Below are 72,089 nucleotides of genomic sequence, written 5' to 3'. Positions count from 1 at the left end.
TTACCCGATGATATCCTGGTACGTGCTAAGTCTTTTGAACAGGAACAGATGCATTTACAAATGGTCTGTGATAAGGTCAAGAATGGCAATTTGAAAATGAACCCAAAGAAATGTGAGCTATTTCAAGTGCCCAGATCACATTTTCCAATTGATTAGCGAAGCAGGAATTTTGATTGACAAAAAGAAAATTGAGGCAATACTGGCTCAGATGTATTGAATTTTCTAGGGCTCTGCTCCTATTAAAGATTTCTTCCTGGGTTTGCTAACAGCACAAATCCATTTCCTAAGTTAAATGAAAAACCGCGTTAAGTGGGCATGGATGCAGTTTGGCATTTGCAAAGTTCAGAGCTGCTACCCTTCTTTCAAAACCCCAAACAGATGTAAGTGCTTTCAAACTGAGAGTAATTTCTCTGCAACCCCAAAGAATGAGACTAGCTGGAAAAGGTAGTGGCCACATTATAGCCAAAGTGTCAGTTCTGCAGAGGAAAATTATTGCACTATTGGAAAGAAACTTTAGGCAGTAATTCCATCTCTATACTGCTTTCTCCAATATTTGTATGGGGAGAAAATTGTGTTCAGAATGGACCATGCATTTTTACAGTGACTTCTCAGAGCTGAGACTGCTGTTGATGTACTTAGAACTGTGTGTGAACAGAGTTTGCCAGGCACCAAACAGATATTGTTTACCTGGCACTATTTAACCAAACAGCCTGATGTTGACCCAGTAAAATAATATGGTTAGGTTATATTTATAAGTGAGGGACACGTACAGCTATATTATCTCGCAGGCATTACAGGCTATGTAATTTGTTAGGGCTACCTGGCCTTCTTTTGTGTGGTGGCAGGATTTTGTTTTCCCTGCTATTTCCACTTCTATTGTGTAATGTGTGAAAGATCCCAGCACGCGCCCCTTCCTGGCCATCCACTAGAACAGCTGTGAGGGGAATCTAAGACACTGTGCTCTGGAATCCCTGAGGGTGTTTTAAGCTCCTGGAGCCTGAACTGAGTCCAGCCACTGCCCCAGTCTTGTGGTTCCTAGGCACAATCTCAGGGCACAAAACTTCTAACTGGCACCCCTCCCTTCTGAGTATTGAACCCACTGTCCAGCTATCTAGCCCCTCTGGACACAGTGCTGACCCTTCAGACTCCCCAAAGCTCCACCCCAGAAGGTATGATGCTTCTGGTTCACAGTTTAACTTTCTCAGGGGCATGCATCAGTTGTGAAGCAGTCAATGCATCCACACACACACACACACACATTTTGTTCAATCTATCAACTTTATGTTCTTTACTTAACAGATAAAGCACAGGAGAATACAGATCATACAACACAATAAAACATCCTAAACACAATGTCCCTCACTAGCTCATCCTTCCCTTGGGAGATCAGCTGTTCTGGAAGGCAGGCTCTTTGCCTGCCTTGCCCTTGTAGCAGACTCCCTCATTTTAATCTGGTGCAAAATGGCACTCTCTCCCAGTTCCCCTCTGTAAATCCCTTTACAGACCCCTGCTGGGGTCACCTGTCTTTTTTGTTCTACTATTTGGTAATTTTCCATTGCTCCCAACCCCCTCCCTTCAGATAAGAGGAAGAAGTTTTTCTTGCAGGTAGAGCAAACCTATTGTCCCTAAGGTGCTTTACTTTGAATAGAAGATAGTTGAGGACATTCACCATTGTCTCTGGCTTGATGAAGACAATATACACCTTACAATGAATGAGTACAGAGGGCTCCATGCTCCCACATTGCTTATTAAACATTTGCATTTTTATGGTCCAGGGTGGCTTTCAGGAGCTGCAAAGCAGAAAAATCTATAGATTTAATCAAATTTGCTATTTGTATGTGTTCTCTGCCTCCCCCTCTTTCTAAAGCACTTGGGAATCCTGAGTTTCTATTTGGTGTTTTGTAACTTTCTCAACATATTTTAAAGATACAAATCACAATATAAAACAGGGGCCTGATAGGTGGCTGGGTGGATTTCCACGTGTTTTCCAAGGGTAATGTCTCGAACGGGTCCTGTACAGCCATGACTAAATTCTGCTCCTGAGTATTTGCCTAGGGAGCTAGTACAGTCAGGACCTGGCATTCCTTTTTTAGGCTGAGATAGCAGCTAAAAGTACCTTATTTCTTTACCTGCATTCACACTTAAGTACCTGACTTCTAGCTCCAACCTCCAGCACAGTCTAGTGGGATGGTGAGCCATCCTGTTTAGCTGGGTATAGTACTAAGTCTTGCTTGGTATTCTGTGGAATATTGAGCAACTATGCTCAGTTCCTCCACACAATATTGAGCCTCCATCTCTCCATGTGACTGCAAAGAAACATTCATCGGGAATGGTAGTAAGAGGGAACCATATGAAACCCTACCAGTGAGAGCAAGCATTATTTAAGACCAAGATTTAAGATGTGCACAAGAATGCCCCATTTATGTTTGAGCATCAGAGGAAAGCTGTAAATGAGCTTTGCGGCAGTTTCCTTCCTAGAGCAGGATATTGTCTGTAGGCTTCCCCTACCCCACAATAAAAATAATCCTACAATTTACCTTTTAAAAATAGTTTCCCTTCATAAGAACTACAAAGTATAGGCAAGATACCGAGCTGAGAAGGTTTCTTTAAACAATGCCATTTAGGACTAATTTCTTTTTTTTTATTGGCTGTAGTGGCCACTCACAATTAGTAAACTATTGAAATGCAGGTTGTGTTAGAGGACTGAAGTTATATGATAAAATGCATTGTGTCTTGACGACACAAGTTTGCAGAGTTTATCTTTGGACTTCTCAACATACACATTCTTCTGGTTGTTCCATCATTTCCTGGTGATTGAAGCTGAAACAATGCTTTTTTGTTCCTGATCACATGGTTTTTATTAAGCAGGACCTTTGATTTTGTTCTCTGAAAATCAGAAGCATGTTTTGATTAAATTTCAGTTATTTTTTAAGTTTTAAAGTTATTTTGCAGAGTTGCTAACACACCCTCCGAAAGGAGACTTTAGAGGGCCCACAGGTCTTGTAAAACAACAAACAAGCAAAAAATCCTTAAGCAGAGTCATTCTGGTTTAATTTCTCTCCTGTCTCCTTTGAAAGTGTTGTACCTTAATGAAACTTCTCGCTGTATTGGGTTACCACCTTTATATCCCTGAAATGGTTTTGATTTATTGATGCTTACATTTGTATTCCTATGATTATAAATCCTTACTAAGGTCCTGACCCTGCAATGTGTACTCACACAAGTAGTCTTTATTCATACAGCCAGTCTCATTGAAGCTGATAGGTCTACTTGCATGAGTAAGGATTACTAATGTGAGTAACAGCTGCAGGATTGAAGTTTTATTTATGACTGTAGTAAGGGCAAGTTTACTGTCATAAAATTAATGCAGAAAAATAAACCCACCAAAATATACTTGTTTTAAAAAATTATATTTAAAGTTCAACGTAGAAACATGAAAGGAAAACCTGTCCCAGGTTCTAGGCACCCTGACAGAATTAAAGTACCTTCCAATTAAGGCAGAAATGGCATTAGCAAGCCAACAACTTTTCTCTGCACAAAAGAAGCCAGTCCACACAGCCAATATCGCCCAACCTCAGCTCCTGCAAAGCCCTAATCCCTCACCTGACACCCCCACATCTCAACACTCGCTAAACTCTGACCCAAACAGACGAGGATTCTGCAAAATCCTAGAGGTTAACAAATCTGGGTTCTCACAGAAAATACTCTGCCAGCAGCTCCCTCTGTGGCATGCTAAGGGAAGTCCAACTCTAGCACCTCTATGCATCTCAAACATGGCAGGCTCACATCTGGAGAAAGGCAGTTTCTCAGAGAAGGATGTACCAAATATCTGATGGTTTTACAGGACATAATGAGGCTTGGCAGAATGTGAATATTTTTTATAATTTTAATGGATAATAAAGTTGATATTTAAGACTTTAAAATGCTAGCGGCTGAAAACTGCTTGCTTATTTGTTCACTCTCTCTGTCAAATAGAACACGTCCAGAAGTTGCTTTATAACTTGGCAGTGGTAAGCGCAACATGTTGAACGCCACCTGAAAACCAACAGGTAGCCATTGTGCACACTGGAGCACTAATGTCACCTGCTCAAGGTAAGATACACCAATTAATGAGCAGACTACCACTGCCACTTACTTATTAAGCAACCTCTAGATTTATATGACACAGAGAGTGAACAAAAAAGCAAGCCGTTTTCTGCTGCAATTATTTTATTTACTTTGGGCAATGCTACCACCTCCGTACTACCCAAACATTCTTGAAAACATTTGGCAACCACAGCGTAACAATCATAGGACCTGATCCTGTGATTGACTGCATGCGCATGCACTCCTGCATCACTGCAGAGCTCCACTGAAATCATTGGTCACACAGGCCCAGAAGCACAAAGGTATTTAGGTATTCAGTGGAAGTTAGGAGCCAAAATACCTTTGTGGATCTGGGCCTCAGCAAATTGCAGGACTTGGGTCACACTAGAGAGGAGACAACACTAGGCTTCTGTAGGGATTTACTACCCTACAAGCTAATTATTTGGAAGTTCTATGGCCAAACAAAGTGTACCAGGATACAGTAAACAGAACAGGGCGTGGTACAGGGATGGGGAGACAGAAGATAACTAAACAGAACAATTAATTAACTTTTCAGCCTTTAAAATATGTCATTTTTTAATGAAAACTCAACTGTTTTTCTTTAGTTTAATCGTGTGTGTGGGGAAGGGTAACTAAAAGTTTCACTTTAATTTCATTTTTAAAGCCATATCAACCACATTTATATTATTTTATAAACCAGCTGCAAAGAACACGTAGTTAAGATGCAAGTGAAATAAATCAAATAATTCTCAGAGTTAATATAAAAATGGACTTGTCGTTAAGTTCCACCATACACTGGTACATTCCAATAAAGTGACATTATTTGAAACTGCTTTTTTAAAAACTAGCTCTAGTTATACATTTGCTTTTTGAATGCTTCAGGTGACTTTTTTGTGATGTCTTTTATAAAGGTTGGCTTATGCCTTTCATTAAGAGCATTTTTATTGCTGCTATAAAAGCCAGCTTTCTTCGAAGATGCATATCTAGACTCCAATCCCACAAACACTTGTTTACTTGCATCCGATGAAGTGAGCTGTAGCTCACGAACGCATATGCTCAAATAAATTGGTTAGTCTCTAAGGTGCCACAAGTACTCCTTTTCTTTTTACACATGCAAGTAGTCCCAGCAAGTTCCAGGAAACCACTAGTGTCTATACAATTAGTCAGGTGTGCAATTGTTTGTAGCATCAGGACCCAAGGTTGTATGTTAGCAGATAGGTGAAAATTTCAAGATTAGTGTATGGGTGAAATAATTCAGGCCACAATTTTTCCTTTTTCTAACATCTGGAAATGCTACTCTTTGTTTGTTTGTATATATCAGGTCCATGATGATCTGTCACTTCCATTTTCCTATGTTCATCAAAGCCCTGTATTGCAGTGACTTTGCTTCCAAAGGAGCATGGCTCCACAGAAATCTGTGTGTCCATCTACACTATTTTATGTGTTATCCAGTTAGAAAAATCTTTTGCCACCATCTGTGTGTCTTTGCAGAAGTGGAACAATGCTTACAGCCCTGCTGGGTTGGGAGCCAGGGAACCAGTTCTAGCCCAGGACTTTTGTTTAGTTTGAATCTTTATTTGTAGAAAAACTTTACTGTGCCTTTAATTTTTTTCAGACTAAAAAACTCTGTTCTGAACCCAAGTCATTAGCTATGAATGTTAAGTGTCTAATGAAATGCAAAGGGTTTTTTTTCCTGTTAGGAACTACAGAGCAATAGAGATTTTCAGTGTTTACTTTTTTCTGTTGTGGTTCTCAACCAGGGGTACATGTACCCGTAGGGGTATGCAGAGGTCTTCCAGGGCATACTCAACTCATCTAGATCACTGTTCCTTAACCTGGTGGTTGTGACCCCCAGGGGGGCTGTGGGGTGGGTTTAGGGGGGTTGCAAGTGCAGGGCTGGCATTAGGGGTTGGCAAGCAAGGCAATTGCCCAGGGCCCCTTGTCGCAGGGGCCCTGCGAAGCTAAGTTCCATGCTTCAGCCCTGCCGCCTGGCTTGGGCTTCAGACAAGGTTCACAAGTGAAAAGCAGGCTCAAGTATTACACTGAAATGTAAGTACAATATTTATATTCCAATTGATTTTTTTGTAGTTATATGGTAAAAAAGAGAAAATTGGCATTTTTCAGTAATAATGTGCTGTGACACTTTTGTATTTTTATGTCTGATTTTGCAAGCAAATAGGTTTTGTGAGATTAAACTTGGGGGTACACAAGACAAATCAGACTCCTGAAAGGGGTATAGTTGTCTGGAAAGGTCAAGAACCACTGTTTTAGAATATCTGGTGAAATCATTGTGTGCATTGCCGAGGAGGCTCCCAGAATTTGCATTCACTTCACCACAGGATTAATGAATAATTCAGTGTATACATTTACTTTCAGTCTGCTGGCGAAGTTGATATTTGATAGTTTGTCTCACCAGAAAAACCCCTCAAAACACTGTATATTAACAATGAATTACTCTCAGATGCCATGTTCTTTTTTCTAAGAATGTGTCTTAAATAAATAAAATGCATACACAACAATTATTTAATAAATAATTCCATATAACCCTAGCAAAGCATTGCATTGCAAAAATAAATATTAAAGAAACAAACATTCATAAGATATATTTACTGAAGCTGAACCCAGAACATTAGTGAGATTTGAAGAAAACAATTATTGTAATTCTAATAAAGAATCTCCTTCCCCACTGAACACTGAACTAAAGTAGCAACCAGCACTCTGCACACAAATTTGGGGGCCTTCAGCTGTCATCCCAATCCTGAGCACACTTACACGTGTTTAATTTTATTCATGGGAATAGTCCTATTAGCTTCAATGGGTCTATTCACTTGCATGTTTACAGTATCAGGACTCATGTTGTGAAGATAATAAACACAAAATTAGCTCAGGGGCCATATATTCTGTAGCCCAGAATTCTATGGGAAAGTGGCACAGGGAAATAGACAGAAAATGATTTTTAAACTGAATTCTATAAAGCGGGATTGATTGTGTTTTGAATCTATTAAAAGCCACTCGACAGGGTGTTTTCTCGCTATGTTTCAGGCTGCCACCTAATTTCCAGTTTGCTTCAGAATGACTGTGTGCCATGAAGCACCAAGGATGTCAGGGGTGGGGATGGTGACGCAGATGGAGCATAAGGGGATATGGCACTCAGACAGCGGGTAGGAAAACAGTACTGAGCGGAAGGGGGAAAGGGCCAGAAATACAGAAACAGGAGCAGTTTGGAAAGGGAGCAGAGCAAAAGGGAAACAAGGAACTCAGGGATAGTCTTCACTAGACTTGCTACACTGATTCAGCTACATTGCTATAGTGTGTCTGGTGAAGAGCTCTCCCATGAGCATAACAAAACCATCTCCGCGAGTGGCAGTAGCTATCCTGGAGGGAGAAACTCTCCTGCCAACATAGTGCTGTCCACACCAGTGCTTAGGTCAGTGTAACTTTTGTCGCTCAAGAGGATGGCTTATTCACACCCCTGAGCGACATATGTTATACTGACATAAGTGGTAGTGTGTACGTGCCCCCAGGGGATTGAGACTAGGGCAAGTCTACACTACAAAATTGTTGACATAAGTTATGTTGACATACAGCCATTGCAGTAATTAAATTGCTTTTACATGTCCACACTATGCTCCTTGTGTCAGTGGTGTGCGTCCTTACCAGGAGCGCTTGCACCGATTTAACTCTCAGTATGGGGCATTGTGGGACAGCTTCTGAAAGGCAGCAATACTCGGTGTAAGCAACGCAATGTCTACACTGATACTGTGTTGACCTAACTACATTGTGCTAACTGCTACACCTCTCGTGGAAGTGGCGTTATTAAGTTGGTGTAGTGGATGACTTACATTTGCGGGAGCTACATTTTAGTGTAGATGCTGTGACATTGCACCCCATAATGCTTTATGGAAATATGCTTCTGAATGTATATATGACATAACTGGAATATGTTTCATGCTACATATGCTATGTAACATATCTCTGTAAAGGTTATGATCTACTGAATATGTTCATCCTATTTGTATGCATTTATCATTTTTATACTCAAAGTTATGAATATTGGCTGTGTACTTGTTTGATTTTAAGTAGCCTTAGTAAGGCATTTGGTCAGCTTCTTGAGAAAGGAATTTGCAAGTTAAGTGCCCAATCAAGAAACACTTAACGGACAATGGAACCTTGGAAGACTCCAATCCATGTAAGAAGTCTACAGGGGACATTCAAGGTGCATGTGAACAATGGCTGCCACCTGTAAAGTTCTGAGTCATGCATGGACATGTGACTTGCCCATGTGACTCCAAAACTCCAGCTTGCAGCTGGATTCTGCACAGGAGAGAGGAGGGGGTCTCCACCCACAAGAGAAAGTCTATTTAAGCCCCTGGGAGAACCCTCCATTTTGTCTTCAGCTGGCTCAAGAGATAGCCTCTCCCTCCAGAAAGGATACCTGAAAGAAACTGGAACAAAGGACAGTAACTACAGGGGTGTGAGTGACTGCTCAACCCAGACTAGGAGGCTAGTCTGTAAAAGAAACTTATTGGAACATCTCTGAGGGTGATATTTCATCTGTAATCACTTTCTTACTGTATTAGGTTTAGACTTGCATGTTTTGTTTTATTTTGCTTGGTAATTCACTTTGTTCTGTTTGTTATTACTTGGAACCACTTAAATCCTACTTTTTGCATTTAATAAAATCACTTTTTACTTATTAATTAATCCAGAGTATGTATTAATACCTTGGGGGAGGGGCAAACATATCTCTCTATCAGTGTTATAAAGGGTGAACAATTTATGAGTTTGCCATATATAAGCTTTATATAGGGTAAAATGGATTTATTTGGGGATTGGACCCCACTGGGAGCTGGGTACCTGAGTGTTGGAGGCAGGAGCACTTCTTAAGCTGTTTCAGTTAAGCCTGCAGCTTGTGGGGGATGTGGTTCAGACCTGGGTCTGTGTTTGTAGCAGGCTAGTGTGTCTGGCACAACCAGGCAGGGTTCTGGAGTCCCAAGCTGGCAGGGAAAACAGGCTTAGAGGTAGTCTCAGCACATAGTGTTGGCAGTTCCCAAGGGAGTTAGGTCGATGTAAGGCTGCTTAGTCTGTAGGCTAGACCAGGCCATAGAAAGGCTTCATGGAGCATGAAGGTAGAGAGACAAGATGGGTGAGGTAATATCTTTTATTGGACCAACTTCTGTTGGTGAGAGAGACAAGCTTTCAAGCTTATACAGAGCTCTTCTTCAGGTCTGTGAAACTAACTCCATGTTACTCCATGTCCCAGCTAAATACAAAGTGGAACGGATTGTTTAGCATAAGTAGTTAGCACATATTTCAAGGGACCATTCAAGGTGAAGTGGCCCATTAACACCCCTCCAGTCATAGGGACGAAAGGAAGAGGGCCAAGGGGAGGAGGGAAGGGTTGTCAGTGTAACAGATTGTTGTAATAAGCCATACATCCAATGTCTCTATCCAGTCCATGTTTTTTAGTGTCTAGCAATGTTATGAATTTAAACTCCAGGTTCATTTTTTGAACGTGTTGTGCAGGTTTCCTTTGAGGATGAGGACTGAGAGGTCAGATATAGTGTGATCCCTTTGTGCAAAGTGTTCACTCGCAGGTGATCTGGTGTTTTTGTCTTTTATCATTTTCCATTTGAGAGCGTAGTGATTGTCTGGTTTCACCCACATAGTTGTTATTGGGGCATTTAGTGCACTGGATGAGGTACATCACATATTGTGAGAGGCATGTGTAGGTCCCATGCATCTTGAAAAGTGTGTTGATCATTGTAGCAGTGGAGATCTGTCTGCAGTTTTACCTCTGTTGTTCTGGCAGGTTCTGGTGCTGCTTTGAGTTGGTATGTCCTGGTCTGTGGGGAGTTTGCTTCTGATGATAAGCTTGGTGAGGTTGGGGGGGTTGTTTGATTAGCAGAGGAGGGGGTTCAGGAAAGATTTCTTTCATATGGGGTCCTCATCAAGAATGGCTTGTAGTTGTTTGATGAGAGCCTGTATGGGTTCCAGTGTAGTGTGGCAGGTGACAACTAGGGGTTTGTGGTCCGAAGGGGTTTTATTTTTACATTGAAGCAGGTTCTTTTGGGATATTTGGGTATCACTCCATAATGGGAACTACTTCTCTGGGGGAGCGTCCTTGTTTGGTGAAAGCCGTTTTGAGTGTATATCCCAGACTTTCTCTGTGGAGCATATTCTGCGGTATCTGAGTGCCTGGCTACCTGGAAAGTAGACAGCCTAGGAATGGGGGCTGGCCAGCAGTCACAGAAGTATCTCTGCCTATGCAACTTCTCCAGCCTTAGGCTTACCACTGATTAGTCATAACTCATGGACATTAAAAGGAGTTGAACTCCCCCTAGAGGAAGAAAGAGGTAGACAGGGAGAGGAAATCAAAATTGCAATATGCTCAATGAATGGTTAGATAAAACTGAATTTCCAGAAAATCTAGATTTCTGTAGCTGGGAAGATTTCTGTGCTTGCTGGCAAAATGATAGATTTTGCCTCTACAGAATTTAGAAGAGCTGGTTAAACACCCTCATCTGTATAGAATATATATTTTCCACACAGGTAGTGAAAAATCACAAGACTCACTGAATCGTTGAATAATCAAACCCTTCCAGTGCAACTTCTTACTCAAGATAGTGAAGCCAAATGTGTACTATATGGCACACTAGATTTTTCTTACCAAAATAGCAATCCTTGAATGAGTTGTAATTGGATAGGGCATTATTTTCTACTTGGCCAATGAATCATAATGGGACATCTCTATGTGAACAGGTCCTTCTGTTGGTGAGAGAGACAAGCTTTCAAGCTTATACAGAGCTCTTCTTCAGGTCTGTGAAACTAACTCCATGTTACTCCATGTCCCAGCTAAATACAAAGTGGAACAGATTGTTTAGCATAAGTAGTTAACACATATTTCAAGGGACCATTCAAGGTGAAGTGGTCCATTAACACCCCTCCTTGAATGAGTTGTAATTGGAGAGGGCATTATTTTCTACTTGGCCAATGAATCATAATGGAACATCTCTACGTGAACTCAAGGGTGATTGCCACTTAAGAAATCAGTGCTGAAATAGCATTCTGAGAATTGGTTATTCCACTCATTCAGCAGATTTTTGTCTGGTTGCTCTTGTTTTGTTTTTTGGGCATAGGGGAGGGAGGACTTGAGAAAACGAAGGAAAACTCAGTCTGGCCCTTTCTTATGTTGAAAACCTGCTTGATCATCTAACTAGGGTTGAACAACTGGTAATTATGGAGAAAAGCAAGGAGAACATATAATAATAATGTAATCTGTCCAGGAGCAAGCAACAGCTCTTTGCTAACAGAACAGCAGATCCAGAAGAGGGCTACTACAGCTACAGATCATTTCTAACTAATGTGATCAGGGCACTGGTGTTTTGCATGGACCACCTCCATCACAAGCTATATTTTCACAGAATCAGCAGATTCTTAGCTAGCTGTCTGTCTTCAATAGTGGTGATACTGACTATCCCTGCAGACAGATCAGCAGATATTGTGAAAAGTTAATTAGGATGGTCTCTAGGTCATTCAACTGAACCTGCAATCTCAGGAGGAGGGAGTGCATTCTGTTCTCCACCTACCAGGTAGAAAAATCACTGAAACCTTACAAGGGGACAGCAGATAGTTCTTTCACTTACTGGTATTTGAAGGAAATTTGGTCAGTGCTTGCAGCTTTAGCCACTAAATATCTTGGCTTCCCACTCTCTGCTCCAAAAGACTAATTTATCAGTGACAAAAGAACAAGACTGAAATTGGAAAATGTGCAGAAAAATTAACCTTTCTGAACATTTTCTGTTTTTGCCTACCCATGACTTAATAAAGCCTCAGTCCTGCAGGATGCAGAACACCCAGACTCTGATCCAGCAAAACACTTAAGCACGTGCTTAACTTTCATGTCAATAGGGTTGGACTATTTATGTACTTAACGTTAAGCCCATCCTTCAATGCTTTGCTAGCTAAGGGCCAGAGTACTCAGCATCTTGCAGGATCAAGCCCCAAATGAGGAATCCTATGACCCTTATAAGTGCACTTAGTCTCAGATCATAATTCACAATTTTATATGGCATAGCTCGGCTTATTAGGGAAATAGCAACATCCAAAATTTAGGTGCACACTATCTCTCTCTGTGAATCCTAAATTAGTTTGAATCAGCCATTTTCATTGAGACAAGATCTGACGTGCTCTCTGCAGCATTTCCAGTCATTGTACCTACGTGTCTACTCTATCCCATGTCTTCAATATTAAAAGCTGTCTGTTCCATGGTCTGGGTAACTGGCTTTGAGAGTAGTCATTGTAATGATCTCAGGGTTCATGAAATAACAAGCCAGTTAATCAATGAGAAAGGAATACAACTTAGATAAAACAAGCTGGAGAGCTTCTGTAGTGAGCTGCTGCACACAGCCATGCGATGTTCCCAACCTCTGCCTCCAGGCCACATCTCCAAATTCCAATGTTCACAATACTGTCCTTACGAGGGAGTGTCTCTAAATTATAATCTCCTACAAACGTGTCTCCACATCTTCCTTCTTAAAGAAAAACAAATTAACGATTATATACATATATAAAACCAGCTTTCTCCTTTGTGCGCTGATGATAGATGGGAAATGCCAGACTCCACATCTACTATTAATGTGTTGGAGCTTTCTGGAATTAGTCGTGGATCCCTTTGATTACATCAAAATGGTCCCCCTGGTCTGTCCGGACAACGTAAGACCTTGGATGCAGCAATTCTTTAATGGTACCCTCTTGGCCCCAAGTATTAGAGGTGTGATTCCTCAGGCACGCTCTAGCCTCTGGGTTAAGAGATGGGAGATCAAGGGCCCTTTTGTCAGAATAATATTTCTGCTTCCACCTCTGGTTTCTTTCATCTTCATTGTTATAAGATTTCAGCAAGTTATCGGTGATTTGAAAATTAGATCTGATCCTTCCTCCCATTAACAGGTAAGCTGGAAAAAAGCCATTCTCCTGGGGTGTTCTTCAGCAAACCAGTAACTAGAATTGTCAACTTTCTAATCACACAAAACTGAACACCCGTCTCCCCGCCCCTTCTCTGAGGCCCCGTCCCAACTCACTCCATCCCCCCTCCCTCCATCACTTGCTCTTCCCCACCCTCACTCACGTTCAGCGGGCTGGGGCAGGCGGTTGGAGTGCAGGAGGAGGTATGAGCTCCGGGCTGGGGCTGAGAGGTTTGGGGTGCAGGAGGGGGCTCCGAGCTGGGGCTAAGGTGTTCCGAGTGCAGGGGGGAGGGCTCTAGCTGCGGTATGGGCTCTGGGGTGGGGCTGGAGATGAGGGATGTGGGAAGGGACTCCGTGGGAAGGGATGTGGGAAGGGATGTGGGAAGGGACTCCGGGGCAAGGGGTTGTGGTGTAGGAGGGGGTGTGGGGTCCTGCCGGTGTTTACTGTGACTCTGAGGAAGTAGCCACCAGGTCCCTGTGACCTCTAGGCGCATGGGCAGTCAGGAGGCTCTGTGTGGTGCATGCTGCCTTCGTACCTGCAGGCGTTGCCCCCTGCAGCTCCTATTGGTCATGGTTCTGAGCCAATGGGAGCTGCAGAGCCGGCACTCAGGGCAGGGGGCAGCACGCGGAGCCAGGCCAGTCCCTGGCTGCCCCAGCACCTAGAGGCTGCCGGGAACTGGCGGCTGCTTCCAGGAGCAGCGCGGAGCCAGGGCAGGTAGGGAGCCTGTCTTAGGCCCGGGCCCCCGCTGTGCTGCCGACTGGACTTTTAATGGCTCGGTCAGCAGTGCCGACCAGAGCTGCCAGGGTCCCTTTTCAACTGGGCGTTCCGGTCGAAAACCAGACGCCTGGCAACCCTATCAATAATGCTTTATACAAATCACCCTCCCACCCCCCGTCAAAAGTCTTTTTCATAAGGTTCTTTACTGTCGGTATAGACCTTTCCACAAGTCCATTTGATTGGGGGTAATTTGGACTTGATATTTTGTGATGAAAATCCCAATTGATGGCAAATTGCCGAAAATCTGCACTGGAAAATTGTGGCCCATTATCGCTAAAGACTTCATCTGGAATTCCATGTCTGGAGAAGTTTCCCTTCATGTTGGCTATCACTGACTTACTATTAGTACTGTGCAGTGTGCACATTTCTGGGTACACAGAATAATCATCTGTGACTGTGATGGGATCCTGGGGTGGAGCCTGGGACTGTGGGACTGCTGTGCCCCCTTAACTCTCCAGCGTGGGCTGTCTCACAATGCTTTACTAGTGACAAGCAGCAAACCCCTCCAGGTGCTGTTATCACTCAGTACAACAGCATGTGGAGCCCCACACCCAACTAGATGTATGAATGCTCCCAGAGCCACTCAGGAATCACACAGAGACAGGCACCAGCCAAATCCCCCCAGCCTCGTACCTCAGGAATATACCATTTTGCACTGCTCATCTTGATAAAGGTAAAGATAAAGATAAACAGTTAATCTATCTTTTGTAATAAATAAATGTAAGTGATTTTAAGTGATAGGCAAAAAGTCAGAGTGGTTACCAAAATAAAATAAAATATAAGCACGCAGTCTAAACTCTCAACCCTATTAGACTGGGCAACATCTAGATTAAGCAGTTTTTCTTACCCCTCTGCATATTGCTGTACATAGTACCCAGGTCTCGCCCTTGAAACCTGGGCCAGTCTCCTCTGTTGGAGTCTTCAGTCTTCTCAGTATCTTTGTTGCTTGCAGCATAGGTAGGGGAAGGAGATGGGCCAAGCATGGGGCTCCCATGTTGTATTTTATACCCTTAGTTCATATGCCCTGAGAACACAAGTCCAGGCATGTCTGGTGGGCATTACTGAGTCACAAGGTGAAGCAATACCGTGGTGTGTCTCCTGTGAGTGAGTCATTGAATTGTAACTCCTCTGATGGACAATGGCTGGTGATGTCTGTTCAGCACCCATCCGGGGGGTGGTTACCTCTTCCCTTGTCATGGTCTCTGTAGAGATTAGTATCTGGGCGCTTCCCAAACCGACAGCATATTTTAGTGAAAGCCATACAACACAATTCTTATAATTTCATATGCATTAATGATTTACATATTTAGATAGAATAGTGACTTTCATCAGATCATAACCTTTCCCCTGATACCTTATATGGCATGCTTTATATGCAAGATCACAATTATATATATAAATGAGGAATATGGGGGTTACAGGGCTCTCCCAAGGTATAGAATGTCACAGTGACTATTAAATAATCCTTTGATTTCCAGGTAAATAAGTCTTTGCCTACCTTCTCATAAGGCCTTTGTGGAACTGAGTAAGAACATAAGATGGCCATACTTGGTCAGACCAACGGTCCAACTAGCCCAGTATCCTGTCTTCCAACAGTGACTAATGCCAGGTGTCCCAGAAGGAAAGAACAGAACAGGTAATCAGCAAGTGATCCATCCCTTGCTGCCCATTCCCGGCTTCTGGCAAAATTCATGGATGGCTCTGCCTGCTGGCATGGCTTGTATTTCAAGCATGAAAAGCAGTTTCTTACCACATTAGTAATGTCATGATTGAGTCGTGGCCAATACAGTAGCTCTCATGCTCTCTGGTTGCACTTCTCAATTCCTAAATGACTCTCATGGATCTTCCTTAGCATTTCTTTATTGAGGCTTGTTGGAATTACAACTGTACTGCCCTTGAAAATCACCCCATCTATTACAGTAGGTTCATGTCTGCATTCCCAATAGTCTTTTACTTGGACAGCAACTGCTTATTTCTTCAACCCCTTAACGACCACTTCTTTAAGGATTCCCAACAATTCATCTTTCTCCATTTCCTCTCTTATTTGTTGCAGTTTTCTGTTAGCTATGGGAATTGACTTCATAGTCAAATCTACATAGGCTTGCATCTCTGTCTCTAAAGTCTTCTCTAGTTTCATGGGAGCCGCTGCTCTGGAAAGTGCATCTGCAGTGAATATGGATTTACCAGGTATGTAGGTCACAACCAAATCATACTTTTGCAGCATTATAATCATTCTTTAAATCCTTAAGATACAGTCATTTAGCAGTTTGCAAAATAATGCTCTCAGGGGCTTTTCGGTCCATTTCAACTTCCACAATCTGGCCATAAATATACTGATTAAATCTCACACAGGCAAACAATATTACTAAAAGGTCCTTCTCAATCTGTGCATATCTGGTTTCTGCCTCAGTCAGTGATTTGGATGCATATGCCAGTGGTTGCCAACAATCCTCATGCTTCTGTAAAATCACTGCACCCAGCCCTGACTATGAAGCATCTGCTGAAAGTTTAATAGGCCTTCCTGGTGCACAGAACTTCAACACTGGTTCTTTTATGAGTTGTTGTTTTAAACCTTCCCATGGTTCCTCCTGTTCTGTATCCCAATACCATTCATTTGTATTCTCTAGGACAGGGTTGGGCAAACTACGACCCGCAGGCCGGATCCAGCTCGTCAGGGCTTTGGATCTGGCCTGTGGGATTGCCACCCCCATGGTACCACGGGCCACATGCCGCTCCCAGAAGCAGCTGGCACCACATCCCTGTGGCCCCAGGGGGTGGGGGTGCAGAGGGGTCTGCGCGCTGCTCTTGCCTGTAGGCACTGCCCCCCGCTGCTCCCATTGGCCGGGAACGGGGAACTGTGGCCAATGGTAGCTTTGGGGGAGGTACCCACAGGTGAGGGCAGTGCACGGAGCCCTCTGCGCCCCTCCCCACAGGCTGAAGGGACATGGTGCCAGCCACTTCCGGGAGTGGTGCTGGGCCAGAGCAGGCAGGCAGGGAGTCTGCCCTGGCTCCGGTGTGCACCGCTGCCACCCCGGAGCCGCTCCAGGTAAGCGGCGCCGGGCTGGAGCCCGCACCCCGAACCCCTCCTGCACCCCACACCCCAACCCCCTGCCCTGAGCCCCTCCCACATCCCGCATCCCTCCTGCTTTCCAACCCCCTGCCCTGAGCCCCCGCCGTACCCCGTGCCCCTCCTGCACCACAACCTCCTGCCCTGAGCCCTCTGCCGCACCCTGCACTGCTCCTCTGCCCCAAACCCTTGCCCTGAGCCCCTTCCTGCACACCACACCTCCTCCCCCACCCCACACTCCCTCCCACACCCCAACGCCCTGCTCCAGCCCTACATTCATGGCCCTGTATGCAATTTCCCCACCCAGATGTGGCTCTCGGGCCAAAAAGTTTGCCCACCCCTGCTCTAGGAGTTCTCAAAGCTGCTGCTTTGGTAGAAAGATTAGGTATGAATTTTCCAAGATAATTAACCATTCCCAGGAACGGCTGGACATCTTCCATTGACTGGGGATGTTGCATCATTTCAATGGCTAAAATCTTTTTCTTATCAGGTTTTACACCTTTGTTGGAAAAAAAAAGTCCCCAATGGAAGTCAGTTCTGTAACCCCTAAATCACATACCTCCCTATTTAGTTTAAATTTGCAGCTCTAGTTGCATCCAGGACGTCCCCAAGTCTGATCATGCTCCTCTTTCCTTGAACCCCAGAGGATGATGTCATCCAAAGAGGTACCAACACCATTAATATGTTCATAGATCATATGTATGGTTTTGTGGTACACTTCTGGTGCTGAAGCTATGCAGAAGGATAAGCGTAAGAATCTCTATCTTCCAAATGGGGGATTAAATGAGCATAGAGAGATATGTGCATAGGGAGAGATTCCAGAGGACTGGAAAAGGGCAAATATAGTGCTCATCTATAAAAAGGGAAATAAGGGCAACCTGGGGAATTACAGACCTGTCAGCTTAACTTCTGTACCTGGAAAGGTAATGGCATAAATAATTAAGCAATTAATTTGCAAACACCTAGAAGATAATAAGGTGATAAGTAACAGTCAGCATGGATTTGTCAAAAAAACAAACAAAAACAAAACAACTGGTGAAACCAACCTGATACAGTAGAACCTCAAAGATACGAACACCAGAGTTACAGACTTATTGGTCAATCGGACACCATGTGGAACCGGAAGTAATCAATCAGGAAGCAGTGGAGATAAAAAAAAAACCCAGCAAATACTGTACTGCCTTGGGGCTTTAGCTCTGGGACACAAGGCTTCAGCTACAGTGTGTAGGGGGGCCCTCAGGGCTTCTGCCCCATGTACCAGGGCTCAGGGCTTTAGATCCGGGGCGAGCGCTGGGGCTCAGGACTTCAGCCCCCGGTTCCATTCCCAGCTTCAGCTCTGTGGGGGGTGCCGAGGCTCAGGGCTTTAGTTATGAGGGGAGCATTGGTTTCAGCGCCAGTGCTCCCCCTGTAGCTAAAGCCCTGAGCCGCAGCGTCCCCTGTGAGACTGAAACTGGGAACGCCAGTGCTCCCCCTGTAGCTAAAGCCCCAAGCCCCAGAGCTCCCCCCAGATATAAAGCCCTGAGTCCTGGTGCTCCCGCAGGGCAGAAGCCCTGAACCTCCCACCCAGAGCCCTGGTTCCCCAGGGGCCAGAACCCCCCCCCTTCCCAGAGCCTTAACACCCTCCCCTCCCCCACGTCTGCAGACCCAACCCTCTGTGGCTGAAGTCCATAATGTCTTGTTCAGAGTTAAGAACAACCTCCATTCCCAAGGTGTCTGTAACTTTGAGGTTCTACTGTAGCTTTCTTTGGCAGGGTAACAAGCCTTGTGGATAGAGGGCTGTGGTATATCTTGACTTTAGTAAGGCTTTTGATACGGTCTCACATGAACTTCTCAGAAAAACTAGCGACATACAACCTAGATGGAGCTACTATAAAGGTGGGTGCATAATTGGTTGGAAAAATCATCCCAGAGCGCAATTGTCAGTAAGGCTACGTTTTAGTCATGGGAATCTTTAATGAAAGTCATGGACAGGTCATGGGCAGTAAACAAAATTTCATGGCCCGTGATCTGTCCATGACTTTTACTAAAAATACCTGTGACTAAAAGTTGGGTGGGGGGCCATGGGTGCTCTTGGAGGGTGGGGGGGGCAGTCCGGGGGTGCTAGGGGAGGTGCCCGGGACCCCACTAGTGCTGGGGAGGAGAGGGCCGGGCCGCAGCACATGGCCCAGGACCCCCACTGGTGCTGAGGGGGAGGGTTGGCGGAGCTGGCAGAGGCTCCCTACCCAGCTCCACGTCCCTGTAGCTCTTATATGGCGGAGGGGCACAAGTGCCAGCTGCCACAGCTCCCAGTGTCTGGGAACCGCAGCCAATGGGATCTGCGGGGGTGGGGTCTTTGGGTGCAGGCAGTGTGTGGTGCGGAGCCCCCCCCGCCCTGCCCGCAGCCCCTCCGCTGCTTAGGAGCTGCAGGGCCATACCAGTGGGAGCCCCTCACCCCAAGGTAAATAGCATTAAATAGCAAACCACTGAATAAGAAAGGAATAACATTTTCATAAAACAAACTGGAGAGCTGCTGCACACAACCATGTGGTGTTCCCAATCCCCGCCTCAGGGGCACACTTCCAAATCCCCATGTTCATAATACTGTTCCTCATGAAGGAATGTCTCTAAATTATAACCTTCTACAAACATATCTCTACAGTCATCATTTGCAAATTCACAGCTGTACAGATAAAGTTCTGCCACATGACATTCCTGACAGCAAAAGGAAAGCGTGGACACCCAAAATACTAACACAGAAACTTTGTGCATGGGGATACATTGCTTCTGTAGTAGCACTGGACACGGTGTACTTAAATTCCATTCTATTCTTGATATCGCTGCTGCCAGGTTCTCTTTTTCAGTGGTTGACACAATACATAAAGAAATCTCAGATCTGCATAAGTATAATTGATCACCCACTGATTATGATGTCTTTTCTGCCTTTCTACCTTTGCTCATCCTTTTCAAGCTGTCAACTGCTTTAGCACAGGAAGTCCACCTCCCAACTTCCTCATTAATCTACCACAGCCCATTTTATGAAGTCACTCGCTATCTTAAAATTACACATATATTACGCTTTCTTCCAGTCTGCCTGAGGTAGGTTTACACACACTTATTTTCAAAATAGTTATCTTAATTAGGTGCAACCTTTATTGCTGTATGGGTTTACCAGCAGCTACTGTATCTCTCTCAGAGATTATACATACACACACACACACACACAAAGACAAAAAAAAATAATTTGCTGGGTTTTCCTGTTTAACCGAGAGTCTATTTACAACCCAAATTTAACAGTGGTAATTGGATGACAGCCATAGAATTACCAGAAGCTTTGAGAAGGATTAGAACCACCAGTGAGACACTGTCCACTGGGCTGCTGAAAAATCAGGGTGGGACAATTATGCCCTTGGTTAACAGCTATTATCAATGCCTACTACACAAAAGCAAACCTACCAGCCTCCTTGAGAAATGCAATAGTCTTCCCTATAAAAAAACCAAACAAACCAAAAGTCCCCCCCAAGCCGTCAAAACACAACATGCAATGCAAAAGACATTTCCAACTAATGTCCTGTATCTGACCTCCAATTTTTCCTTGACATGGGATTGGTTTTCACTTGTTTCACATTTTAAAGATTGTCTTCACAACCATTAGGGCTAGAAATATAATTAAAACCAAACAAACAACTGAGTATAGATTATGGAGATCAGGTAGCAAAGGTTAGATTCAGAGGCAAATTCTTTATCTGTGAAAGGCATGGGGATTATAACCAAATATGTAAGTAAAATGCATCCCTTCTTTAATAGTTTTTGGTCAGTCACAGAGGAAGATGCAAGAAACCTTACATTAGGCAGCTGTGGGATAATCTGCCCTTTTATTAGGTCTTCTCCTAAATCCTTTTTGTTAGAGATTGGTTTAAATCCTTATAATGCAGTACTCTACTCAGCACTGGGTGATGCCACCTTCTGGCAATTCTGGGGATTAACTCCACCCAGTTCAGCTTCTCTTCCACCATGCAGCTCTCCTCCCATTCACCAAGTAACAGTACTGCTACCTTGTGACTTGGCTCTCCAGCCAGGTCACACTGTAATTTCCCCTTCCGGGGGGAGCAGATCTTTCAAAGTTTCTCTGCACAAGCAGCATCAGGCAGTCCTCCTGCCCTCTGCCCTATGTCACTCCCACAGTGACTCAGGTAGTCTTCTCATTCGCTGCCCCTACCAATACCACTCTGCAGTGGTTGGCAGGGGAACCCAGGCCCAACCTAGTGTTGCCAACTTTCTAAGCAGAAAACTGAACGCCCCTTCTCCGAGGCCCCCCCGGCCCTCCATTCCTGCTCCCTCAGTCGCTCGCTCTCCCCCACCCTCACTCACTCGCTCATTTTCACTGGGCTGGGGCAGGGGGTTGGGGCACAAGATGGAGTAAGAGCTTGAGCTGGGGGTGTGGGTTCTGGGGTGGGTCTAGGGATGAGGGGCTTGGGATGTTGGAGGGGGCTCTGGGCCAAGGCAGGAGGTTGGGATGTCGGAGGGGGTGTGGGCTCCAAGTGGCACTTACCTCAGGCAACTCCCGGGAAGTGGCAACATGTTCCTCTGGCTCGCAGGCAGAGGTGTTGCCAGGGGGCTCTGTGAGCTGCCCCCATCATGGAAGTTGCGGAGCCGGTGCTTGGGCTGGGGGCAGTGCGTGGAGCCCCCATGGCCACCCCTCCACCTAGGAGCTAGAGAGACACGCTGGCTACTTCCTGGAAGCAGGGAGCCTGCCTACCCTGCTGCGCAACCAGCTGGACTTTTAACGGTCTGGTCAGTGGTGCTGACTGGAGCCACCAGGGTCCCTTTTCGACTGGGTGTTCCAGTTGAAAACCAGACACCTGGGAACCCTAGCCCACCCTCTACTCTCAGTTCCAGTCCAGGGCCCTACAGGGAGCAGTTAAGGTCTCAGTATTCACCAATCTCACTGTTCTCTTCCCTGGAGTACTTCCTTCTGAGCTTCGTTAAGCTTCTCCTTCACCAGCCTTCCTAGTCAACCCCCTCTCTCCTAGGTCTATAAGTTAAACCTCTTGGGTTCCTATCCCACCTCCTTCTCCCTTACCTTAGAAAGGGAGAGTGGAGGCTTCCTCCAGACCCCACCACTGTTGCCAGCCTCCTGGCTTTATAGAAGCCCTGCCTGTCCCCTCACAGATGTCAGATTTCAGAGTAGCAGTCGTGTTAGTCTGTATCCGCAAAAAGAAAAGGCGTACTTGTGGCACCTTAGCGACTGAACTGTAGCTCACGAAAGCTTATGCTCAAATAAATTTGTTAGTCTTGAAGGTGACACAAGTCCTCCTTTTCTCCTCACAGAAGAGCTTCCTTCTAATTAGTACCCTCCACACAGCCTAAATCTCCCCCTTTTGCGATTAATTGGCTGATTGGGCCCACCTGGTCTAGTTCAACTCTTTGAGGGCAGTGTAGGGAGTACACCCCATCACAATCCTGAAGCATGAGATTTCATATTAATTCCAAAATTTATGTTAGCATTAACTATCATAATTATCTATGACATTGTGTCTTTCAGTGACTCATTTCATATGTGAATAGAAAAGGCTCTATTTGAAAAACTCAGAAGAAAAGAGACTTATGTTAGGGCAGTGTCCGCTAAAAGTTTATTCACATCTCCAGATACATATCAGGATAAAGAGAAGCCCAGATATATACAAGAAAACATGAAACAGACCTCCACACACTGAAAATAAAGCAACACCTCCTATTTTGGAAATGAAAATCTGTTGCTAATCTGTGACATACTGAAAAATAATGGCTAAAAGACTAGCATAGTCTCTGACTAAACAGAAAAAAAATGGTTATTCACCTTCTCGTAGCTGTTGTTCTTCGAGATGTGTTGCTCATGTCCATTCCAATTAGGTGCATGTGCACCCACGTGCACGGTCGTCAGAAAGTTTTTCCCTTAGCAGCTCCCATCAGGTCAGCTGTAGAGCCCCCTGGAGTGGCACCTTCGTGGTGCTGAATATATGCCCCTGCCGACCCAGCCCCTCCTCAGTTCCTTCTTGCCGGCTACTCTGACAGAGGGGTAGGAGGGTGGGTATTGGAATGGATATGAGCAATACATCTCAAACAACAACAGTTACTAGAAGGTGAGTAACCATTTTTCTTCTTTGAGTGATTGCTCATATTGATTCCAATTAGATGACTCCCAAGCCCTACCTAGGCGGTGGGGTTGGAGTTATGGAATCGCTGACTGGAGCACCGTTCCGCTGAATGCTGCATCATCTCTGGCATGCTGGATGATGGTGTAATGAGAGGTGAACGTATGCACCAAGGATCACGTTGCTGCCTTCCAGATCTCCTCTATTAGAACCTGGGCCAGGAATGCCGCCAAAGAAGCCTGCGCCCTTGTGGAGTGTGCCATAAGGGCCAGGGATGGAACCTTGGCTAGCTTGTAGCATGTCTGAATGCAGGACGTAATCCATGATGAGATCATCTGAGATGAGACTGGGAGCCCTTCCATCCGGTCCATAACTGCCACAAACAGCTGGTTCGACTTCCTGAACAGCTTTGTGTGCTCGATGTAAAAGGCTAACGCCCGCCAAACATCCAGGAATGGAGCCTCTGTTCTAGGACATTAGTGTGAGACTTGTCCTTATGGAAAACCATGGGTGGGGGGTCGGAAGTGAGGGCCTTTAATTCCGACACATGAGGTAATGGCAACCAGAAAGGCAACCTTCCATGACAGGTAGAGAAGGAAGCAAGTCGCCAGTGGTTCAAAAGCCCTCCCCATTAGACTGGAGAGGACGAAGTTGAGGTCTCAAGCAGGGAGCGATTGTCTAATTAGTGGGTATAACTGCTTCAGGTCCTTGAGGAAATGGGCAACCATAGGGTTGGCGAAGATTGAATGTCTGGCCACTCCTGGGTGGAAGGCCAAAATGGCTGCAAGGTGCACTTTGATGGATGACGGTGCAGCAGATACTCCAGGATCGTTGGTATGGGTGCCTGGAGTGGAGGTGTGTGATGCTGAGCACACCAGAATATGAACCTTTTCTACTTTGCTAGGTATGTGGCCCTAGGGAAGGTTTTCTGCTGCCAAGTAGGATCTCTCTTACAGATTCCAAGCACAGGAACTCCATGGGGTTTAGCCATGAAGCTTCCAGGCCGTGAGGTGGAGGGACTGGAGGTCGGGGTGATGAAGATGACCGTGGTCCTGAGTGATCACATTGAAGAGGAGTGGCAACGTGATTGGGGCAATCACTGACAGCTCCAGGAGCGTGGTGTACCAATGTTGGTGAGGCCACTCTGGTACCACCAGAATTAACTCCCCCTTGTCTCTGTGGACTCTGCACGAGGGGAATCAGGGGAAAGGCATACAATAGGTGGTCTCCCCAGGGTAGCAGGAATGTGTCCGTGATCGAGCCCGGGCTGTGTTTCTGCAAGGAGCAGAACATTGGACACTTTCTGTTGCTTCGGGTGGCGAACAGGTTGACCTGGGGACAACCCCTCCTTTGGAAGATGGAGTGTATGACATCTGGCCGGATGGACCACTCATGATTGCAGAAAGATCTGTTGAGGTGGTCCGCCAGCTCATTCTGCACTCCTAGGAGATAGGACGCCTCCAGATGAATGGAGTGGGCTATGCAAAACTCCCACATCTGGAGGGCTTCCCGACAGAGGGGAGAGGAACAGGCTCTTCCCTGCTTGTTAATGTAAAAAAATGGCAGCGGTGTTGTCTGTCATAACTGCCATGCACTGTCCTTGTAGTGGGGCCTGAAAGGTTTGACATGCTAGTTGCACCACCCTCAGCTCCTTGATATTGATATGGAGTGAGAGTTCGTCCTGCAACCACAGGCCCTGCATTTGGAGGCCTCCCAAGTGTGCTCCTCATCCAAGAGCTGACGTGTCCATTACCAGGGACAAGGAGGGCTGGGGGCTGTTGAAGGGGACTCCCTCGCACACTGCCCGAGGGTGAAGCCACCATTGGAGGGACTCAAGTACCTGTTGAGGCATGGTGACCACTGAATCCTGTTGGTCTCCGGTGCTGCGGGTCTCTTAGATCAGACTCCTTCCTCAGCACTGTGTCGCGTATGGAGACCAGGGCTCTCCACGTGGACGCATTTGGTGTTGGGTCCTGACGGTCCGCAGCAGGCTGGGGGCGAAAAGCAGAGTCCATCAAGAGTTGTTTTAGATGGAAATCATGTTCTTTCTTCATCCTGGGGTGAAAAGCTGTGCAGATTTTGTACCTGTCTGAGCACCTCCCCCAGACACTTCAGGCACAAGTTGTGGGGGTCGCCTGTTGTCATAGGCTTGCTGCAGTTTCTGCAGGGCTTAAATCCTTGGGACTGAGGCATGCCCCGGAACCCAAGGGAGGGGTCAGGGATTGAGGAAACCCAACTCCCAAACCTTATCTATCAACTATATACAACTATAACTGTGAACTGGAAACTACACCTACAAACTAGAAGATACGCTAAGGCAAGCACTTGCTATTTTGCAAGCAACCGTAATTCCAACAACCGTCAATGGTGGTAAGAAGGAACTGAGGAGGCGCCAGGTCGGCAGGGGCATATATTCAACACCATGAAGGCGCCACTCCAGGGGGCTCCACAGCTGACCCACCGGGAGCTGCTAAGGGAAAAACTTTCTGACGACTGCATGCAGCATGCACACACCTAATTGGAATAGCTATGAACAATCATTTGAAGAACTGATTTAAATGTAGAAAGGTCTCTTTAGTGTGGAGGACCCTAATAAATTTTATGCACAAGTTTTGATGTGCTAAAAGCTACAAATATTTTAACAATGGTAGGATCACTAAGACCTGAACAAGAAAAGTGTCACAATTACTTAGCTATCTATGGCCTCAGAACAATGTGTGAAACCACTCAGAGCCCATTCAGAGCCCAACATTCCTAATTTACTTATTGGGGGGGGGGGGGAGAGGGGAGGAGTTCAAATAAAATAATTCTAGGTATGATCTGATGAATTTTCATACCTGGTTCAAGCCTTACACAGCATTCCTGGTTATAGCATTGCTGGTCTATCCCTCCAGCCCAGAGAACAACAGACAAAGGGAAAGTTTATTTCCCAATTTTAACAAATTCTACCTTCTCATCCGCTCTTTTAGTCAGGTGCCCACTCCTTTTCTTTTACCTGTGGGCTTGTTAACCCTTTACAGGTAAAGCAAGTAGAGAACAGACACCAAAAGGATTTTTCAGCTAACTGTCTAGCTGGATGTCCATAAGGAAGCTACCCCTTCCCCCCCTTCAGTTATCACAGACACTCACTAGGATTGCTTGTGTCGACACAGAGTGTGGTGCATGATGGGTAGGTATCCCAGTGTGCCATATGCCACCCTCTGGCGCAAAGCCTTTTGGGGAATTTTCGCACTACATTTTGGAGGACACACAAGTCATGCGGGGGAAGGGAGGGGAGGATCTAGGAGCAAAGGGCCAAGTACCAATCATAAAACTTTCTCTGTCCTAGAATGCCATTCTTAAACCATAATTTTCACTTTTTAAAAAAAAAAAAGCCATAAACCCATGCAGCACCTTTCGCTGTCTGCCATCTCTGACAGACGCAAGGAGCCTGCACAGCCCTGCACGGTTCTCATGAAATACAGTTGAACTTGCCTTGAACAGAGACACTGTAGTCTTGTTATATTAAAAGTAATGTGTGCTTTGGGGAGCGCTAGGTATTCTGCACTCTATGTTATCCAGTAATAAAGATGAATTTATTTCCAAATAACTTATTGTATAGCAAAAACAGTGCAAAATAATAATATGCAATTAAAAACAAACAATATAGCACAAACTTAAAAAGTTACAGAACAGGGCCTTAAGAATAGAATGGGAGAATTGTGGCCATTTCAGTCCCTTTCTGCCAAACATACAGCAACCATGGCTCTCACACGTCCGTGTACGTGAAGCTGTGGTTTTCTTTGCTATCCCCCAGGGTGGCCTGGGTGAGATGTGGCTTGTGATGCCATGTGGAATGTTGGGGGGGGGGGGGGTGAAATGGAGTTCTCCATTGATTTTAAAGAGAGGCAAGCACATGACTGTTGTACCTGCAGGTCAACAAGAGCCTACAGCATTTGTGTTTGCTGCCTGAGAAGCCCCATTATGTCCTGGTGCATCTTCCTCTGCTTTTCCTGATGGGTCTTTCTCCTGTCCGTGCTTTCCTTCTCCAGGCTGTCTGCTATATTCACTCTCTAGACCCTCTGTTCACAATCTGATGCCGCACTGGCTTGCAGGACCTTGGTGAACACGTCTTCCCTAGTCCGCTTTTCTCCTCCTCCTTTCAGGGGTGTGGAGAGGGTACCCCTCAAAGCTGCAATGGCAGCAGCTACAGATAAAACAGGCAGATGTATCATCGTATTTACAGTCACAACAGTTAACGACAGTTAAGACAGGCTCTGCACAGCACTGCTCTCCAGCCACAGGCAGGGTGAGTATGGCCTGCCATGGGTGAGGGCTGGGGAAATGAGAAGGAAATTGTTTGATTAAAACAAAATGTAGGCCTCTAGTTTCCATGGACATGAGTACAGGGCAATGGTACTGAGCAGCGGCACTATTTTCCACAGGCGTTAGTGATTTTAGCGAGTATCTCACTTCTGAGGGTCACAAAGGCACAGAGCACACAGGTGCCCACGCTGTATGCCACTGACCTGTTCACTGCAATGGTGCCTGCTGCAGTCATTGCAGAGTGGCATCAGAAAGCGTTCCACCAGAGGAAGAAATAAGACAGCCATCCCTAGAAACCTCTAGGAGAGCACTGCAGAGTATTTCCATGAAAGTTTTATCAAGCTCACTCAGGAGGATACAAGGGACACCCCTACGTACATAAGGAAATTGCTCCGCACGGTCCCCCCACCTAATCCCACAGAGAAATGAAAAACAGACAGAGGTAAAGGCTTTGTACGAGTAAAACGATGAAAAGTAGATACTGGTGTCCCTGCTAACATAGGGATGGGCCAGGCACCATCTCTTCATTTAAACATGGTAAGGGAGACTTCATGCACACACTTACCCAAGGTTTGCTCCTCGGGATTGAGCTTATCCATGCTTGGCTGGACTGGCTAGACTCTAGTGGAGGCTCAAAACAATCCTGGCTCACAGAATTAGCTGGACCGCCTCCCCCCTCCCTGCCCCAGGTCCCTCCTCCTTGCCGTTCAGAGCCGAAATCTGTGTCTTGGGTTCCTCGAAGGTATGCATGGTGGTCTGCAGGATGCTGGTGGGATCTCAGCCACATACGGCTTGCAGCTCATTGTAAAAGCAGATCTGCAGCTTGGCACCAGACTGACTGTTGGACCCTCTGGCCATGTGTTATTCCTGCTGCAGCTCCTTCACTTTCACGCAGCACTGGTGCTGATCCCTGTTGTATCCCTTTGCCTGCCTGCCTCCCCCTGGCAATCTTTTCATAAATGTCCACATTTCTATGACTGGGCTGTAGCTGTGCCTGCACCGCCTCTTCTCCTCATAGGCCCAGGAGATCCAATACCTCCTGGCTACTCCAGGCAGGAGCACATCTAGAGCAGTTGAACAGTTGCACACCACAAGGGAGAGCGGCTAGATGTGCTCACCAAACTGGGCACTCAGGAAAAGGGGTGGCTTCCAGTCTCCATGACCCCTGGGCAGTGGAGTTCACCTTTGTGACCAAACCGGTCACTGTCAGGCATTGTATAATTGCTACTTGAGGACCGTTAGGGTTGCCACAGGTTACACAGTGTTTACACTCACCCAGTCTCCGGACAGTATGTCAACTATGGCTCAACATTGTTTGGGGAAGTGGTGTTACTATGTTGCCATAATGGGATGCTCACATTGGCAGGAGACAAATTTCAGTGTAAACACACACACAAATAGATAGATGCAAGGGAACTTTCATTGACCTATTTCTGTAGCCTAGACTAGGCTTACCAAAGCCTTTAATCCTAATTCTGCAAGTTTTGTACAATTAGAAATTAAATCACATATGCTGAATTCTTTGTTTTTACCAGGTATTTTGTGAAAATAGTTTTAAATAATAATTTTTTTGTTTTGGATAGTTAATTTAAACTATTAGCTCCTCACTCTCTCTCACTGAAGATTTAGATGCCATAGCAGTGAAGTGATAAACATTCCCTACAGAATGCTTTGAAGGAGAGCACATAACACAACCCCCCTGGCTTTCATTCTTACTTTGAGTAAAACTATAAATCATCTGAGGTATGATTATGTAGCACTGGCCCCCTATCCACGTGAAATGATTATTCATTAGAATGAATACATGAACATACAACTTTTAGCTGCAAAAAAATAAAAACACAAGCATTGACGTTGAAGTCAAATTTAGAATTTGATTAAGTTTCTGGTCAAATGGTGCACTTCAGCTCTGGGATAACCCTTATCTGGCAAAAATATAAGGTCTGACTAGGGCATCCAAGGTAGCTTTTAGCAACAGTTTTTCCCCCGATAAGCCCGTCCTTGTTTAAGCTGAAACATGACTCATATTTGTGCTTCTTTGGTATGTTTAAAGTTTACTACCCGTGGGAACAAGTTTAAGCTCTGCAGCTCGTGGTCTATCCCTTCAGCAGGGTCACATTTACAGAAGAGGCTTTTAGTTTCATAACTAGAAGGCCATTGCCACGCACTGAGGACGGACCATCCTTCCTTCCTAAGTTTTAAATACATGGTTTCTTAATTATCTAAACTTTGGTATGTCTACACTGCACACTGTTTTTGGCATCCCACCCCCAGCACGGGTATAAATAGCAGCGTACATGATAAGGCATGGCTTAGGCAAGGAAAGACACCCCTGGACTCTGGGTATGTACCCTGCAGGCCTCTCTATACTCACCTCAGCAGGACCTTCCCATCTACACTGCTATATTTAGCAGTGTAGTGTCCTGCTGTTGGAGTCTTTCCTCACTGGGGGCAAAGGCTACAGCAGCTGAGAGGCAGAAAAGAAATATAGTGCTCCCCACTGCCACCCATCGCAGAGCCTTTCACTGATACATGTAGCTACATACCACAGTGTGGACGCAGCCTGTTTTTCATTGTGGCATGTGGCTACACCTACCTTATATGCTGCCGCAAGAGGTGTGCAGCAGTGTTCCCTCTAATTTTTTACGTCCATGTGAGGAATGAATTTTGTTATGTGCACTAATATGGAGGTGATGTGTCGTGGGGGTGGGGCCGAAGGATTCGGAGTGTGGGAGGGGGCTCAGGGCTGGGGCAGAGGGTTGGGGTGCGGGGGCGGGGGCTCTGGCTGGGGATGATGCAGGCTCTGGGGTGAGGCCCTGGGTTGGTCCCAGGGATGAGGGGTTTGGGGTACAGGAGGGGCTTAGGGCTGGGGCAGAGATGGGGTGCGGGGAATGGGGGCTCCAGCCATAACAAAATGGGGTGTGGGCTCCGGGTTGTGGCCAGGGATGAGGGGCTTAGGGTATAGGCTGCCCCAGGGCTGCGGTTGGGAGAGAGAGCGCACTCTCCCTAGCCCTCTCTCACTGCAGCAGCCTGGGGCCGGGGTGCCTCTTCCCGGTTGCGACAGCTCCGGCGGGGCCCGCTGGGCTAGGCCAGGGGAAGGGCGCCTCTCCCCACCTGCGCGGCCCTCGATAGCTTGCTGCACAGTCTTGCAGCTTAAGAGGGAACTTAGGTGTGCAGCATAGATGCAGTGTAAGAGAGAAATGAGGAGTGGCAAAGCTACTATAACGAATGGGATTAGTATAAATGATGCAAAGTCCATTCAGAGGAACAAATTATAAGTTATTTAAACTTTTAAATTATTACGTGGTTGATATAGTTTGTCCTTGTTGATTTTTACAGGTGTAGAATGATTCCATCCAATTTAAATTCCTCCACCACCACGCTCTGCAAGAATTTCTAACAGAGAAACTCATGTTAAACTATTTATTGCCAGTGGTTTGTGTTTAGTTGCCAGTCATCTCATCTGAAAGGATTTCTGAAGGCTCTTTCACTGCCACTTTTATTCAGCGTGTCTCTGTATCTCTTGTTTCAAGACAGCGTTAAGATTTACAATATTTTAGACATAACTTTAAATTTTCACTTTTTTATGTTTGATAAATGACTCTGTCCTATTAAAAATACGGGCATTTATTTAAAAGTTAATTGTAATCAGACAAGCATGTACAATTGTTATCAGCCCATTTCTGGAAGGGACACATTTATAATCACTGGCTATTGGAATTTTTTCCACAGATATTAATAGTAAATTGTTTATTACCCTTCAGATGTATTTGATTAGTGAATCAACATCACAGCTATGGAAAATATTTTCAGTGTGTACAACTGCCATTTTACTTAATTTTCTGAATGTGAATTTTAGCGCTCGTAAAAGATGCCAAACAGCTCAGGAAATTGATAGTTAAATACTTCCAATCATCAACCTAACAGTGAAGGCAAAGATAAGCTTTCTCAGACAACCCTAACAATATTGTTCTGGAGGGGACTATTTTGAAGGCATGCAAAGTCAACTCAGCTTCCCAGCCCATTACACCCTGTTTCTTAACTGAGAATACCCATATAGGTGCCAACTGTGATTAGTTTGTGTCCCATACTCATTCAATAAGGATAAGAGACTATGAACAGAACTCATTTAGATAAATGAGCTCTGTACAGGCATCACATCGAGAACAGATATTCAGGAAATGAAGGAGAGACAGCTCGTGTTGGAAACTGTTGATTAAAACTGTTAACTAACAAAAGTATGAGGCACAGTTATACAGAAGGCAAGTTCTGTGCCGCTGAAATAGCAGGCCATTTTTTAAACTCTAAACTGGTCCATTAATTTCGACCTGCTAGTATTGGATATTTTCATTCTTTATTTTCAGTCCTTCTTCACTCGACCTCTGAAATGGTCCATGAACTGGAAGGCCCCGATGTAGTCTCCAAAGAGAATTCCCATTTTCACAGGCAAAAGACTGAAGGAAAAAACACACCAGAGTATTTACATAGTCTTATAAATCACAAAAGTGATCCATGTGGCTAAGCCCAAGAACACAAGGCCTTACAGCTTCTAAAAGTACAGTACTAACAGTCTTCAGAATATATTTATGGCGTAGCAAGTATTCCCAGTGTACAGAGAGAAACTGAGGCAGCGTTTCCCCAATATCAGAGCAAGGATTAGAACTCAGGAACCCAAGTCACTAAATGGGGACATTCCTTTAGAACATACTGCCACATGATAATGTACATAAAGAAACTGAAATGAAAGACACTCCTCAATCTAAGTGGGCCCAATTTCTCAATTTATTTTGGAAACTGTCAGTCTTAGATATAAATTATTTTTGAACTCAAGACCTCAGAAGCCAAATTTCTCCATGTTAGTATAACCCATCTGTACAACAGAACTTGCAGTTTTGTAGAGCTATTTAACTCACTCAAGTGGTGGCAGCAGCTATAAAAATTATATATTTGTAATTGAAGAAGTACAGGATTTTTGTGGAAATAGTTTTTCACTCCTCCCTAAATGTGTCTCATGCATGTTCACCTAGATGATCAGCGTCTCTAGAGTGTTTAAGATGGGACTATGAATAGATGTCTAATAGAAAGGCAAGGGCAAATGAAGAGGGATATCAGGGGAGATGGATGGAGAAAAGAAGGTAGGAGGAAAAAATTTTAGGCTGCCCTTCTCCCGCCTCCGAAGCTATCTTTTCATCAGCTGTTTATGCACTTCCTGCTACTTACAGAATCTATTTCTACTGTCAAAATCAAACTGGGAATGGTTACATTTAAAAGAAAAAAATAGAAACACTGATTTTAAAGTAGGTATTGGACCTCTAACTGCTGCTGGGAGCGCAACCAGCCTTCAAATAGTCCAGGAACTTTAAAAAATGCCTAAACAACAAATATATTTTGAAAGCACTAAGGAAAAAGGTCTTCATAGCCTACTGTTTTATCCTAGTTTTTTTTTTTTTTTTTTTTTTTTAAAGTAGTGGAATAATATTGCATCAAGCTTCCAATAAAATTAATATGCTCCAATAGAAATAAGCCACAATAGAGCATGCATTAAATAGGCTATTGGTATGCTCAGCCATTCAAAACAGCACACACTACCTTTGGCCTTCAACATACTGTGACAGGGTCGGGCCAGATGGCTACAGGAGAGTAACAGAAGGCAGATATATTAGCCCCAGGTTAAGTAGGTCCCTTTTCGCTGGGTAGGGTAACAGGGAAGGTTCCAGAACAATCAGGAACCTTCTGGAGACAATTAAGACAGGCTGATTAGAACACCTGCAGCCAATCAAGAAACTGTTAGAATCAATTAAGGCAGGCTAATCAGGGCACCTGGGTTTAAAAAGGAGCTCGCTTCAGTTTGTGGTGTGCGTGTGAGGAGCTGGGAGCAAGAGGCACTAGGAGCTGAGAGTGAGAACGTGGACTGTTGGAGGACTGAGGAGTACAAGCATTATCAGACACCAGGAGGAAGGTCCTATGGTGAAAATAAAGAAGGTGCTGGGAGGAGCCATGGGGAAGTAATCCAGGGAGTTGTAGCTGTCGCACAGCTGTTCCAGGAGGCACTCTAGACAGCTGCATTCCACAGCGCCCTGGGCTGGAACCCGGAGTAGAGGGAGGGCCCGGGTTCCCCCCAAACCTCCCAACTCCTGGTCAGACACAGGAGGAGTTGACCTAGACTGTGCATTCAGAAAAACGGCCAAGCTAGGGCTGTCGTGAAGCTCCAAGGCGAACAAATCTGCCAATAAGCACAAGACCCACCAAGGTAGAGCAGGAACTTTGTCACAATACCCAGGGTGTGCAAGCACTTCAGGGCAGAAGCAGCATTTTTGTGTTTATGCAATGCAACAGTGATCTTCACTGGGGCTTCTGGATGCTAGTATGATATAATTCACATGACTGGAGTACTGTCATGGATGGATATAAACTGTTCAGGAAGGACAGGCAGGGCAAAAAAGATGGGAGAGTTGCATTGTATGTAAGAGAGCAGTCTGACTGCTCAGAGCTCCAGTATGAAACTGCAGAAAAACCTGAGAGTTTCTGGATTAAGTTTAGAAGTGTGAGCAACAAAGGTGATGTCGTGGTGGGAGTCTGCTATCGATCACCGGACCAGGGGGATGAGGTGGACGAGGCTTTCTTTCGGTAACTAACGGAAGTTACTCGATCGCAGGCCCTGGTTCTCAAGGGAGACTTCAATCACCCTGATATCTGCTGGGAGAGCAATACAGCGGTGCACAGACAATCCAGGGTGTTTCTGGAAAGCGTAGGGGACAATTTCCTGGTGCAAGTGCTGGAGGAACCAACTAGGGGCCGAGCTCTTCTTGACCTCCTGCTCACAAACTGGGAAGAATTAGTAGAGGAAGCAAAAGTGATTGGGAACCTGGGAGGTAGTGACCATGAGATGGTCGAGTTCAGGATCCTGACACAAGGAAGAAAGGAGAGCAGCAGAATACGGACCCTGGACTTCGGAAAAGCAGACTTTGACTCCCTCAGGGAACTGATGGGCAGGATCCCCTGGGAGAATAACATGCGGGGGAAAGGAGTCCAGGAGAGCTGGCTGTATTTTAAAGAATCCTTATTGAGGTTACAGGGACAAGCCATCCCGATGTGTAGAAAGAATAGTAAATATGGCAGGCGACCAGCTTGGCTTAACAGTGAAATCCTTGCTGATCTTAAACATAAAAAAGAAGCTTAGAAGATGTGGAAGATTGAACAAATGACCAGGGAGGAGTATAAAAATATTGCTCAGGCATGCAGGAGTGAAATCAGGAAGGCCAAATCACACTTGGAGTTGCAGCTAGCAAGAGATGTTAAGAGTAACAAGAAGGGTTTCTTCAGGTATGTTAGCAACAAGAAGAAAGATAAGGAAAGTGTGGACCCTTACTGAATGAGGGAGGCAACCTAGTGACAGAGGATGTGGAAAAAGCTAATGTACTCAGTGCTTTTTTTTGCCTCCGTCTTCACGAACAAGGTGAGCTCCCAGACTACTGCACTGGGCAGCACAGCATGGGGAGGAGGTGACCAGCCCTCTGTGGAGAAAGAAGTGGTTCGGGACTATTTAGAAAAGCTGGACGAGCACAAGTCCATGGGCCTGGATGCACTGCATCCGAGAGTGCTAAATGGGTTGGCAGATGTGATTGCAGAGCCATTGGCCATTATCTTTGAAAATTCATGGCGATCGGGGGAGGTCCTGGACAACTGGAAAAAGGCTAATGTACTGCCCATCTTTCAAAAAGGGAAGGAGGAGGATCCTGGGAACTACATGCCAGTCAGCCTCATCTCAGTTCCTGGAAAAATCATGGAGCAGGTCCTCAAAGAATCAATTCTGAAGCACTTAGCGGAGAGGAAAGTGATCAGGAACAGTCAGCATGGATTCACCTGACTAACTGAATTGCCTTCTATGATGAGATAACTGGCTCTGTGAATGAGGGGAAAGTAGTGGATGTGTTATTCCTTGACTTTAGCAAAGCTTTTGACACGGTCTCCCACAGTATTCTTGCCAGCAAGTTAAAGAAGTATGGGCTGGATGAATGGACTATAAGGTGGATAGAAAGCTGGCTAGATTGTCGGGCTCAACGGGTAGCGATCAATGGCTCCATGTCTAGTTGGCAGCCGGTATCAAGCGGAGTGCCCCAAGGTTCAGTCCTGGGGCTGGTTTTGTTCAATATCTTCATAAATGATCTGGAGGATGGCGTGGATTGCACCCTTAGCAAGTTTGCAGATGACACTAAACTGGGAGGAGAGGTAGATACGCTGGAGGGTAGGGATAGGATACAGAGGGACCTAGACAAATTAGAGGATTAGGCCAAAAGAAATTTGATTGAGGTTCAACAAGGACAAGTGCAGAGTCCTGCACTTAGGACGGAAGAATCCCACGCACCGCTACAGACTAGGGAGCGAATGGCTAGGCAGCAGTTCTGCAGAAAAGGACCTAGGGGTTACAGTGGACGAGAAGCTGGACATGAGTCAACAGTGTGCCCTTGTTGCCAAGAAGGCCAATGGCATTTTGGGCTGTATAAGTAGGGGCATTTCTGGTACAGTACTCCCTTTCTTTTCAAGGTCCTTCACAAATCCTTCTGAGATTCAGGTGGCTCCTCCCCACCTGTCTGCTATCCCTAACATTAGAAGTTATGTGCTACAGCCATCTTTGTTGACTGATTCTAGTTTCTGTGCTGTTACGGGGTTGTTCTGTGTCCCCATTTGTGCCTGCACTGCTTTATTTAACACATCCACTGTAACAGTACTCTTGGCTCCCTTTAGCTTAAGGAGAGAGATTTAGAATCAAACGATGGGCCAAGATTTAAAAAAAAAAAAAAAAAAAAAAAGCCTAAAGATAGGCTCCTAAATCCATATTTGGCCACCTAACTCAGAGGCCAGATTTTCAAGAATGCTGAGCATCCAGCAACTCCTACTGACCTGCATGAGTGCTCAATAGTATTACAAGGGCAGACCTCTACACAGCCAAGAAGAAAACTCTGTTGCAGTTTTGTTCAGTCAACACTAACAGTTTCCCTTTACAGATTATTTAAATATGTATAGCTATGGGGAAGTGTTCCTTACTGGGAACCTTCAGAGTCTGGTATAAGACATGTAGACATGCAAAGTATCCAAGACCACCACCTGAGGAAGCCTTCCTGTAGCAACAACTTATCTAAAACTTAAAAGCAACTTGAAACTCACAAAGGTAAATATCTAAGTAGGCTTAGACTTGACAGCCCAAGTAATCATTTGATATTGTAGCATGTAGAGTCCGTAATCATGCAACTAAACATAATGCATTTGACAGAAGAAATCCCATCCCTACCTTTTCATATAACAAAAAAAGTACAGGCTTCGTGGCATCATCAGAAGCTCTTGCTCCCGTTGAATAGCACTCACAATCTTCTCAGCTGCATAGTCCAAATCTAGAATAGGAAGTAGACGTGGCCACCTTGAAAAAGACAACATATGGTTACTAATATGATACTGTCAAAACTTTCCCCTCTGTTTCATCTGGATAACTTCAAATTTAGAACAAGACAGCTTCAAGTTTAAAGTTGTGCTCCTTACAAAAGGAGGATACCCCATTTTACAAAAGATTTTGCCTCTTAGGGTACGTCTGCACTACCCGCAGGATCGGCAGGCAGCGATCGATCCAGCGGGGATTGATTTATCGAGTCTAGTCTAGATGCAATAAATCGACCCCCGAGCGCTCTCCCGTTGACTTCTGTACTCCAGCTCGGCGAGAGGCACAGGCAGAGTCGATGGGGGAGTGGCAGCAGTCTACTCACCCTAGCAAAGACACCGCGATGAAGTCTAAGTCTAAGTACGTCGACTTCAGCTACATTATTCACATAGCTGAAGTTGCGTAACTTAGATCGATCCCCCCGCCAGTGTAGACCAGGCCTAACTTAGAAGCTAACATTACAAAATGAAGTTCTGTTCATGGAATTATATAACACCTGACAAATCAGTTTGAAAGTGGTGAACAGCCACTGTCTTCTTTTCACTTGGTATTGGTGCCTGTGAGCTCAATTCTTGCTATCTTCAAATCAAGCAAAGTTTTTATTTAGATAAGCTTATTCTGCTTCTACATTTTCTGTGTTTAACATCCCATGAAAGGTTGTACTGACAATGACGAGCTACACTACTGAAGCTGTCATGAGGAAGATAGAGATTTAGCAGCCAGATAGGAGACAGTTGAGGCTTTTGGCATCTAGGGAGAAGGCATGAGATTGTGAGAAAAGAAACACGTAGTCTGTGCTCTCTCAAATGAGCAGCAAAGTAGTTAAATGTGTTGACAATTAAAGTGACACCATCACTAGGTTGTAGAGTTAATAATCTGAGTAGCAGTTTACATTTTTTTCAGAGTTACTGTTTCAGGCTATTTGCAGAATCAAGAAGAGAACACTTCACTGGATTACACTAGATTGAAATTTGGAAAATTCATATTCTTACCATAGGGGCTAGAAATGTAATTAAAGAGTCTTAGATTCTGCAGTCTGGCAATCACTGGGCTTTGTCTATGAGCCCTAAAAATGGCACAATGGAGAAAAACCTACCTTATAATAGTTTCAGATTATGTCATTTCTACTGATTACTAATTACCTTTCATAAATCATGTATTTAAATCAAACATTTTTGACGTGCCATATACTAATTACACACAGAACCCACAAATTCACTCACTTGGCTTTACAACCATCAAACATTCCTGTGTTGATGAAGTAAGGACACACAATAGTGGTTTTAATGCCAGTCTTCCCCAGAGCCAGCATTTCTAAACCAACTGCTTCTGCAAAGCCCACTGCTGCAAATTTACTTGCACAATAATCTGTAAGTGAAGAAAGATGAAGAGTTATTTATTGCAGTTAATTATTTTATTAAGAGAAGAATCTCACAACTCTTGCAAACAACATAACTACATGGTTTTAGTCCAGTGTCTCATGCTGAGCAAACCAAGCACAACTTCTTGTCTGAGAAGAAAGTCTGGCAAAATTATGCTCTAACAAGAGTAGTCTGGGTACTGTTAGAATAATTGCGCCTACAAATTTATATGAATTGTGAGCTCAACTGCAAAAAAGTGAGCTCAACTGCAAAAAAGTGAGTGTAAGTTTACGAATTGTCATAATAACCTATAACAAATGCTGATGTGAATAGGTATGAAAGGGAGACAGACTAAATTAGTTCATACAAAAAGGCTGAATTATATAATTCAAGGACAGTATTAAGATTATGCTTGGTCAACAAAAAAAAAAAAGTGTGGGACCAGACATTAATGAACCCAAATCAGTGTGTCAAAAATTAGGCCTACTTGGTGAACAAAATAATGAAGGGGATGAGCTACACTGCCGTTGCTCTCTTTTGGGGTCCTTAAAAGAAAAGACTCCCCACCACCAAAAGCTGTCTGACAGACAGGAAAGGGATAAACTTTACCATCATAGCTGCTACCTCAACTGTCTCCTAGGACAAAGAATCCACCGTGACAGCACTGGGCCTTTGTCATTCTAATCCTGAGACATGTCCTGACCAGACTGGGCCAGAGAGAGAGGGATTCAGATGACTCTGTCACCTCCACTGGCTCTGGGTAAACCCCAACTATCATCTGATATGTGAGACTCCTCCCTCCCGCACCATGTGTCTTTTCCCTTCCTCACCATATTTCTTTTCTTTCACCTTCTGTGGCTAAGAGTGGCTAAGCCAGCCACACCTACATGTTCTGCAACACTACTGTAAGCCTGTTATCAGAAAGGAAGCTAAAACCAAATGTCCTAAATGGCCAGATGATGGTACAAGTTTGCCAGATCTCAGGGTGGCTAGTAAGACAATGTGCCATGCGTGTGTTTTTCCAGCAGTAATGCTTCAAGTAAAAGTCAACATCAAAGACACAGAAGCTGCACTTTCTATTTTAGCTGTTCTTTTCTCTCCCATTGTGTGTCCTGCTTCATCTTCTAAACAAGAGGATCAGACTTCGTAACAGGAGCAGCTCCAATCATTTCAATTAGCCTCTCTTTCCCCCCAGAAAGGTACAGTACTTATCTTTAATACTCTCAAATGAGGGGGGAGGAGGAAGGGGTGGATATTCCTTCTACAAACGCTCCAGCTAAAGCCACATGATGTTATAATAAAAGCCCTACTTAACACTTTATATTTCAAATGCTTTAACTGTTCTCTTCTTCCCCTCTCCACCCCCCCCCCCACCAGTTCTTTAATAAAAGGTGAAAAGAATTTTTAATGGTGCTGAGAACCTAGATCCCATTGAGGTCAGTGGGAGCCATTAAGTGTACAGGTGTTTTGAAAGTCAGACCATTTTATTTAGGTGGCTCGTAGTTGAAGTACATAACCAAGAACATACCTTTAGATTCCATTTAGAATGATCTTGAATACACTAACCTGCTAGCCCACTGACTCCAATCAGTCCTGCTGAGCTTGCAATACTAACCAAGTGTCCATGGTTAGAGGCCATCATGGCTGGAAGGAAGGCTTTGTAAGTCTATGAAACACATTGAAACCCACACTTACAGTTAAACATTACTTAAAGTGATTTAATTGTGCAATTAGTTAGAACATTACTATTGAAAAAGTGCCACCTATTAAGGAGACCTTTTAAGTCTTAATGCTTTCCCCTCATTCTACAGTGGCTAATAAGATAGTTCCTGTCCTAACTAATATGTATTTCCACTTCGTCTACTAACTGAATCCGCCAAGGTGGATCTCTTAAGGACTCTCCAATAAGTTTCCATAGTTTTCTTGATGTTGTAGTCATCCACTAGGGGGAGTCAGAAATTAGATTGCAATCTTGCTGGCAGCAATCAGCTGAAGTCCTGGGAAGCTGTAAATTCCCCACACCCAGGAGCTCAGTACTGCAACATTTTCCGAACAGGCTTCCATCTTAAAAATAGCAGCCGAGAAGGGAAAACTGAACTCCTAATCTTTCTGCTATCACTTGCTGATTTCAGCTACCCATTCTGTGTCATTTCTATGTTTTCCAGCAAACGGAAACAGAGCAGCATGTTTTAATCCACCATTCCTTCTTTATTAATTATAATTCACTTTCAGTTCTTTATTACAATATCGGTTCATCTCCTTCATAGTAAAATGCAAATCAAATGACTAATTTAAGATAAAAGTCTTCAAATCAATCATGCCAGCGTATGTCAGTTTGACATTTAAGACACCAAGTAAGAGTGCTTTAGAGGATCCACTGTAATAGTGCAAGTTCCCAGTGGCAAACAGGTGACAGAATGCAATCAGAACAAGTTCTGACCCAACCCATGGAAGCACAAGAACCAGGTTCTTTTCTGCTAATGATTGATGAAGTAGCCAGTTTATGGCAGCTTTGGCAGTCCTGCTCTGAGTCAGTTCATATCAAGAGCTATAGCACCAAACTGCCCACAGTAACAGTACTTTTCAGCTTTACATTTCCCAGAAGTCTCTCTTAATATCAGGCAACCAATACTAAGGGGGTCGCATACTTTATTGCTTTTTTAGGCAGAAGTGATTGCCCACACAAGGGGCTAAACATATCCCTTAACTCTTTCCCACAAGCTTTCTGTGGGCCACCCTCTATTTTTGGAACTCACAAACAAATGTCATCGAGTTGTGTGTAGGGCCTCACAAGCTCACCCAGTTAAACAGCAATTATATAAGCGATTTCCCCCCTCATTTCCAAAACAGACTTAAGTGCCAACATTCTTTCACAGTTCCCTATAAAAAAAGAATATCTGTATATTACCCAGAAGTGTGCCATGGTGTTCACCTCCATGGTTTTCTCCACAAGTGAATCTGGGCAATCAATGAACTTCTTTCCAGTTACAATACCAGCATTGTTGATTAGGATACTAACATCACCAACTTCTTTTTTAACCTAAAGGAAGGCAATCAAATCAAGATGTTATTCCAGGCCAAAAGAAAGAGAGTATGTTTAGTTATTCGTTTATATTACAGGAAGTTGCAACATTGCTAATTTTACAATGCTAGACAGTGAGAAAGTAGTTCATAAGACCAAAGTCTTTTCACTCTGCAACTTTTTCCTTTAGTCAAGTGTTAGAACTCTGCAGACAACAACTTTACAGGTCTGTAATTTAAATGTGACCTGCTAAGGGGAATTATTGGGCTTTATTTAATAAAAAGCCACCCACACTATATACCATAAAGGTGGCAGGAAGAACATGATGCCAGGAGAGTTAGTGTAAATGGTCATCACAAAAAGCCAATGAGTTTTGGAGGAAGAGGGGAAGTTTTCAGTCAGACTTCACTGAAGCTAAACAAAATTTGAATATTTTGAATAAAGGAAACCTTTGTCATATTCAATACCTTCAGTTAAGGTGTTATGAGCTCACAAACAGACATATTCAACCTCCCCAGAGACAATGAGGCCCTGATAAGCCTCTTAAGGTATGTCAACACAGCAAAGAAAAAGCCATGGCTGACCCGTGACAACAGACTTGGGCTTGCAGGGCTTGGGCTGCCCAAGTCCGGAAGTCTACACAGCAGCGAAACAGCCCTGCAGCCTGAGCTGGCTGGCACGGGCCAACTACAAGTTTTTCTTTGTTGTGTAGACCTACCCTTAGGGCTTGCAGATGGTGGGGCATAAGGACTCCCCAACAAACCTTTTAAGGATTGTGTAGGAGGAGATTGGAGAAGCCACAGAGGATTTTCCTAAGATCACAAGATTTTTCTTGGTCTTCTAAAGATGTTTGTGTAACTAACATTCTTGAAAGGTAGTGAGATAGTTTTGGCAGTTTCCTGCAATATCTTGGTCAAATCCTTACTGAATTAAGGCCTTGTCTACACTACAAGTTTTGTCAGCTTTAAGCTGCCTTTTGCTTACAAAACAGGGGAGGTGTACGCAATACAGAGCTCCTTTTTGCGGTAAAACTCCGCTATTTTGCCAACAAAACTCTCTCAGCGAGAGGCGTAAAGCTTTTTGAGGCAAAAATGAAAGTGACAAAGCGTCAGTGTAGGCACTGCTGCACGTTACCTTGACATAACTGGCTTCCTCCAGTATCCCATAATGCCTGCCATGACTGCTCTGCTCACTGTTTTGATCTCTGCTGCCCTGCAGGCATGAGCCCCTCAACTTTCAAGCTCCAGGAAGTATGGGACAGCTGAGTGTGCTGCTCCGTTCAAATCGTTAAGGTGGAGTGCTCCTGTTCTGCCCTGCACTAGGCACACAGCTGCAGGCAGACTGCTGCTGCAGGGAGCAGGCCCTGGACGACTGCTGTACTGCTTTGACATTCCTCAGCATGGAGAGCTCACAGAGCTGCTCAGGATGTGGCTCCTGGCAGCTGAAGAGGCTGTGGGAGAACTCGGAGTGAATCACAGAACTATAGGCAGGCAGGCAGAGAGGGGGGAAAAGAGAAACTGCTGTGCCATGCAAAGCTGGGGGCTGATGTAGAATCATAGAATATCAGGGTTGGAAGGGACCTCAGGAGGTCATCTAGTCCAACCCCCTGCTCAAAGCAGGACCAATCCCCAATTAAATCATCCCAGCCAGGGCTTTGTCAAGCCTGACCTTAAAAACTTCTAAGGAAGGAGATTTTACCACCTCCCTAGGTAACGCATTCCAGTGTTTCACCACCCTCCTAGTGAAAAAGTTTTTCCTAATATCCAAGCTAAACCTCCCCCTAATATCCAACCTAAACCTCCCCCATGTGTGTGAGGGTGTCCCCCACCCCCTACCACAGGATAGGTTGGTCAGCCTGCTGTCTGAACTTAAACAGCCAGCATGCCGATACACACTCTCCCGCAACATACACAGGTTTCTGTCTCTCTCCTGCTCACGCCACTCTCCTCTCCCTCCCCCACACTTCAGTTGAAAAAGCAGCTGACAGTCTACTAGGATGCCCATGGAATGACGGGATTGAGAAACCTGCGTCATGTGATGCTGTACCCACCCCATGAGGCATTGTAAACCCTTCCCAAAGCACCCCAGTTTCACAGTGGGATAGCTACCCACAGTGAAGTACTCTCTGTGTTATTGCAAGAGCTGCTAGAGTGGATGCACTCTGCTGACGCAAGGAGCATAGTGTGGACATGCAATAACGGTTTAATTAAAGTGGCATAACTTTTGCCAACAAAAGTTTGTACTGTAGACAAGACCTAAGTTTAAGTATTTTAGGAGTTCACTGTATTAAAAAATGCAAATGTTTATGTATTATTGTGGGATTGTATAGAACTTCTTTAGGAGGAAGACAGGATTAATGCAATCTTTGGAAAGTACTGTGAGCTTCAAAAGACTGCCTTGAACAATGTAGGGGTGACAATATGTGTGAAGTAGAATTCTTTGGAGAAGAAGGTTGCAAATTCCCACTTCTGTACTCAGCCTTTGAAGCTTCCCGGGGTGGGCCCTGATCACCTGTTACATGAAAAAACAATGAGGAGTCCTTGTGGCATCTTAGAGACCAACAAATTTATTTGGGCATAAGCTTTCGTGGGCTAGAACCCACTTCATCAGATGCATGAAGTGGAAAATACAGGAGCAGGTATAAATACATGAAAAGATGGGAGTTGCCTTACCAAATGCGAGGTCAGTCTAACTAGACAATTCAATTAACAGTAGGATACCAAGGGAGGAAAAATAACTATTGTAGTTGTAATAAGAGTGGCCCATTTCAAACAGTTGACAAGAAGGAGTGAGTAACAGTAGCAGAAGTTAGTATCCTACTGCTAATTGAATTGTCTCGTTACACTGACCTCCCACTTGGTAAGGCAACTCCCATCTTTTCATGTATTTATACCTGCTCCCGTATTTTTCATTCTATGCATCTGATGAAGTGGGTTCTAGCCCACAAAATCTTATGCCCAAATAAACGTGTTAGTCTTTAAGGTGCCACAAGGACTCCTTGTTGTTTTTGCTTATACAGATTAACACGGCTACCCCTCTGAAACCTGTTCAATGAAGACAGCTAAAAAACAAACACACACCTAACAAAAAGGAGTAAATGACACTCTTTGGAGTTCTCCTTCCGAGCAAAAGGATTGATGAACTGATTGCTACAAGAAAACTCCTGGGTGGGGTTTGAAGGACTGGTCACCAGCCAGAGCCCTTATTGGAGTCAGGAGTGATTTCTGGGTAAGCTTACTAACATGCATACATCTTCTTTTATTGTTTTGAATATGCTTTCTCTGAAATGCTTAAGAATAAAGATGCTTGCTTAGAAAGAGCTGTGTGGAAGCCTAACTGTGGCAGTTACCTTGTTTACCATCTCAGAGGAGAAAAGTCAAGTACGCTGGCTTAAGCAGCCTGGCTTTATTGGGGTGGTGAGGAAGGAAGGGGTCACAGTAGAGGCAGGGAGCTGTGCAATCTGGAAATACCCTGGTCAGGACGGAGAGAGACATGGGTCTCTGCCCAAGAAAGGTGATGGCTGACGAACCAAGAACCTAGTATGGTGCTCTTGCTACACCATGAGGGGGAATATAGATGTCACTGCCCTGAACTGTGACAGGTAATACAGTCAAATTACTGATGTGGCTGCAACTGTAACTTCATTTTGACTGCAAGTTAAAGAGACTCATTCTGTGTTGTGCACTTTCTATTATCCTTATATACACACACTTGATAAAATAACGTAGACACCTGACTGTTGACAGATTAAGTGCTAAAATACAAGCTGTAAATCACACAAGCTACGCATGCTCAGTTTAGACAGCTTATTTGTACATTAGCAATTTCATGTGTAATTTTTGTGGATCCCTTATAAATAAGTCTAGTGTATTTGCTTTATAATTTTTTTCTTTTATCCTTTCATGTGCTAGAAGTTGCTGCAGGGTAATTGTGTACCTTCAATAAAGAATGTAAAAGGAGGTAAGCATTCTATTTATAAAATAGAATTTAACTTAGTTGATTCTCTGCACAAAAATTAAGAAATCATTTTAATTTTAGCAAGTCCAATGCTTGATAACTACCATTATAATACTAACTTATGAGAAACTGGCATAATATTGGCCAGGGAGTATGAAGGAGGAGGTAGCCGATTTTTCTTTTTTTTCTTTTGTATAGAAGAAATTGTCAAAGTGTAGTTCTGTATTTATTAGTCACTTCCAGATTGAGCATGCTCATCTTAAAAGTGGAAGATGCCTGTTTAGTTGTCTGTAAACGCAACCTGGCAACTAAAAATACAAATATGAATGTTTTCTACAAAGGGACAGGATAAAGAAAGTTGAATAAAAGGTCTTAGAACAGTTCTTAAAATTAGTAGTACATAGTTTATATCAGTGCTCAGATAATGTAATCTTGAAGTTAAGGCTTGTGTTACTGGAGATAGTCAAAAGGAGTACAATGTACGTTATAGATAGAGATGGGATTACACCCACACATGTACACAGTGTCCTTTTCAGGCAACACTCCTCCCAAACTGCTTCCTTGAGAAGAAGTCTGCCAAATTTGGCAGTTTCTTTGGATCCATGGGAGGACAGGGCTATCCACATGGAGATCTTGTATCCCTGTAATAAATCACTGAAATCACTGCAATTGGCTCTATAGATTGCATTAATCAATTCCTATGTAGCACCACTATTTGGCCCAGAATCCTCCTTCAGGAATGGGCAGTGGCCAACACACTTCAATCCCTCTGACTCCATTCCAGCTGAGCACCATCCAACACACCAGGCTCTCACATGCTTAGTCATTATTTATACAGCAGCATAGATACGCATGATGCTTTACAAAGCCCAGTCAATGACAAGATTTTAAGATTCTGCTGAAATTGAATAGCCTGATCATTGGCAGACACTTCAGACAGGCTGCATTTAAAACAAGCTATTTTGAACTTATTCAGCCACCTATGGCAAGCTCGTCTGGATTGCTCATGTACAATATTGATCATGAAATTCCATGTGTAATAAATCGCAGATACACAAAGTTGCTTTTTTACAATGGCAGAATCAAGATATCTGGGTTTTAGTTCTGCGTCTGACACTTATTATGTGTAATCCTTTGTAGCAAAGAGGTTCTGCAGCATGGGTGGGGCTAATTTAGCTACGTAGCAAAAGTGTATATCCTGCAAGATGTGCATACACTCTGGTCTCAGTCTTTGCTCACGTTACAAGAGCCACTAGAATCCATGAGAAATGGTGTTCCTGTGTTGACTAGTCAAGTAGTTCCGGATCACATAATTTCAGTTTTTCCTTGAGACTCACAACTATGGTGGGTTTTTTTTAAAACTAGAACCTTTCATGTTAAGAGAATGTAAAGACTACACGGTTATGCATTTAAGAATTCAGGCGGCATATGCAACATCTAGTAAGGGAGTGGAATGGAGAGAAAGATTTACCAAACAAGTCCTCTCCATTATCTTACATTCCTGAGGCTATTAAGGAGATTGAGAAACAGACCTGGTAAACAGATCAGGAAAAAACCAAAGGAGGAGCTGGAAAAGGTTATAAAGCAAAGAGACTCACAAAAGGGACTAGATAGAGGGGACGTTTGAGGAAATGTATAAATAAAATGGACAAGACAATGCCTCTCTCCACTCTGACCACTTTGCTTTTTGTTTTCTCCCCCACCTGTGTCATTTAGGACTGTAAACTCTTTGAAGCATGCACCACGTCTTCCTCTATTTGCACAATCACTACTATACTGCATACTACTACTATAATATTAAAAACAATTAACAATGGCAGGTGTGTTGAGAATTAGGCAGAGAAGTGTATATAAGTTTTCCCTATGGTGGCGTGGGGTGGGAGGGAGGAGAAAGAACCTAATTGCTTCTAAAAAGAAAAAAGAAAAGGAGTACTTGTGGCACCTTAGAGACTAACCAGTTTATTTGAGCATGAGCTTTCGTGAGCTACAGCTCACTTCATCGGATGCATAGCATATCGTGGAAACTGCAGAAGACATTATATACACACAGAGACCATGAAACAAAACTTCCTCCCACCCCACTGTCCTGCTGGTAACAGCTTATCTAAAGTGATCATCAAGGAGGGCCATTTCCAGCACAAATCCAGGTTCTCTCACCCTTCCCCCCCCCCCCACAGACACACATACAAACTCACTCTCCTGCTGGTAATAGCCCATCCCTCTTTGAAACCTCTCTTTATAATGCGCATGATAATCAAGGTGGGTCATTTCCAGCACTAATCCAGGTTTTCTCACCACCCCCCCCCACCCCACCCCCCGCCCCTCCAAAAACGGTTTTTGGAGGGGTGTGTGTGTGTGTGTGGGGGGGTGGTGGTGAGAAAACCTGGATTAGTGCTGGAAATGACCCACCTTGATTATCATGCGCATTATAAAGAGAGGTTTCAAAGAGGGATGGGCTATTACCAGCAGGAGAGTGAGTTTGTATGTGTGTCTGTGGGGGGGGGGGGGGGGGAAGGGTGAGAAAACCTGGATTTGTGCTGGAAATGGCCCTCCTTGATGATCACTTTAGATAAGCTGTTACCAGCAGGACAGTGGGGTGGGAGGAAGTTTTGTTTCATGGTCTCTGTGTGTATATAATGTCTTCTGCAGTTTCCACGATATGCTATGCATCCGATGAAGTGAGCTGTAGCTCACGAAAGCTCATGCTCAAATAAACTGGTTAGTCTCTAAGGTGCCACAAGTACTCCTTTTCTTTTTTCTTTTTACGAATACAGACTAACACGGCTGTTACTCTGAAACCTAATTGCTTCTGTATTACAAAATTTTCCTCAGGTATTTGTAGGCAAGGTTAATAATTAGAAGTAACTTGTTAAATGTAGAGTAGGCTTTACTATATTTATCCAATCCCCACCAATCTGAGGATTTGGCCTATTAGTAAGGGTGGGGAAAAGTGCGTATACACACACAGGTGCAGCTGTTATTTCCTCTCTCTTTTTTGTTGTTGTTGTTGTAATAATAAGACCATTGTCCCAGCCTGAAATCCAGCAGAAGGATCCTGGCACCTAAAAGATGGTATGGGAAGACCTTTTTTGCTAGCTTCTGAATTAATTTGCTTAAACCTGTAGTTTGCTTACACTGGTTTTCAAACTGGTATTGTAACTATTCTAGTTAGGGATTATAAGGTCTGAGGGCTTTCTCTGCAGCCACGTTAGGACAGCAGGAGCCATGAGCTAAAAAGCAGAAAAAGTCACATCCTCACATTCCCGCTAAATTACATTAAAACAATGAAATATCAGGCTGTTAAGAAGGCATTCCTGTCCTAATAGTACCCACCATCACCAGATAAAGAAACAGATCTTAAGATTTTAAAAAGACAACTTTGTTTGGTTGTATTCTGTCTGGCAAGGACTCACCTATAAGAGTTGTGATGGTGAAATCTATACTTCTTGAAACAAACTTACCCCACCACCTTAGTAAATTTAAATCTTGCAAAATTAGTTATGCAACAGACAAACAATGAAAGAACTGGACAGAAACCATACAGAGACATGCTGGACAGCAGGAAGTGCTACAGGGCAGGCACACCCTTTGACACAGCATACAACACTTTGTAGCAGTATAACTACATCGACCATATCAGTATGGTTAAAGTAGTACAACTTGTGTTTTTAGGCAACCCTGTAGAACAGGAAGGTTAGATACTGGGTAACGGGGCAGCAGTTTGAGAAGTCTCTAACATCAAACAATGGCTTCTTTCAAAATGGTCAGACTAAAGCCAACCTGAGCCTGAGAAGGAACCAGAATTTACCAATATACCTTGCCAAACAGCCAAAATAATACATCAGCAGCCCTCCATCAGCTCCCCCCACCCACTCCCAGCACCTCCCACCCACCAGCAGCCCCACCGATCAGCACCCCCTCCCCCCCGATCAGTTGTTTCGTTGGGTGCAGGAGGCTCTGGGAGGGAGTGGGGAGGAACGAGGGCATGACAGGCTCAGGGGAGAGGGCGGGAAGGGGTGGAGTGGAGGCAGGGCCCGTGACAGAGCCAGGGGCACTGTTCCCTCTAAGCTGTGCGCGTGCACACAGATCCTAAACACCGCACGCACAAAAATTTGCACAGAAGAAGTTTTGTTGCGCACAGGGCCTTTCAAAAATTAGAGGGAACATTGGCCAGGGGTTGAGCAGTGAGCACCCAATGGCACACTGGAAAGTTGGTGCCTATAGCTCCAGCCCCAGAGTCGGTGCCTATACAAGGAGCTGCATATTAACTTCTGAAGAGCCGCATGTGGCTCCGGAGCCACAGGTTGGCCACCCCGGACTTAAGGATATTTTAAGGCAAGTAGCAGCTTCCCCACAAAGTAGGTGTCAGTCCCATTTAGTAGGTCACTATTATGTTTTTAATCACACCAGAAGGGCAGGGGTCAGAGTCACAGGTTATGACCCCAACTACTACTTGTGTGAATAGACCAAGTTCTTGGAAAGAGGGTGCTGTGTGTTTGGACCTGCGCTTGATTTCTGATTATTTGGTGATCTCTTCCCTGCCCAAGAAGAGTGTCAGATAACAGTCAGAAAGCAAAGAAAAATTGGCAAATTGACCACCTTGTTTACAGATGGCTCTTCTCACGAAAGCTTATGCTCAAATAAATTTGTTAGTCTCTAAGGTGTCACAAGTACTCCTTTTCTTTTTGAGGATAGACTAACATGGCTGCTACTCTGAAACCTTTAAAAAGTTAATGTCAGTTTGTTTAACCCAGCTGACACAAGCCATCCTTGGTTTGCTTTTTTGTTCTTTTGTGGAGTAGGATGAAGAAAGCCTTGGTCCTTTCTCTCAGGTATAAAAATGCCCACTCCATTTCAGACTCATCCTTTCTGGGTGTGTGGCAAGTAGATGGGGGGAAGCAAAGAGATGAGGTGAGCTGGCAGGACCTGTTGGTTTCTGGGACCCCTAGACCAAGTAAGGTAATATGTCAACAGCGAATGGTGAAGGACTTATTGATTACAGATCAGCATGAGGCTGTGGTCCAGGGTGTTTGTACCACACTTCATCTGACCAGTTAATCGTTTTTCTGGACGCATGCTTCCATTTCCTCAGTTATTTCTTCCTATTTATGCCTTGTATTGGGGAGGAATGCAGAGAAATGGTTCTAACTGGCAATGGTAGAAGTCTAGTGGAGTGACAGATTCATAGGAAGCAGCAGCAAGGCTCCTTAATGCCTCAGAGAATTCTGTTAAAGAGCTTTTTGTTAAAAAAAAAAAATTTTAAAAATGGCGTCAGATGCCTACAGTACAGCAAGTCTGAGACACCCATTACACAGCAACAGCACAGTGTTCCCTGTAAGCTGCGCGACCGCCCGTTTAGCCTAGTTGGCTGGACTTGGAACCCTATTTTTTAAAATAAGCACAGGCATTAGACTGTTGGAAGAAGGTTGGTCTTAAAGTAGCCTGTCAACAGATGTAATTCTGGTACCCAGCAATGAAATACGGACCTTGCTCTGCTTCCTCTTGGGTTGGGAGGACCAGAACAGTAGGAGATAATGCAGGTGGAGGGGGTTGTTTTCTGAGTCAGAGTTTCAAAACTGATTCTTAGCAGCAGGGGATGGCCTTACTCTACTTTCTACTGGGTGGGCCCTGCTCCCCTGTTGGTTACTTCATTGGTGAAGGGAGAACTGTTTAAAGCTATAGCTGCTTTAATAGTCAGCCTTCCCTTTGTGTGATTTCTGCAAGGAGAGATCATAAAAGGCCCTGCAGTTTCAGTCTTTATCCTGCCACAGCTGTTTTTTTTCTGGTTCCCAAGGTAGGGGTGGATTGTATCCTTTGTGCTGTTGCTCATAGGAGAGAAGCCTTTCTAGTGTTCTTCATTAGCAGTCCTCAGGCTGAAGCAGAACTGAATCTTGGCAGTTTCACTGCCTCCTACTGCAGGGGTTCTCAAACTTCATTGCACTGCAACCCCCTTCTGACAACTAAAATTACTACATGACCCCAGGAGGGGGGACCGAAGCTTGAGTCCGCCTGATTCTCACTGCCCTGGGCGGGGGAGCCGGAGCCAAAGCCCGAGCCCCACTACCCTGGGTGGGGAAGGGATCAAAGCTGAAGCCCAAGGGCTTCAACCTCAGCCGGGGGCCTGTAACCTGAGCCCTGCTGCCCAGGGCTGAATCTCTCAGGCTTCAGCTTGGGCCCCAGATGGTGGGGCTCGGACTTCAGCCCCGAGCCCCAGCAAGTCTCAGTCAGCCCTGGCAACCTCATTAAAATGGGGTAGCGACCCACTCTGGGGTCCCGACCCACAGTTTGAGAACTGCTGTCCTAGAGGGTTCCCATCTGCAGAAACTGATGAAATAGGCAGCAGATTTAAGACAAATAAAAGGAAGTATTTGTTCACACAAAGAGGCGTCAACCTGGAGAACTTGTTCCCAGGGGATGTTGTGAAGGCCAAAAGTGTAACTGGGTTTTAAAAAAAAGTAAATACGTTCATGGAGGATATCTCCACCAATGACTTTTACCCAAGATGGTCAGGGATGCAACCCCATGCTCTGGGTGTCCCTAAGTCTTTGACTGCCAGATGCTGGGACAGGATGACAGGGAATGGATCATTCGATAATTGCCCTGATCTATTCATTCCCTCTGAAGCACCTGACATTGGCCGCTGTCAGAAGACAGGATACTGGACTTTTGGTCTGACCCAGTATGGTCATTCTTATGTTCTTAAGTCAGGCTGTCACCTCCCTCTCCATGCTACCTGGGTGCAATGGAGACAATGAGATCAAAGGAGTCTTCCTGTTCTTAGTTCTGGTGCCACAGTAGCCCCCAGCATCCAGGAGGATCAGTTACAGGAAGAACCCTGCTCAGTCCCTGAAGCCCTAGGGTGAAGGATATTTAGCTACTCTGCAGGCACAGCCGAAGTGCAATTCAGCCAACATGTAGGAGCTACGAGATAAAGAAGCATGCTCGTTGCAAACAGGCTCTTCTGAAAGTAATACTGGTGGCCTCAAAGGAGCCTCTGCTTATCATAACCACACAAAAAAAAACCCAACATGAAGCCAACCTTCTTGCCAAACTGAGTCCCTCAGGTGCTAGAGCTTCTCAAATGAACTTTTTAAAAAAGTTTAACATGGGTAAAACAATGTAGTTCCCTCTTTGTTCCCAGAAAGAGCTGAACTATTTTAGCTGAAACTTTCAAAACATTTAGCCTGAAGCAGACTCAGAATTTTCAGCCCAGAAGGCAGGTTTAACAGCATTTTAAGCAGCAGAAAACAGGTTCTTATAATGGAAAGGATGTTAAGCAATCTTAACTCTCGGCATTGGTACCAACTCTACATATAATTGCTGACAGTGTACTTGCTTTGTAGGAACTAATTCTCTTTAGGAGGGAAAGACTGCAATATTTAAGCCTCTGATATATTTGATCAAAGCATATCTATGAAGTCCTTGAAAATCTCAAAAAGAAAAGGAGTACTTGTGGCACCTTAGAGACTAACCAATTTATTTGAGCATAAGCTTTCGTGAGCTACAGCTCACTTCATCGGATGCATACTGTGGAAAATACAGAAGATGCTTTTATACATACAAACCATGAAAAAATGGGTGTTTACCACTACAAAAGGTTTTCTCTCCCCCCACCCCACTCTCCTGCTGGTAGTAGCTTATCTAAAGTGATCAGTCTCCTTACAATGTGTATGATAATCAAGGTGGGCCATTTCCAGCACAAATCCAGGGTTTAATCTCACGCATTATTCTAAATTTGTGCAAATTGTTAGTCCATTTCAAAAGATACTGCTACTTCTAAGGCTCATTCTTTGCAGTAGTTCAAGCATTAATTGTTGCTTTAACTTAAGTCAGTATATTAATTACACTTCATGTTCAGTAAGTGAACTAGTTGGTGAAGAGCTAATCTATTTGAGTTAGGGTCCACTTTGTAGTAGATAATTTTATTAAAAAGGACAATGCTCAAGTGTTTCTCCCACTTTTGGCAGAAGCAGAGGGAGCTGAACAAGCTGATGCTAGAAACTGAAGTGTGTAAAGATAGGTAATGTACACAGCACTGGATTAATATGGAATGACTGACTGAGCTCTGGATCCATGACCTCTGTTCAACAACATCTAGATAAGAGATCAGTGCTTTATGATAAGATAGTATTTTATGGGCTAAAAAAAAAAAAAAAAAAACCACCACCAAACATGAACATGTAATATTTTACCTGATCTGCCACTCTGTAGATCTCTTGCCTTTTGCTGCAGTCACACAAGTATGCATGCACTCTCACGGCTCCATTTTCTCTAGCTAGTTTACTTGTTTCCTTGTTACCTTCTTGATTAATGTCCCAGAGAACAAGGGTGACTCCAAGGCGGGCAAATTTTAATGCTAGAAGTCTTCCAATTCCACTTCCGGCTCCTGTTATAAGTACTATTTCACCAGCAACATTCTTCTTTCGCACAGGAACAAACAAAAACACTAGAGATTCCAACAGGAAATATATTGAGAGCACCAGGACTTTGAGTGTTTCCAGGAAGAAGTTCATCTTGGAGAATATTTTTCAGATACCTGCCAATGATGAATATTTACCATTTAGAACAAACCAGCAACAGTGAAACTTCAAATATTTTAGAATTTAAAAAAATATTGCTAAATATATCCCCTCTGTGAATACATATAACAGTGGAAACTAATACAGTGGAACATAATACAGTGGAAACTATTAAAGAATAATAGGTAGGGCCCTACCAAATTCATGATCCATTCTGGTCAATTTAATGGCCATAGGATTTGAAAATTGGCAAATTTCATATTTTCAGATGTTTAAATCTGAAATTTCACAGTGTTGTGACTGTGGGGGTCCCGACCCAACACAGGGCAGGTGGGGGTTGCAAACCTGTTGTAGGGGGGTCGGGGGATTGCTATCCTCACTTCTGTGTTGCCTTTGAAGCTGGGCTCTGAAGGCAGCAGCCGCAGAGCTTCCTGCGGCCGCAGAAGGTTCCCGGAGGTGGGTCTGATCTCCCCCCATCCTGCTGGGAGTGCCCCAGCAAGGGGCAACTGGTCCCGACCAGGCTGGGGAGGGACAGGACTTTCTTTTTCTCTGCACGGCTGCTCTTGCTACCTTTCCTGGTTACAGAAAGTTCTGCATCCCACACCCACTTCCTGCCCTGAGAGATCTGCAGCTGCGGGGCGGAGGTCACAGTGCAGTGTGTGTGCCCCGTCCTTCCAGATGCAATTATTAGCTTGTTTCAATAAAATAAAGAAAAGGTCATGTGAACTTGACAGGATTAACTGATTGACACTTTACAGCAGCAAATAACACTCAGGGCTCAACTCCCTGGTTGGTAGATATGGGCATTTTTTGAGACAGTTTTGCAGGGTAGCGATCTCAATTGGCAGCCTCAAACTTGAGAGCCACTGCCTTAAGTTAACAAAAGCAAATGAAAAAAAAAAAAAAAGAAGTTCTAGTTTCTAATGTCATCAATTGAATGTCACCATGGAGCATCCAGCAACTGTGTCTTTCTTCATTCCCTGTCACTGCGCTGAAACACCTGTCCATGTTTAGACACGGCTCTCTCTGCATCCACAGAGTTCACTGGAATTGTCAGATAGTGCCAAGCTAGCCTTGCGAGGTGGGGGATTCTGCCTTCCACTGAGTTCCAAACTACAGTCCACTTCTTTCGCAATATTTTTGTAAGCAGGAATCTCCAGCCTATAATACTTGTCAAAGCCAGGAATTGTAGTAAGCAAGGTTAAATCCATCAACAAGTGCATTTGTGCAGGGTGTGACGAAGCGGGACTGTTCTTAATGTTTCCTCTGAATACTGTGGGGTGCCTCAGTTTCCCCTATGCAGTTCTTAAGTATCTAGGTGGTGGGATAAAGGTGTATGATCATTGCAGAGCCCTAGAGGGAAGGTGTGTGCAGGGGTCTGGACACAGAGAATGGCCAACACCCTGTTTCCTGGCAACTGATGGCCTGGGCCCTTCCTCCCTGCAAGGTGAGAGCTAAAGGGTTAGAGAACAAAGGAATCAGGTGACCTCCTGGCCCGGGAAAGGGACAAAGACTAGAGAAGGAGCGGCTGGAGAGAGTTTCAGTTTGGGACTGGCTGGGGACATGGAGTGAAGTGCAGACGGGGTTGTCTGGCTCACTGTCCCCCAAAATGGACCCAGCTGAGGGATCCTGTTCTCTGTACCTACAAGCTCTGTTTTAGACCATGTTCCTGTCGTCTAATAAACCTTCTGTTTTACTGGCTGGCTGAGAGTCACGTCTGAATGCGAAGTTGGGGTGCAGGACCCTCTGGCTTCCCCAGGACCCCGCCTGGGTGGACTCGCTGTGGGAAGCGCACAGAGGGGCAGAGGATGCTGAATGCGCGGAGTTCAGACCCAGGAAGATGGAAGTTGTGTGAGCTGTGTGTCTTGAAGACAGTCTGCTCACAGAAAGGAGACTCCCCCAGAGTCCTGACTGGCTTTGTAGGGATCAGTTCCAGAGCATTGCCCGGGGACTCTGTGACACAGGGTCAAAAATATGCTCAGCTTTTAGGAACCCTGCTGCAGGTTGCTGAAACTTTGGAGCCGTTTTTGCTGCATTGCTTGACTCTTCCCCGTAGCAGTAGTATTGTCTGAGCTTCTTTGCCATGCAAGAAAATACTGGCTGAGCACTGATATTTAACTCAGCATTGTCCAAGTGATTTTCATTTGGCTGCACTTCAGCCCAGAACAGTACATCCATTCCTTTGCTGTATGTTTGGTGGATTGCGACATGTTGACTTTTGAACCAAGTGATTAAGTCCACCAGTGCTGTGGCATTCTTGGCAATGAACTGAACTTTCTCATTCAGCTGAGCATTGTTTAGAAGGGTTGAAAGTTCTGTTAAAACCTGCATTTTCATTGTCAGAGGAACTCAGTAGTATTTCAGGTGAACTGCATGGTATTGTACAGCCCTAAACCCGGAATTCCAGAGAGTAATTAGTGGCTCTGGGGGAACTGCAATAGTTTGCTCCCTGATTTCAGTCATGTTTGCAATGTGCTGCCTGTATTGAAGTTTGCAGCTAGGGCAGTGTTTTAAAGATCTCTTTAACGTAGCTGACCAGTTTATCAACTTTACTGAACTTGCATCCCCACAGTTCATTGACAAGAGAAATTATATGTGCATTACATGTAATATGGACAGCATTTGGCATTACACCTTGGAGAACAGATTTGAGAGATTTTATCATGCAAGTTGCATTGTGACTTATGAAAGCAGATACTTTGTCAAGGTTTGCACCATATTTTGAAATGATTTTAATTATCGCTAGAGAAACTGTAGTGTAGTTAACAGCCTCCAAGTAAATGCAATTGGTGAGAACTGTTCTTAACTTTCCTGTCTGTACATCTTTGGCCCTATCAGAAATAAAATCAAACAGAACATGCAGTACTTAGTTGTCTTGCTCATCCAAAATCATTGCGAAAGACTCACATGAGTTAATTTGAGACTTCATCTACTCAAATGTGTAGCAAAAACCTGTGAAAGGTAGTCCTGTCGTAGCTTAGTCATAGTTGGTAAGCAACCGGCATTTTGTACATTCCACTAAATGAACTCATGCAGCTTTGGGTGATCAAGTTTTTTCAACGGTATATTAGCACTTGCAAATGCATCCACAAGTGCCATTCTAGCTAAATGACGGGTCTCAGAACTCTGTCATCTTCTTAAAAAGAGATGAAATTGTTTTTTGTATTTGTAACTTTTTGTTTATCAGCCATGCACTATCCACAGCCCTCCTTCTGCTTCAATAGGTTTCCGAGTCTATGTGGCGCTGAACCCTTGCTCGATGTGCGTGATCCAACAAAACATTGCAACTTCTACAACTTTATCATCTCTGCTGGCTTTTTGCAGATGAGCTACAATGTAAAAACTGTTTGTACCCTTTACAATGTATAACCAAACAAAACCCTTCCTTAAAATTAAAAGGTCTACTTGTGTGTTAACCAAACATACAGTAGAAATACTGTTTTACCTTCCTCAGGTGAAGGTTCAGCGTACTGGGGTCCAGAGTTCAACTTTTAGTACTGAGACTAAGTTTTTAAATTTGGGACACTCCTCATTTGTGTGGCAAGTGCATATAATTTATCTGAGTTCCAGACTGCATGTATATTAGAAACTGGGTAGAGGTTCCTTTGAGAAATTGGACCATGACGTTGGTGTACCCAAAATACAAAGCTTTCCAGAGTCCTACATAACCCCCCCCCCGCCAAAAAAAATAAAGTACTTCATTTATTGTACACTGCTATGTATACAGACAATAGTGGTACACAAATAGTGACTGATAAAACTACTTGGATTCTTGATTCTTTGAGCAAAGTTCAGCGAGTTGGTGCTCTCAGATTACTACTACTGCCATATTTTCATGAAGGCACAAGCAGTTACTTTCCTTGGAAGGCATTAGATGGCTACTGAAACAGAGCAAGTCATTTCAGAAAGCCTTTTAACCAAGACATTAAGTCTCACTTTTTCCAGACCCATTCAGAACTTTCATGTGGAAATATGGATCGCCAAAAAGAACATGGCAGAAATTAGGGAAACAAGTTTAAGCTTCTGACTGGGTATTATGAGCCAGGAAATGAGTAACATAATTACATTTAGTTCACTTTTAAAATAAAAACAATGTGAGAAGACTTGGAATATTGCAAAATTGTGAACCATAAATATTTCGTTCATTGAACATGAAAGAGAAAACCTCTGTTGTTGTTTCTCAATTACTCATTTTTTCTGTTCCATTAACTCCACTGAACACAAATTGTATTTTTTACACAAAACTTTTGATAAGCATAGCTTTCAATTCTCCAAGAATCAGATGGATGATCTTCGCTTTCATAGTGTGGTAGAAAGATAGCAAGGTGGTGTTTTTATGGTTTTTTTAAAGAATGTGGTATTTAAATTTTGTAACCTTAATGGAGGTTTCTGATGTCACGTCATTTACAGAAGCAAACATATATTTGGCTTGTATGGAATAGATATACACAAGAACTTAAGAAGAGTGATTTCTACCATAGTCACATAGGCTTTTTGATGTTCACTAGACTAATTTAGCAGTTTGAAATAGGTATCTCATACCTACAGCCAACATTTCCTCCAGCACAAATGTTTACATTAACTGCAAGCTTCGTACGTTTGCCACCTTTGAAGTCAGGTTCATCATTTAGTTCCCCAAATACACATAGCATCAGCACATAAGAGCTGTGAACACTAAATTTAGGTGGGTCCCAGCCAGTTAATTAGATTACGTATACACCAGAGAATTAGAGAGTTGGTAGCTGAGCGAGCTGGAAAGAAGCAGATTACGCATAAACTGGTTCAACTGCATCCAAGATGGCTATGCCAATATTGGTTAAAAAGCACAGCACCTTTTGCCTCACTTGTAGAACACCAGCGCTTCTTCCTGAATCCCAGCTGCATTGTACTCTAAGTACCTAATCCACGGTTCTTAGCACTAGCTCCAGAAAAAGTGGATTTTGAGATATTTTGGAATGCTGTCCTGGGCCACGGTAGAGAGGACTACTGGAACCAGGTGAGCTAGTTCCCATTCTACCTGACACTTAAATGGTCAGACGCAACAGGTCTTTAGACCTGCTAAATGCAATCCTGACATTGCATGCATGCAATTGCTGGGAGATTTTCTGCCCAGCTGTAAAGAGATTTTCTGCCCAGCTGTAAGGCACTGTACAAGCATTGCAGGAGTCAGACAGCTGCAGAAAACTGGGAATTTCTCCAGGGCTGATAAGACTGTAGAAACGAAGATCTCCTACCTTTACTGGTATCAAGCAGTTAAAATGTAGCCACCAGAATCCTCTCCCACGGAACCCTTACCGGCCTCTCATCCCCCACCTTACCCCTCCCTTTCAAAAACACAAGCTGCCAACCTCAAGGCTTGTTTTGCCAGACCAACGCCTCCAACTCTACAGTGCAAGAAACGCCGGCTAACCCCTCAACAAAGAGCCCACGGTTAGAACTCGAGATCGGGGTCCTCCACTCCCCGGGCAACTCATCACACACACCTCGGGGGGCAGCCGCTTCTCAGCCCGTCTAGACACACAACTCAGGGCCACTAATCCGCATTAAAAAGCGACTCGTCGCCAAGATCCCTCCCCGGCGGGTGCCCCGCACTCCGGGCAGCGCTGGGCCGGTTTCCTTCCTGCAGCCCCAGCCTCTTCTCCCGGCCTGGGCCAGCGCCCTCCCGCCAGCACAGCACAGCAGCCGAGGGGAGCGACACGAGCGAAGGCGCCGGCTGGCGCTAGCGGCAAAGCGGCGCGGGCCCCGGGACACCCACGCGCTGGGAGCCCGGAGAGGCGCCTCGCTCCCCCTGCAGCGGCCGCAGGACGGGCAGAGCCGCGGCCCCACTCACCGCGCTGGCAGCTCCCCACTCGGGCTCAAGTGCTAACGCAGATGCCGCCGGCAGCCGGGCCGCTGAACCCCCTCCCTTCCGGCAGCGCTTACGCGGGACGTTCCCCAGGAGCCGGGCTGGGAGCTCACACAGAGGAACTGGGTGGCGACGGGAGGGTTGTAAGGCTGGAAATGGGGCGGGTCCATCGTTATTATTTAGCCATCCCTTCAGCTGGGCCTGGAGCTGGTCACACACAGGGCAGTAGGATCCTGCCCTCCCCTGAGGAGCTTGCATCCTAGGGCGGATTGCACCAGTAGGGCACCCTGCAAATGTCTGGCCGCGGTACTGTATTAAATTGCTCCCGGTAGGAATGTGCTACGGATAGCAGTTACCGATCCGTCACGGGTTGTAAGAACCTGCTATTGTGTAAAACGGCTACCTGCTGTAGGCAGTGCCGACATCTGCGGAAACGTGCGAGTGCAGCACGGACTAGGATCAGTGTGACAATGGGTCTGGCGCAGTGTTGACCCGGGCGGCGGCGAGACGGCGCTGATGACGAGTTTAATGAATGAATGTTTTCAGCCCCGATGCCCAGGCTGACTTCCCGAGGATTACCAGAGATCAGCCTCTTTTTGATATAAGCACCGTGTACAATTGAAAAAGTTGAGTTTTAGACAGTTTCTTGAGTCTATAGCTACATCACTGCTCCAGGTTCACCTTGTTTGGACCTTTGTGGGAGGAAATTTCCACCAACCGGAGGACCTGTAAGGGGAGCAGTGAGGCCCTCCCGCCATGCTGCAGAGGGAGACACCATTGACATTATGAACAGGAGTACGTGTGGCCCAGGGCTGCTACTCTGAAACCTGTCATTGACATTATTTTTTACAAATCAAAATGGCACCTTCCTACCTTTCTGTCATTAACTTGCCACACATGCTTCCAGACTACAGTGTAGGGCAGGAGCTTCCAGGTATTAGCGATCCAGTGAACCCCACACATTTAAAAATCATGTGTAGGAGTTGGTAGAGACTCGCCCATCTTCCTATTCCATTCTCCATGTTTTCCCCCAGAGTAAGGAAGGGTGGGGGGGAAGAGGAGAAAGGAAGGAGAAGAGGCTTGACAAAATGGATGCTGTAGCTCTCATCTAATCCTTTGTCTGGAGGGCATCACACACCAAATATCACAAGAGTGTTGGCAACACTGGGCAGCACCATGTTCAGGGTGTGACTAGCGACTCACTCCAGGGACGGATGTAAGTGATTGGAGTTCCAATATGCTGAGAGAGAGGGAGTGCTAACTGGAAATTAAGCTAAGAAGCACTGCTAAAGGGACTGTGAAGAGTTCATAAAAGGTCCTCAGGATGAATTAGAAGTAGTAGTAGATGGACACCAGGATGAACTGGCTGAGCAGTGGCCTCTCTTCTCACTAAACTACCCAAATTTAGAGCTCCAGATATGTCACAGTTCAGGGCAACTTCTCCTGTATTTCCCCTCAGTGGTCCAGTAAGGACACTCAATCTTAGGCTTCTGGCTCCCCGGCAGTTGCCTCTCCTGACAGGGAGACCTGTGTCTCATTCCCTTCTGATCAGGGTATGTCCCAGATGGAAGAGTTCCCTGCTTTCATTGTGTTACTCACAGCAAAGACAGTCTGCCTAAACAGACTTGCTTGCTTTCTCATCAGTCTGATAACAGAGTGCTACAGGTATAAGATACCACACGGTTCTTTCTAAGCAAGCCTATTTTATTCTTAAGGCAGAAATCATTACAGAGAAAACATATTAAAAATAAAAGAACCTACATGCATGCTAACAAGCTCCTGACTCTGGCTCTGATCCCTGGCTCTGGTTTCTGACTCCAGCTCTGACCTTTGGTTCTGATTCTTGACTCCTGCTCCTGGCCTCCTCCCACTCTGTTTCTAACCACTAAGATGTACTGCCAGCATCTGGGCTTCTGACACTTGCTGGACCATACATGGGGAATACAGGTTTCAGAGTAGCAGCCGTGTTCGTCTGTATTCGCAAAAAGAAAAGGAGTACTTGTGGCACCTTAGAGACTAACATATTTATTTGAGCAAAAGCTTTCATGAGCTACAGCTCACTTCATCGGATGCATTCAGTGGAAAATACAGTGGAGAGATGTAGATACACAGAGAACATGAAACAATGGGTGTTACCATACACACTGTAACGAGAGTGATCACTTATGATGAGCTATTACCGGGGGGGGGGGGGGGGGGGGGACCTTTTGTAGTGATAATCAAGGTGGGCCATTTCCAGCAGTTGACAAGAACGTCTGAGGAACAGTGGGGGGTGGAGGGGGGGGGAATAAACATGGGGAAATACTTTACTTTGTGTAATGACCCATCCACTCCCAGTCTCTGTTCAAGCCTAAGTTAATTGTATCCAATTTGTAAATTAATTCCAATTCAGCAGTCTTGGAGTCTGGTTTTGAAGTTTTTTTGTTGAAGAAGTGCAACTTTTAGGTCTGTAATTGAGTGACCAAAGAGATTGAAGTGTTCTCCAACTGGTTTTTGAATGCTATAATTCTTGACGTCTGATTTGTGTCCATTTATTCTTTTACGTAGAGACTGTCCAGTTTGACCAATGTACATGGCAGAGGGGCATTGCTGGCACATGATGGCATATATCACATTGGTAGATGTGCAGGTGAACGAGCCTCTGATAGTGTGGCTTATGTGATTAGGCCCTATGATGGTGTCCCCTGAATAGATATGTGGACACAGTTGGCAACGGGCTTTGTTGCAAGGATAGGTTCCTGGGTTAGTGGTTCTGTTGTGTGGTGTATGGTTTCTGGTGAGCATTTGCTTCAGGTTGGGGGGGCTGTCTGTAAGCAAGGACTGGCCTGTCTCCCAAGATCTGTGAGAGTGATGGGTCGTCCTTCAGATAGGTTGTAAATCCTTGATGTGTTGGAGAGGTTTTAGTTGGGGGCTGAAGGTGATGGCTAGTGGCGTTCTGTTATTTTCTTTGTTGGGCCTGTCCTGTAGTAGGTGACTTCTGGGTACTCTTCTGGCTCTGTCAATCTGTTTCTTCACTTCCGCAGGTGGGTATTGTAGTTGTAAGAATGCTTGATAGAGATCTTGTAGGTGTTTGTCCCTGTCTGAGGGGTTGGAGCAAATGCGGTTGTATCGTAGAGCTTGGCTGTAGACAATGGATTGTGTGGTGTGGTCTGGATGAAAGCTGGAGGCATGTAGGTAGGAATAGCGGTCGGTAGATTTCCAGTATAGGGTGGTGTTTATGTGACCATCATTTGTTAGCACCGTAGTGTCCAGGAAGTGGATCTCTTGTGTGGACTGGTCCAGGCTGAGGTTGATGGTGGGATGGAAATTGTTGAAATCATGGTGGAATTCCTCAAGGGCTTCTTTTCCATGGGTCCAGATGATGAAGATGTTATCAATATAGCGCAAGTAGAGTAGGGGCATTAGGGGACGAGAGCTGAGGAAGCATTGTTCTAAGTCAGCCATAAAAATGTGGGCATACTGTGGGGCCATGCGGGTACCCATAGCAGTGCCGCTGATTTGAAGGTATACATTGTCCCCAAATGTGAAATAGTTATGGGTGAGGACAAAGTCACAAAGTTCAGCCACCAGGTTAGCCGTGACATTATCGGGGATACTGTTCCTGACGGCTTGTAGTCCATCTTTGTGTGGAATGTTGGTGTAGAGGGCTTCTACATCCATAGTGGCCAGGATGGTGTTTTCAGGAAGATCACCAATGGATTGTAGTTTCCTCAGGAAGTCAGTGGGGTATACCTTCAGTCCACATGATCCAAGGGCTGTTTAAATTTCCTCTGCTGTCTTCCACATCACAGCCGCCTTTCAATAAAATGGGTCAGAGACTTCAATAGCCATCATATGTCCTGGGGATATGATGACAACAATACTGCAGGTGAACAACTTCTTGAATGGGCCTTGAATCAAGACAAGCGCCTCCTGTTTGATTCTAAGCAGCTAGGAGCCTTCCATTCTGCATGATCGAGAAAAGACTATATGCCAGACTTGTGCTTTGTGTTCTGTGACCAGAGTGCATGGCCCCTAATGGAGAACTAACTGCCCTCAACACTTTTTTGCATAGCCAACACTGTTCTGTCATCTTACATGTTAGTCTGCAAGTCTCCCTAATTGCATCACTACCAAAGATGCACTGGAACGATACGAAGACTGACTGGAACGATTACATGGAAACCATAGGAAAAAAAGTGTTTCATAGAATACCTGCCAACATAACCAGCCATGAGAAGTTTCATAGATTCATAGATATTTAGGTCAGAAGGGACCATTATGATCAGCTAGTCTGACCTCCTACACAACGCAGGCCACAGAATTTCACCCACCGCTCCTGCGAAAAACCTCTCACCTATGAAGAGCTTCAGCTATTGAAGTCCTCAAATCGTGGTTTAAAGACTTCAAGGAGCAGAGAATCCTCCAGCAAGTGACCCGTGCCCCATGCTACAGAGGAAGGCGAAAAACCTCCAGGGCCTCTTCCAATCTGCCCTGGAAGAAAATTCCTTCCCGACCCCAAATATGGCGATCAGCTAAACCCTGAACATATGGGCAAGATTCACCAGCCAGACACTACAGAAAATTCTTTCCTGGGTAACTCAGATCCCATCCCATCTAATATCCCATCACAGGCCATTGGGCCTATTTACCATGAATATTTAATTACCAAAACCATGTTATCCCATCATACCATCTCCTCCATAAACTTATCGAGTTTAATCTTAAAGCCAGATAGATCTTTTGCCCCCACTGCTTCCCTTGGAAAGTTATTCCAAAACTTCACTCCTCTGATGGTTAGAAACCTTCATCTAATTTCAAGTCTAAACTTCCTGGTGGCCAGTTTATATCCACAAAAAGAAAAGGAGTACTTGTGGCACCTTAGAGACTAACCAATTTATTTGAGCATAAGCTTTCGTGAGCTACAGCTCACTTCACTTCACTTGAGGGGGGGGGGGGGGCTGGCTGTCTGGCTACATTCCACCCCCTGATGCACCACACTACATCCCAGATTGCAAGGTGGCGGTGATGCCAGCACCTCTTGCCCTCCTTGGGGAAATCTAGAAATACCCAACAACCAAATTAGAGGATGAGGGTTCGCGGAATTGGTTAGGATCCCTTTTTAGCTCTAGGTATCTGATTTGTGTGGAGGAAAGAGCAGTTTGAATCAAACGCTTCATAATACATAAAATTACACAAAAAACAATTACAATAATTAAAATGGTTAAAACAGTATTTCCTTCCGAATGTAAAAACGGGGAGAGGGAAAATCCCAAGTGTTGAGCTAACCATTGCATCCATGAGGTTTGTCCATTCTCAGCCACTGCATGTAAAATTTTAACTGCACCTTTAATAGCAACCACATCTTGCTCTATTTGCCCTGAATGATTTACATAAAAACAACAAGATTGGTTGATGACAGCACACACTCCTCCTTGCTGGGCTAGGGTAGCGTCTAGTGCTATTCTGTTCTGCAGAGCATATCGGGCCACAGACTGAAGTTGTTCATTTAAAAGCCCTAATGCATCAGCAGTATGATTAAGAGCAATTTCCAATTGTCCAGAAACGTTTGCTATTGCCATCTCGAGCTCAGTTATACCTAACCAAGGTATAAGTGCACGTGTAAATCGGTGAAAACCAGAGGGCCGTTCAATCAGGGGGTTGTAGGTGAACTTTCGTTTGGATCGGTGTATAAAACTTCCCAGATTTGTTATTCTGGGGGCATCAACATGAGGGTGTACTGTTAGTCCCTCGGATACTGCATGTCCCAGTGAACACCTTCCAGTCCAACCTACAGGCAAATATTTATATGCCTTGTCCCCACAAATAAAGAACAAGCCAGGTTCTTTACTAAGAATAGGTGAATAAGGTCCTCTGTGCCACCTGCCCCCCTCAGGTTTAGGTATGGGTTGGTGATATGGAACACAATATCCCATCTTAATGTTAGTACAGAGCAAAACTATTAACAAATCTTCTAAAATTTGATCTGAGCGAAAAAGTCCATTTTCATTACACTGATCTAAAAAGGAATTAATAGATTTGATTAGCAATGGGTTATAAATGTGTCCGGAACTGGGAATAAAGAACAGTGATTGGTCATACCAATCTCTGCTTTCAGGGTATCTACTCATATTCAGGGGAACAATTGTGGCATTATATATGCTAAAAAGCGGTCTATGTTCAAGTGTGCCGTTGATGGGACCTTTCCAACATTTTAAAGTCCTTTTGTCGTTCATGGGTGGGTAGGTAGTCCAATCCCCACTTTTCTGATCAAATACAATTGTATGGGCACATTGCTGCTTATCTAGACTACCCATTTGTATGTCACCCTGAGTTTCAAAACAAATAGGGTATACTTCTTTAGATGATCCCGTTACATATTCCACAGGCCGTCCCCAAACAGTGCGATGCCATTGTCCCACCTCCCCCGAGTCAATGTGAGGGTTGTTGGTGTACCATGCTGGTCCCCACTGAAAGATGTCGCTTTTGTTCCACCAATCATTTAGGCTGAGTGGTACAAATTCAATTCCCAGTCCATTGGTTGAATCTAGCAAGGTGCACATCCAGCAATTTGTAGCACCAGCAGCTGAGGCGATGGTTTGGATTGCTCCCCGAAGAGGATGTTCTGGTATTGCCAAGGTGACTGGAGCCAACAGAAGGATCATGAGGGCTTGCAGGAACATATCTCTGGTGGGTCGTGTTCTAGCTAAAAAACTTATTTTAAAACCAAAAGCAAAAATTACACCTGCTATTATAAGTAATGGCAAATATATCAACAGTCCATAGTAGTCTCTGGTGATCGCTCAGTTTCTTGGGCTGTCAGGCGTATATATCCACCCCCAGTGTCCCGGAGGCGGACCAGCCACTCTATTATACCTTCCTCAGGCTTTTTAGCAAAATCTCCCTGGATTGTTTTTAACTCCATGGGAGTATATTGGCGGGTGGTAATTTTGGTAAAGTGTGTTGGAGCTTTATTCCCTTTTCCCTTTTTACCTCCCCTCTTTGTTTTTGAAGAGGTGGATGGATCATTGTCATCCCCTTCTTCATCCTGCTCTGCCCCACTCAAATTTCCCTCATGTTCTTCTGATTTGTGCTGTGTGATAGCTGGTCTTAATTTTACAGAGGGACCTTCCTCCTCAGAGGAGGGGGACTCATCTGCTGAATCCCAAATATCTCCATCCCATTCCTCAGGGTCTAGCCAGAGAGCAGTCTCAACTTTAGCCCGGTTGATTCTGCGTGTTTTAGTCTCCAGCTTTTCCCTTCGTTCTATCCCTTCTTTCTCAATTAAGGGAAGTAATCTTTTCTGAAGATGTTCCATATCCCTATTCAGTGTTCTTACTCTGGTATCTAAATTCTGGCATTCCTTGCGCAGTGTGTCCCTTTCCTGTTGTAGCCTATTAAATTCTATTGCCAGACTATGATAATCTTTACAGGCAGCTTGCCAAATGTTAGTAAGCAGCCATATACAAGCACCTTTTCCTTTCCCTTTCTTCATCTTGCAGGCAGTTCTCCAGTTACAGAAATGCTGCCAGATCTCTGCTGGTTTTCCCCAATATTTCTCCAGCAGTTCTTTGCTCCACAGAGGATTTCCCCATCCCTCTTGGGTCAAACTTTTCTCTAGCTCAGGGAATTCTGTGGTGTTTGTCATGACTGGTTTCATTGTGTTACTGTAGTGCAGCCTATATCACAATCCTGTTCGTGACGCCAAATCTGTTAGCCGATGGCCAGGGATGTTTGGTGAGGTGCCAGCTATGCCCGTTTATACCATCCGTGACTTTAACCGCTAGGACGCACTGTCCCTTCGCAGCGGGCAGCCCGGGCTAGGCTGACGGATGCCCCAAGGTCCTAACCACCCGTGACTTTAACTGCTAGAGCTCAGAGCTCCTTCGCAGCGGGCAGTCAGGATTGACTGACAGGTGCCCCAAGAGTTTGCCCCGTGGAGGCGGCACAACTCAACGCTAGGCTCTTAGTACTCTCACCTAATGGCCAGGCTTTATAGCCAAAACGGCTGAGGTTCTTTAATTGTGTTGGCTGCTTTACAGTAAACCAGAGAAACAAGTCAGGCTTATGCACAAATGGTTACCAAAATGTATTAAACTAGATTCTAATCATGTGGTTACAAAATTGCTAGTGCCTACTTATTTAAATGTAGAGATGTTACACACACAAACAAGTTACAAAACTGAAGCTACAATCCCAAAGAAAGAAAACAAAGTATAGAGCTCTATTTCAAAATATGTGTACACTAAAGATAGGAGATCAGGTGTGGGTGCTTCTTACCCTCCTTGCATCTCTCGATTCCAGCGGTGCCAAGCCAGGATCGGTCACTCAATTCCGCGGAAAGACGAATAAGGGACAAGGCTTAGGGACCCTCTTAGCTGCAGAAGCCTTGGGAGGCTGTCACTTATCTGACCAGCAGATAGATAGTGAAAAGCACTCAAAAATCATGGTGCTGTAGGTCCCCTACTTATACCTCTGTACTCCTTTATTCTCTTTCTCCTTTCTTGTGCCAAATTGGAGCTGGTCTATCTGGGTGACGCCAGCTCTCGCAAGAGTAGTTTACACTTGCAAGGGAGAGAAACAATAAGTGTCAACTACTGGACATTCCTTTTATTAGGGTAAATATTTTCCCACCTAGGATGTTGGTGTGTGTGCATCACGCTGTTTTAGTAGGGGCTCAGAGCCATGTCTGTCACAGCGCCTCTGCCTGCTGTGAGCCCAATCGTTGTATATGTTCCCAGTGGCACATTGTAGCAGCACACCTGTGCTTCTCTCAGCTTTAAAGGCTGTGCTGGAATTCATGTTAAGTGCCCTGTGGTTTTTTTTTGGCTCCCGTGTGTTTCCAGCAATGCTGGTCTGGGGGGGGGGGGGGGGGGGGCTGGCTGGCTGTCTGGCTACAATTGGTACTGAGCTTAAATAATTCCTCTCCCTCTCCGGTATTTATCCCTCTGATATATTAGATTGAGTTCCCCCCAAATTAGTCTTTATTCACCAACTCTGTACAGTCTGCTGTGTCAAAAGCACTGCAACAATATCTCTCCTCTTGCTTGCAGAAATCTCCAACTGGAATCCATGCAGACTTTTACTCCTCATCTGCTGGACTGTGGAACTATTCAATTAGCTAGTCAGCTAACTAATTAACCCACCAATCAGTATTAAGTATATATATGAAAAGCCCTGTTACAAGAAAAATACAAAACTGAGTCTAGCAAAATATAGATGACCCTTTCCCCATCATTAGAGTTAAATATTTATATATATTAAAAAGAGTTGGTGAACTATATCAGTGAAAACAATTTAACTAAGACAATTTGGATAAAATCAAACAACATTCAAGGTATACAATTAAAATGAAAGAAGTTAGAGGAAATTGGGAGGGAAAATTTTCTATAACATTGCCAGTGCTTCTTTGCATTAGAAAGTTACCAGCCTCCTTAATGTGGCAGTGAAAAGGAACATCCCGAGCAGCCAGGGCCATCCTTAGGCATACGCAGCATAAGTGGCTGCGTAGGGTACCCAAAAATTTGGGGCACCCCTGGGTCTTAGTGCCTTTTCCTATCCCTGATCTGACCCTTCCTGCAGGCTCCCACAGCTAGCTGCTGCAGCCTGGTGAGTCTTCCTCTGGAAGGGATCTAGTACTTAAAAGTGAAAAAGCCTTCCAGCCTGCCAGACCTATTAGCACAACACTGAAACTGTTAAAGAGCCATTCAAGTTGTAATGAAGCCATTTAACAGGCATTTGCTAACCCCCAGGTATATAAGGTGAGTTTCTGAATATACTGATGAAAACAGTTGTTCATTACTGTAATATTTACTCAGAACATGTTAGCTTACAGGACCTTAGTTTAAAATTTGCTTTAAAACTAATTCATTAGTGTGTTGCTGAACATTGTGAAATCACATCTCTAAAAAAATCCTTGCATAGCTTTTTAGATGCACAATCTGAGTATTCATCTTTAGTCTTAAATGCTTGGATCTTCAGACATATAGTTCTTTAAATAAATCCTTCAAAAGACCACCCTTATCTAAAATACACATGTGAGCCTGGGCTGCCATGGGGCATAGGGGCACCAGTTTAATAATATTCCATAGGGCCCCATAAATCCTAAGGACGGCCCTGCCTGCAGCTACAGGAACACCTATATTCCCTGCTGGTTGGCAGACAGTGAGACCCTCCTAAAGGCGTTCAGGACAACAGGTGACCCTGCTGCTGCAACCACTCTCCTGGAATCACTGAACTCCATTAGCTGAGAGTAATGGTGTAACAGGGCCCCCTTGGTCCTGTGTCTGTCTTGGTCTACAAACCACACAGAGACGCTTAAAAAGAAAAGGAGTACTTGTGGTACCTTAGAGACTAACAAATTTATTTGAGCATAAGCTTTCATGAGCTACAGCTCACTTCATCGGATGCATGCAGTGGATGAGTCCCACCACCTTCATAGCATACCTAGCGCCTTTACAAGCAGGGGGAGAGCAATCTCTCTCTCCCTCTCACTGCCTGCTTTCCCCCCTTTTCAATTCCTTCTTGTGCCTATTTGTGGGCTTTGGCTAATGGCTTAATTAGCCTTTCTGCCCTGTCCCACCCACAAATTAGGCACTGCTCTGCTTAGTCAGCTCCAATCCTCAATCTTGGCAGTAGGCGCTGCTAACCCTCCCCAAAGCAGAGTACCCCATGTTACAGCTAATGCCATCACCATCACAACGCACAGTCAGTCAATCTGTGGAACTCCTTGCCAGGGGATGTTGTGAAGGCAAAAAGAAAAGGAGTACTTGTGGCACCTTAGAGACTAACCAATTTATTTGAGCATGAGCTTTCGTGAGCTACAGCTCACTTCATCGGATGCATACTGTGGAAACTGCAGAAGACATTATATACACAGAGACCATGAAACAATACCTCCTCCCACCCCACTCTCCTGCTGGTAATAGCTTATCTAAAGTGATCATCAAGTTGGGCCATTTCCAGCACAAATCCAGGTTCTCTCACCGGTGAGGGGGTGAGAGAACCTGGATTTGTGCTGGAAATGGCCCACCTTGATTATCATACACATTGTGAAGAGAGTGGTCACTTTGGATGGGCTATTACCAGCAGGAGAGTGAGTTTGTGTGTGTGTGGGGGGCGGAGGGTGAGAAAACCTGGATTTGTGCTGGAAATGGCCCAACTTGATGATCACTTTAGATAAACTATTAGCAGTAGGAGAGTGGGGTGGGAGGAGGTATTGTTTCATGGTCTCTGTGTATATAATGTCTTCTGCAGTTTCCACAGTATGCATCCGATGAAGTGAGCTGTAGCTCACGAAAGCTCATGCTCAAATAAATTGGTTAGTCTCTAAGGTGCCACAAGTACTCCTTTTCTTTTTGCGAATACAGACTAACACGGCTGTTACTCTGAAACCTGTGAAGGCAAAGACTATAACAGGGTTAAAAAAGAACTAGATAAATTCATGGAGGATAGGTCCATCAATGACTATTAGCCAGGATGGGCAGGGATGGTGTCCCTAGCCTCTGTTTTCCAGAGTCTGGGAATGGGTGACAGGGGATGGAACTCTTGATGATTATCTGTTCTGTTCATTCCCTCTGGGGAACCTGACATTGGCCACTATCGAAAAATACTGGGCTAGATGGACCTTTGGTCTGACACAGTATGGCCGTTCTTATGTTCATGTAAATGCTCCTGAATTCCAAGGCTCAGACAAATTGTTATCAAAAAAGGAAAGTGAAGGAAAAGCTTTATCGATCCATATCCGACTGCTCAGCAACATCAAATCTATCAAAGCCATTCACTAGAGAAGAAGTGGACAAGGCCATAACACTTACCAAATTAGGCAAAGCTGCAGGCCCAGGTGGCATCTTCCCAGAATTTCTGAAAAACATAGGTCAGCATAGCCATGACTAGCTGACACATTTCTTTACTAACCCGCATGCCTTTGGCCAAATGCCCAAGATATGGTAACTGGCAAAGGTTGCCACCATTTTGAAACCAGGGGAAGGAACTGACTATCGAAAAAAGTACCGGCTGATATAATTACTATGCATAATGTACGTATTCCTGGAAAAGATGCTACTCCAGAAACTTACACCCATCTTTAAGGACTACATCCCTGAAGATCAATCTGGGTTTCACAGAATCATAGAAAGGTAGGTCTGGAAGGGACCTTGAGAAGTCATCAAGTCCAGCCCCCTGCTCTGAGGCAGGACCAAGTAAACTTAGACCATCCCCGATAGGTTTTCATCTAACCTGTTCTTGGAAACCTCCAGTGATGGGGATTCCACAATTTTCCTTGGAAGCCTATTCCAGGGCTTAATTACCCTTGTAGTTAGAAAGTTTTTCCTCATATCTAGCCTAAATCTCCCTTGTTGCAGATTAAGCCAAGTACGTTCTGTCAAACTCCAGTGGACATGGAGAACAATTGATTGGGAAGAAACACTGTTACCCGCACACTGTAGGGCTCTCACCCTTCCCCAGTTCCTAGGTCTCAAGGTGTAACCCAGTTAATTTAGGCACCTACCCATACTCAATTCCTAGGACTCAGGGCATAATCTTCTGAGGGTTTACAGGACCTTTTACCAGTGAAAGAGTCTTATACAGTAATATCCTTAACCCCTATTTATTAACAATCACCAAGAAGAATACACACATTAAACATACAATGCTATGCTCACCAATC

General features: G+C 44.6%; 1 protein-coding gene across 3 annotated transcripts; it reads right to left on the bottom strand.

Annotated features, from left to right (window-relative positions):
• Nucleotides 1–30,098: 30,098 nt before the first annotated feature.
• Nucleotides 30,099–59,865, bottom strand: LOC141981410 (epidermal retinol dehydrogenase 2-like). 3 transcript variants are annotated; one of them, XM_074943086.1, is made up of 7 exons: nucleotides 59,847–59,865; nucleotides 53,272–53,615; nucleotides 41,009–41,140; nucleotides 39,667–39,766; nucleotides 37,963–38,107; nucleotides 36,599–36,724; nucleotides 30,099–31,763 (listed from the first exon to the last, which is right to left on the bottom strand). In XM_074943086.1, exons 2-7 carry the CDS (start codon nucleotides 53,590–53,592, stop codon nucleotides 31,670–31,672), a joined length of 918 nt encoding a protein of 305 aa, XP_074799187.1. In that variant the 5' UTR covers nucleotides 53,593–53,615; nucleotides 59,847–59,865; the 3' UTR covers nucleotides 30,099–31,669. The 3 variants fall into 3 exon arrangements, with proteins under 3 accessions (XP_074799187.1, XP_074799185.1, XP_074799186.1); XM_074943084.1 differs by lacking the exon at nucleotides 59,847–59,865 and adding an exon at nucleotides 59,429–59,645; XM_074943085.1 differs by lacking the exon at nucleotides 59,847–59,865 and adding an exon at nucleotides 59,082–59,384.
• Nucleotides 59,866–72,089: the final 12,224 nt, after the last annotated feature.

This window comes from Natator depressus, chromosome 2 (assembly GCF_965152275.1).
Source record: "Natator depressus isolate rNatDep1 chromosome 2, rNatDep2.hap1, whole genome shotgun sequence".
In the NCBI taxonomy this organism is placed as follows: domain Eukaryota; kingdom Metazoa; phylum Chordata; order Testudines; family Cheloniidae; genus Natator; species Natator depressus.
This window is presented reverse-complemented; position numbering and strand designations above follow the sequence as displayed.

Coding starts and splice junctions, on each gene's coding strand:
- LOC141981410 (XM_074943086.1), bottom strand. CDS start 53,592: ATGAACTTCTTCCTGGAAACACTCAAAGTCCTGGTGCTCTCAATATAT. Junction 38,108..39,666: donor TGGAGTCAGTGGGCTAGCAG/GTTAGTGTATTC, acceptor CTTCACTTACAG/ATTATTGTGCAAGTAAATTT. Junction 36,725..37,962: donor TTTGATGGTTGTAAAGCCAA/GTGAGTGAATTT, acceptor GTCTTTTTCAAG/GTGGCCACGTCTACTTCCTA.